Source organism: Bidens hawaiensis, unplaced genomic scaffold (assembly GCF_021521415.1).
Source record: "Bidens hawaiensis isolate Kalapana, Puna unplaced genomic scaffold, B.hawaiensis_p1.1 tig00012605_1, whole genome shotgun sequence".
NCBI classification, from domain to species: Eukaryota; Viridiplantae; Streptophyta; class Magnoliopsida; order Asterales; family Asteraceae; genus Bidens; species Bidens hawaiensis.
The window spans coordinates 467,396-527,197 of NW_027492035.1; the positions used below are offsets into that span (position 1 = coordinate 467,396).

General features: G+C 36.8%; 9 protein-coding genes and 2 pseudogenes across 9 annotated transcripts; 4 read left to right on the top strand and 7 right to left on the bottom strand.

Annotated features, from left to right (window-relative positions):
* The first annotated feature begins 5,545 nt into the window (after positions 1-5,545).
* LOC143541507 (D-3-phosphoglycerate dehydrogenase 3, chloroplastic-like) lies at positions 5,546-7,953 on the top strand. The gene is made up of 3 exons (XM_077034323.1): positions 5,546-6,173; positions 6,507-6,991; positions 7,078-7,953. Exons 1-3 carry the CDS (start codon positions 5,561-5,563, stop codon positions 7,837-7,839), a joined length of 1,860 nt encoding a protein of 619 aa, XP_076890438.1. The 5' UTR covers positions 5,546-5,560; the 3' UTR covers positions 7,840-7,953.
* Positions 7,954-8,743: 790 nt separating this feature from the next.
* LOC143541455 (B-box zinc finger protein 32-like) lies at positions 8,744-9,398 on the top strand. Its single transcript, XM_077034279.1, has one exon. It carries the CDS (start codon positions 8,853-8,855, stop codon positions 9,396-9,398), a length of 546 nt encoding a protein of 181 aa, XP_076890394.1. The 5' UTR covers positions 8,744-8,852.
* Positions 9,399-9,660: 262 nt separating this feature from the next.
* On the bottom strand, positions 9,661-11,171 carry LOC143541489 (beta-glucuronosyltransferase GlcAT14B-like). Its single transcript, XM_077034307.1, has 3 exons — positions 10,618-11,171; positions 10,383-10,458; positions 9,661-10,289 (listed from the first exon to the last, which is right to left on the bottom strand). Exons 1-3 carry the CDS (start codon positions 11,156-11,158, stop codon positions 9,677-9,679), a joined length of 1,230 nt encoding a protein of 409 aa, XP_076890422.1. The 5' UTR covers positions 11,159-11,171; the 3' UTR covers positions 9,661-9,676.
* A 2,046-nt stretch (positions 11,172-13,217) lies between these two features.
* On the bottom strand, positions 13,218-17,301 carry LOC143541491 (uncharacterized). The gene is made up of 7 exons (XM_077034308.1): positions 17,036-17,301; positions 16,869-16,954; positions 16,648-16,794; positions 16,160-16,262; positions 15,958-16,070; positions 13,768-13,898; positions 13,218-13,695 (listed from the first exon to the last, which is right to left on the bottom strand). The coding sequence occupies exons 1-6, from the start codon at positions 17,244-17,246 to the stop codon at positions 13,806-13,808; spliced, it is 753 nt and encodes a 250-aa protein (XP_076890423.1). The 5' UTR covers positions 17,247-17,301; the 3' UTR covers positions 13,218-13,695; positions 13,768-13,805.
* A 5,768-nt stretch (positions 17,302-23,069) lies between these two features.
* Positions 23,070-25,142, top strand: LOC143541456 (uncharacterized). The gene is made up of 4 exons (XM_077034280.1): positions 23,070-23,490; positions 24,035-24,382; positions 24,449-24,657; positions 24,734-25,142. Exons 1-4 carry the CDS (start codon positions 23,070-23,072, stop codon positions 24,980-24,982), a joined length of 1,227 nt encoding a protein of 408 aa, XP_076890395.1. The 3' UTR covers positions 24,983-25,142.
* A 1,072-nt stretch (positions 25,143-26,214) lies between these two features.
* Positions 26,215-30,556, bottom strand: LOC143541508 (coatomer subunit beta-1-like). The gene is made up of 4 exons (XM_077034324.1): positions 28,511-30,556; positions 26,962-27,471; positions 26,502-26,587; positions 26,215-26,431 (listed from the first exon to the last, which is right to left on the bottom strand). The coding sequence occupies exons 1-4, from the start codon at positions 30,554-30,556 to the stop codon at positions 26,224-26,226; spliced, it is 2,850 nt and encodes a 949-aa protein (XP_076890439.1). The 3' UTR covers positions 26,215-26,223.
* Positions 30,557-39,245: 8,689 nt separating this feature from the next.
* On the bottom strand, positions 39,246-40,532 carry LOC143541457 (uncharacterized; annotated as a pseudogene).
* Positions 40,533-41,613: 1,081 nt separating this feature from the next.
* LOC143541492 (uncharacterized) lies at positions 41,614-42,683 on the bottom strand. The gene has a single exon (XM_077034309.1). The coding sequence runs from the start codon at positions 42,631-42,633 to the stop codon at positions 41,614-41,616; it is 1,020 nt and encodes a 339-aa protein (XP_076890424.1). The 5' UTR covers positions 42,634-42,683.
* Positions 42,684-46,301: 3,618 nt separating this feature from the next.
* Positions 46,302-47,367, top strand: LOC143541493 (uncharacterized; annotated as a pseudogene).
* A 2,662-nt stretch (positions 47,368-50,029) lies between these two features.
* Positions 50,030-51,649, bottom strand: LOC143541494 (uncharacterized). Its single transcript, XM_077034311.1, has 3 exons — positions 51,607-51,649; positions 50,225-50,625; positions 50,030-50,147 (listed from the first exon to the last, which is right to left on the bottom strand). Exons 1-3 carry the CDS (start codon positions 51,633-51,635, stop codon positions 50,074-50,076), a joined length of 504 nt encoding a protein of 167 aa, XP_076890426.1. The 5' UTR covers positions 51,636-51,649; the 3' UTR covers positions 50,030-50,073.
* Positions 51,650-52,018: 369 nt separating this feature from the next.
* Positions 52,019-54,519, bottom strand: LOC143541458 (amino acid transporter AVT1D-like). The gene is made up of 9 exons (XM_077034281.1): positions 54,247-54,519; positions 53,944-54,158; positions 53,575-53,758; positions 53,200-53,419; positions 52,993-53,128; positions 52,758-52,923; positions 52,641-52,684; positions 52,494-52,556; positions 52,019-52,105 (listed from the first exon to the last, which is right to left on the bottom strand). Exons 1-9 carry the CDS (start codon positions 54,497-54,499, stop codon positions 52,019-52,021), a joined length of 1,368 nt encoding a protein of 455 aa, XP_076890396.1. The 5' UTR covers positions 54,500-54,519.
* Positions 54,520-59,802: the final 5,283 nt, after the last annotated feature.

Below are 59,802 nucleotides of genomic sequence, written 5' to 3' on the forward strand. Positions count from 1 at the left end.
AAAATTTGTTAAAGATTGAAGAACAACGTATACTTTGACTTTTGGAATTCAAAAGCTAAAAACACCACCAATTGGACTAGAATCGTGAAAGAAATACTGAATTGTGAGTTGTGAACAAGAGGGCAGATGTCCAAGTGCTTGGTATTTATAAGAATTGAGTTATGACAGTTTAATTTGCGTTTTAGGTCAAAAACCTAAAGTTGGAGAGGAATTGCAGGAAATTGGACCAATTAACACGATATCTTGGGGAATAAGACAAGGGAATGTAGTGGAATATGTGATATGGCTCAAATTATATATAAATATTATAACTGTTTCCTACACTTTTAATAGTTTTTGGGTCCATATTTATTAAATATTTCTCCTAACTAGCTCATATTTAGATTGTAAAAATTTCAAGACACATTGAGCTAAATTTGAGAAGAATCTCTAATAAATAAATAGACATTAAAGACTTAGGTGCGGTTTGTTTTTTAAACGGTAAATGAATACAGTGTGCGGACCGCATATGCAGACTTCTGTAGAAGAAGAGGTACGTGGACCAAATGTCTATAGTCTGTAATAAGAAGGCTGTTTGTTTTTTTTTAACTTTTGTTGACTGCTAAAATAAACTGAAGTTTAAATAAATCGATTTTTTAAACTTAAAAGAGTTTTTCAACATTGAAATTTAAATAATAGTTATATAACACTATAATAATATTCATCAAATCACAATAACATTTTTTTCAAATTATTAATTCCATACTTTACATTAACTGCTCAGCAATTTCATCTGGTAACCGGTTCATATATTCCCGATCCGATGCAGTACCATGTGCTTCAACCTCGTCTTCATCGGCATCAACGTGCACATGACCATCACCTCATATGGCATGCCCTTTCGGCTTACACTTCTCTAGTTTAGGGTTAATGATTCAATCTCCTCAAGCAAAAATAAAACCTATGCCTTTTCAATATGAGTTTTTAAATGCTATATACATTAATTTCAACTTTCAAATACACGGAGAACCTAATGCCAAATTTCAATCTCATCGCGAGAAAATTTAGCAAATGAAAAATTCAAAGGCTATTAATTCCACTTATAGTCAACGTCGAAGTTCGAAAGAGACGACATGAGGTGGCGGTGGTGGAGAGCATCGAAGACGAGAGGTAGCGAAACATGGTACATTAGATTAATGCGTCGAAGGTTGGATTTGGATCGATGGAGTAGGGGATATGGAGGGGCAACGAATGGTGGTGGAGCAAGGGGTGGTGGCTTGGGTTGAGAGTTTGTGAAGGAGAATGATGGATTATGAGGTTAGAAGAAGTAACAAAGGCTAGGCCAGATCTTCACGAAGAAGAGTCCGCGCATATGTTTTTTAATGAAATATCTGCGAGAAGAAGTAAAAAAACACTATGTATAAGCTTATGTTTATGCTGCATAGACATAAGAGCTCCCGCAGAGCTTTTTTTAAAAAGCAAACACCGCCTTATACATTTACAATGATATACGCAGCATACATAACCTTTATATAACCAGTATAAGATTTAAACACAAGTAATCATTAAGAACGAGTCACCAACTGTTCATCGGGTCTTATTTTTAAAACATAATTCACATACTGTCAAGTCTAACTAAAGTGGGTGGATATTATGCAAGATCAACTCATAGGTGAATGTTATATTTCAAAGTCCTTGAAAAACATAACTGCGACGCCCAACATACTTTACAATTTGCTAGTACGGTTAATTCAAGGAACTCATGAGGTGAGTTTCATGGCCCTATTTTACTTCTTTATAACTATTGGGGGAGAAACATACTTGAAAACCAATTGTATACGATGACAAGTACAAAACCGACTATTATGTAAACATGGGTTGAAGTCATCAAAGCGCACTTAAGTCCTTGCATTCATTATATAACCATTAACTCTTAAAAGCCATGGAAATATCGACAGTATTATTGGGCTCGACAAGCCCCCTTCACGGTTGGTCGCTCCAACAACACTTATGAATCAAGGGAATGCTTATTGTCCAACTCGAACTGTATGTGGTTATATATGGTAGGGCACCCGATCTATGTATGGTTTGCTTATAGACTCATGTTATTACATATATATCGTATTCCTTGATAGTTTACGAATAAGTCAGAATTCATATTTGTTTTGTTCATCGTATACATCAAACATATTTGAAACGCTTTATCTAAACCTGTGAATTCACCAACATTACATTGACATTTTAAAGTATGTTTTTCAGAAACTCAAGCTCTGTAATTGAAGCATGCATGGCAAAATGTAGGAATATAAGCACATGTTTATGGATACAACTTTTGGAAGATTTCCCTCGTATTGCCCCACCAGGCCGGGTCATATGTGAGAAATCTTAAAACTATTAATGCTTTGGGAAACGATGTTGTGTTTTGAAAACTTGATTTTGGGATTGTAAACTCTGATTTGTTAAACAAATGTATCTAGTTATGTTCGTGCTTGATGTTTGCGATAATCATATGCTCTTGAAAACCGTCAAGTCAACCCTTGTGATTCCGCTGAGGCGGGGGGTGTGACAATGTGCTCTATATATTCATGCTGGCTGAAATTTCTGTTAAGAAAAAAGCACATGCGAATTTCTTGACTGACCCATTGAATGGAAAATCATCTCTTAGACCGGATGACATTATGTGTTTGGATGGATAGGAGACAAACATGCGTGTGTGGATCTAACAAGAGTTTCCCCTCTGGCGGGTTTAAGGAGTAGTGGTTTCACAATTGGTCAAGCTGCTTTAAAAGCTGCATAATAAGGTAACTAAACATGAGAAGACTATCTTGACAACTAATATGTATTTTTACCTTTTACTTTTGACACTTTTGGTTTCCTCGCTCTTAGAGCTGTGGAGTTACTTAGCCGAGTTCAGCATGTCATGCATAGTAATGTTATGACTCCAAGATCAACCAATGCCAAAAGATTGGGTTTTGCAATTCGAAAGGGGGTAGCGATGCAGTTTGTTACCTATTTATCTTTTGTTTTGATGTAATCACTACTTTTCAGTTTGATAAGTTTTAATTTAATAATAAAAATAAACAAAGATAATTTCAAAAACTAAACTGAAAACCACATAGATTTGTAAAAAAAATGTTTTAAAACTTAAACCTAAAATATATCATATCTTAATTATCTAAGTTTATAAATCAAAACATAATTCATTTACTTTAGTTATATCGGTTTTTATTAATCCTAACTATTATCTTTTGGTTACTGCCGGTCCAACTAACGAATTGGCTGCTGACGGTCCCAACTTTTAACGTATCTGTTCCTAGCGGTCCGCGACTAACAGAATCTTAACGCCGTTAGCTTCAGGTCGCTGGAAAAACGTTTTTGGCCTGAAAACTCACATTTTTTTTCCGAAAACTCAACATTTTCGTTCCAAACATCTTGGTAACTTTGTATCGGACCTTTAGGAACCATTTTCTAGTAAAAACCCCAATTATTGAGGTCTTCGGAACCCTAGAACCATCGTCGGAATCGGTTGACGGTGCTCACGTGGTGGTGGTTGGTTGGCGGTGAGTCAATTGGTGGTGGTGGTGGTGTTCATGTGGTGTTTTCTGACAAAAAAATTGACTTTTCAGGCCAAAAACATTTGTCCGGCAACCTGAAACTAACGGTGTTAGTCGCGGACCGTTATAAACAAATACGTTAAAAGCTGAGACCGTCAGTAGCCAATTTTTTAGTTGGGATCGACAATGACCAAAAGACAATAGTTAAGATTAATAAAAAACAATATAGCTTTACTTTATAATTATTTGACTATTAGGGATGTAATAAGTACGATTTTATAAATATGGCCTCCTTAAAAAGTGGCGTCTTTCTTTTTGAACTTCAAAGTACGTTGGGGACCATATTGGTGGGTGATCATAATCAAACGGTGAAAAGTAATATCTTTTTTTGATATTTCTTTTATTAAACATTGGTATTCATCTTATAGGGGAATACAAACATAAAAAAGGGGTATTTTCTTGTAGTTATACGTTTCACAAGCGATTGTCGCCTCTACCAAGGGTGACTTCTTGGTTCTACAAATACATTTGTTGTGATCGATCTACCAAATGATTTGACAACCCCTAAGAGGTTATTTATCGTAGAGTCAATTCTTCCATATCCTGATCTGACTATAATAAAAGGTCGCCCAATGTAGAGGCGATTTCTCTATTTCTTGATCTGACTAGAGAGAGATCATTTGAGGCCACCCATGGTAGGGGCCATTTCTCCCTCTCTATGTTACCTCGTACTTTTAATCTGACTTAGCTAGTGCACACGTTTTCGGTCAAATCGAGTTCGTATTGTTTAACTTCTTGAGGTTGGGTTTCGAGTTTGAATTTAACACTTTTACTTGGCTTGCGTATTTATTTATACATGCAATTGTTTTCTATATTTATAGTTTAGTGTTGTGTAGCTTTTGTTTTATCCTGTGAAATAGGAGAGAAGGTTCCATGTCAACATGTCATGTGGGGTGTTGTGGACATCACCAATTGTCATTGTATTTGAACTTTCTTCAATCCAAAACTTTTATTGTAGTTTTCCTAGTGCAATTGCTTTGAACTTACCAGTTTCATTAACCAAAAGTGCTTGGTTTCACATTTTGCCTATGGAATTGCGTGCATACCTTCATTATTAATTCACATCACCATCGCGGTTGCTATCTCAACCGCCTACTTTGAACTGGAAAACAAAACGTTAGTTGAACACGGGACCAAATTTTGGGCAAGAAATAGCTATCAAGCTTCATGTCTAACTTGAAAGAAAATGTATGACATGCTATAATCGGTAAAATATTTTCGTTACATTATATTAAAAAGTAGCTTATACCAAAAGAAAACTATTGTTTGAAAGAATATGTAACAAATTTAATCTTAGTTAATAAGACACAGAAATTATATAATGGTAAGTCACACACACTAAGTACACTTTTGTGCCATACACCATTCTCCTTTCGCAATAATAGGAGTGGCGTTATGCACATGCACATTTTATAAAAGAATAAAAATAAACAATAAGAAGTCAGGGCACCCCACATGGTATGGGAATAGTAGTACATTTAACTTTTAATGAGCAATGAACATTGCTTCAATTATTATTTTTTAAAGTAGGTAAAACATGATAGCGTTTATTCAACTTTAAATTATATGGAGTGTAAGGCTGGTTTTTAAATCGTAACCACCGGAGAAATCAATTTTACTAGACAATCTTGTGTTAAACCGTTAAAGGGTCTGATCGTTTAAGATCAATAGATAGTTTCTGAATCATTTTGCGTGTTTTTGAAACTTACATAAATGATCAAAAGATGATAAATAATTAACAACTCCTGTCCAGTAATCAGTATACTAAGATCGAATATGCAAAGTTAAAGGGAAGGCTGAAATGAGTCCACTAACAAATAATTGAAGGACTGTTTTTGCTGGCATTGAATAAACATAATGTATCACAAGTAACAGAATCGAATTATTGTTGGCGCTTATAAACAAATACCAACATCACTTTAACTTCAAGTTGAAGAAGAACACACCAACCGTATTCAACTTCCACCATGATCACCTCTTCTTCTCCTTCTTCTTCTTCTTCTTCCACTTCACCAAGACTAACCCGTTACCCGACCCGCCTCCCGGCCCACACCACTCCCAAGTTTTCTTCATTCCCGGTTCCCCTTAAACTATGTCCCGGAGGATTTCGACCTCTAACGATCACCAACGTTCTTAAAATCGCCGAATCTTTAAATTTGTCTTCAACTGCTGGTCCAGACCTCCACTCCATTCTCCCGAACACTAAGCCTAGCATCCTGGTCTCCGAGAAACTTGGAGATGCAGGTCTGGACCTTCTGCGAACCTTTGCGGACGTTGACTGCTCCTACAACCTGTCCGTGGACGACCTTTGTTCCAAAATCTCCAAGTACGATGCCTTGATCGTCAGGAGCGGAACAAAGGTCAACCGCCAGGTCTTTGAAGCAGCCAACGGCCGCTTGAAAGTCGTTGGAAGGGCGGGTGTGGGTATTGACAATGTAGATCTGCAGGTTGCTACTGAATTTGGATGCCTGGTTGTCAATGCTCCCACTGCTAACACGATTGCTGCCGCCGAGCATGGGATCGCTCTTTTGGCTGCCATGGCTCGTAATATTGCCCAGGCTGATGCTTCCATGAAAGCTGGTAGGTGGGTCGGGCCTCTGCGGCCGCTTAGGGCCCGAAATTATAAAAACAAATTATATATGTTAAATAAAGTTAGATGTATGCTTAAAAAACTTAATATAAAAATTTTGTACCATAAGCCCATTTTTTAGTACTCGTCCAGACATCCGAAATATCAGAGACGACCCTCTGCACCTCTTAAATAAAATTATATGTATATCTAATAAAATTTGTATTATAAGAGCCTATAATTTAGTGGGCATCCGAAATATCAGAGACGGCCCTGTGTACCTCTTATTTTACCTTCCAACCGCTTATCTAGTCCAGATCTCTAAATCCATGACATTTTGGCAGGGAAATGGCAGCGAAACAAGTATGTTGGAGTTTCTATGGTAGGGAAGACATTAGCAATTATGGGATTCGGAAAGGTTGGATCCGAGGTAGCCAGACGAGCAAAAGGGCTTGGAATGCATGTTGTTGCACATGATCCATACGCGCCTGAGGACAGAGCACGTGCTGTCGGTGTTGAATTGGTCTCCTTTGATGATGCTATCTCAACTGCAGATTTTATTTCACTCCATATGCCACTCACCCCTGCTACTTCAAAGGTGTTTAATGATGCAACCTTTGCAAAGATGAAGAAAGGAGTCCGCATTATTAATGTTGCTCGGGGCGGAGTCATTGATGAAGATGCCTTGCTGAGGGCCCTTGATGCTGGAATTGTTGCACAGGCTGCATTAGATGTGTTCTGTGAGGAGCCACCTAAGGATAGCAAACTAGTGCAGCATGAGAATGTGACAGCCACACCTCATCTTGGAGCTAGCACAAAAGAAGCACAGGTATATATATATATGTATAATCAACTAATTAAGTAATTAACCTTTGTGGTCAACTGTAATCTTATACATATATACAAACATATCAGGAAGGTGTAGCTGTGGAAATTGCAGAGGCTGTAGTTGGAGCTTTACAAGGTGAACTCTCGGCGACTGCTGTCAATGCTCCAATAGTTCCCCCTGAGGTGCTATCTGAGCTGGCACCTTATGTGGCGCTAGCCGAGAAGCTGGGACGACTAGCTGTGCAGTTGGTTAGTGGAGGAAGTGGAATCAAGTCGGTAAAGGTGGTGTACCGATCAGGTCGGGATCCTGATGACTTGGACACTAGACTTTTGAGGGCCATGATCACCAAAGGCATCATAGAGCCCATATCTGATACCATCATCAATCTGGTTAATGCGGATTTCATTGCTAAGCAGAAAGGCCTGGCCATCTCTGAGGAAAGAGTGTTTGTGAACTCAGTGACTCCGGTTGATTCAATTGAAGTGAGGATCAGCAATGTGAAGTCGAAATTTCAAAGTGCTTTGACCGAGAAGGAGGAGATCAGTGTGGAAGGGAGGGTGAAAAATGGAAAGCCGCACTTGACACGAGTGGGACCGTTTGGAGTGGATGTAAGCCTGGAAGGAAACCTGATATTGTGCAGGCAGGTCGACCAACCAGGAATGATCGGGAAGGTGGGAGGAATTCTTGGGGAGAAGAATGTGAATGTGAGTTTTATGAGTGTCGGAAGGAACTTTAGGAGGAAAAAGGCCATCATGGCGATAGGCGTGGATGAAAAACCGGACAAGGATACCCTTGACAAAATAGGGCAGGTACCCGCGGTAGAAGAATTTGTGTTCCTTAACCTATAATCATTCTCTTATTACAGTACCAAAGAATAAGCCACCAGCATTTGTATGTTTCCCTATCATAATATTCATGCGTGTGTTGTTGTATCCTAATAGGTCTGCTACGAGTGAGATTATAGTGGGTGGGTACGTTTGTTGTTGTTGTGCTGTGTTGTACCAAAGCTTTCTGGTTTTCTTGTTTAAAATCAAATATCAATTCAAAACCGAGCATTTATTAAATCAAATAACACAACTTTAATTAATGCATATTCTTTTGGGGGCATTTGTGACTGTGATAATAGGAAAGCTACACTTATTTTGATGGATGATGTTCAAGATTAAAGAAACATAAGCCCAAGTGTTAGCAGATGATTGTTTAATTTGTTCAAGATGGAATTAATTGGTAGGGATTTAACAAATTACTTGGTGATGATTTACATGTCCAAAGGCTAACATTATTAATCTTAGATCAACACAAGGTATAAATACTTTTGGCTTCCTTACATGTGGACTCATTCAAGAAGTAATTGTGTGGGTGAATGTATGTCCTCTAATATAAGAGTAATTGTGTGGTAGGTGGAGTGTACGTGTATCCGAACATATCTTAGTTCCACACGGTTTTACATTTGTTTCTTGCCACTTGCCCTGACTCCCATGGACCTTCAGATTCGTGGCTCTCTTTGTCCACAGCCGTAGATAATCTAAAATAATCAAACCCTTTTCTTTTTTTTTTTAATTTAATTTTACAATTTCAACCTTTAGCCACTAATAAGCTTGAGTGTTTCTTTGACTATTACACGTGTATAAATAAAAATCACATGTCATTTTTTTTCAAAAAAAGAAAAGAAATTATAGAAAAGAATGCTTCAATGTAACTGGCGATTAACACACACATACTAGCTAGGACTTTTGGTAAACATGAGCCACACACATATTGCCATTGGTGTAGTTGCCTTGTGAGCCACCAGTTTCTCCCCCTTGATTCAACTTCTATATATATTGCCATTGGTGTAGTTGGCTAATTGCTAAGCATCACAATGAAATCACCACTAGCAGCCGCGGTTTGTGAGCTTTGCCACCACAAGCAACCTTCTCTATATTGTTGTTCGGACCAGGCTTTCCTTTGCTTGGATTGTGATTCTCAAGTTCACACCGCCAACTTCCTCGTTGCTCGCCATATTCGTATTCCCATTCGCGTATCTAACTATGATGATGATTCTTCCTCCACTACCAAGACTAGTTCTAAGACAACATCAGTTGACTGGAAGACAAGGGACGTGTTGGTGAGTTGGTGTTCAAGGCTTGGGGTTAGTAGCAGGGTGGTGGTAGAAGTGGCTAGACATGCTTTTCAAGTATGGTGGGTGAACAGGTCCGAACGGCCATATCGGGTGGGCTTGGCGGCTTCACTTTGGTTGGCGTTCACAAAGGACAACAAGAAGAGAAAAATAACAAGGACTCTACTCAAAAAACTCGAGGAGATATCCGGGGTGCCGGCTAAGTCAATAGTGGTTGAGCAATTAAAACTTGTAGGAATGTTGAAACGCCAACGCCAACACAAGGAGGAGAGCTGGGCGGAATGCTAGTAACAAGTATATGATCAATGATGCATGTAACAATCAAGATTGGTTTTGTAGCAAAATTCAAGAGTAATGAATCATAATTTATGAATGTTATACAAATGTAAAACTAGTAAGTATATTGTTTGGATTAGAATTGAATGATGGTTGAATGGGGAAAATGAATTCAAATTAATATACAAAGATTGTTTCTTCTCTCTTACTCTACTCTACTCTTTTCTTGTATGAATACATATGTTTCAACAATCTTATATTATGATCCTTTTCCAAATATTTTTTCAACTTCAACTTCTATTTAGGTTGGCGCACACATCAACTCTCTGATTAGCGAGCCGGGAAAGTGTTAGCCCCAGCTTTACGCCTTGGGGACTTGCCTCAACCGAGTTAACATCTCCCCAAATCTGTTTATCTTTTGTTTCACCATTTCCAGTCGCATTTGCTTTTGGTGCCAAACACCATTTTCCAGGCACAACCCCGTTTGCTGACTGGTTTAATACATTATTGTCAATCTCCTGCAATAGTGCATCATCTAAAGCCGTTGCAGCAATCGCCGTCTCTCCCATTTCACTTAGGCTTTCATTTCTGCTCATAACATGATATCTCAAATCATTGTCAACTGTGGTGTTATGAAATGCAGGTGTGTTACATATGACTGTTTGGAAGTAGAATTCAAGAGGCGACACTAAGTTGCTCATGTACATAAGTAGTTTCCTAGGGAAGTTGTCCCATCCTTCTACACAAAATTCTATTAAAGATCGGCTTAGGATCACCCAAGGGGAACCCGCTAAGATCTTGAACGTATTGGGTGCGTTTCTGCCCTCTTTACCGTAGAAAATTGGACTGCTTTTTCTTTCATAGATGCTAGGGTCCACGACCACTTGCTTAACCCGTCCATCCCTGCACCGCATATATATGATACCTCATATATATGATTCCGCTGATGCTACTTGTCATTAACATTAAAAAATGAAAAGTAAGATATTGACTTACTCATCGGAGGTGCTGGTGTTTGCAAAATGCACAAAGTTAAGATCCCTTGGCAACGATGTGAAAGCGTGGAGGATATCTGCATTTATTAATAATCAATATTCGTTCAACCGAATCTAAATGTAGAATAATGGCTATCTTACAAGACAAGGTAAAGTAAAGTCGGAATTCGTTCAAACGAAATTAATTTGATCAATCCTTAAATGTTGGAATTCGAAAGAATGTATATAGTGTATACCATCCTGAGTGAAGAGCGGGTAATCCGAAGCACTAAGCGGAATGAACCAATCCCACGTGGTACTTAATTTAAGCAGCAATGCAGATGCATGGAGCAACGCAGCGAGTCCAGATCCTCCCATCTGGTTGACAGCATAACTCCGTCCAATCACATCCACATTGTCAAAAACACTGAACACGGGATGTGATTGGACGGAGAGTGCCAGATCCGTCCTCTCGTCTAACGAAGAGGACGCATCCAGTAACAAAAGGTACTGATTCCTGGGATGATAAACAGCCTTCAAAACCCTCAGTATCCTCTGCCCATCCCCACTGGATCCATATATCCAGTAAGCCAACACTGGAGGGTCACCTGGCCTCTTTGATGCAACTATTGCTTTGTTTATGTTTCTTCCTGGAACAACAGGGGTTAATGTTAATGTTGTGCCTCCACCAGAGTGGAAATATGATGCTCCAAGAAGCAATAATAAAGTGACAAGAGCTAGAAACTTGAGGTGGGTGTTACTGAAAACAATAAAAGATTGAAGCTTAGGGAGTTTCATGATCTGGGTTTGTTTACTATAACTCAAGTAACCAAAAAAATTAAAATTAAAAAAGGACTAAGGAGGCAGGGGATGAAGTAAAGTTTACTACAAGTACTAGTATTCTAAAGGTAGATCAAGAAACGTCAAAGAAGGTGGATGGTGATGGACCAACCATTGTCAAACAGATGGATGCTTAAGGTACCTACTGATGTTGATTTCTTTATTGTTTATATATTAAAGGAATAAATATGGTTTTGTATTATATAAGACAAAAAGTGTTTCGGAATCATGTGCCTGGTTCAATGCAAATACAGATTCCCGGGGTTGAATTATTAGTCATTGATGTTCCCCTAAATAATTATAAATTGACAAACAAAATTAAAATCCAGAAATTAAGATCATAAGGAATTTCAATAAAATAATATCAAAATTACTTGGGTTTAGGTGGACTCAAAATTAATGCTGGAATCGAATTGTGGGTTAGTGGTTAACAGAATTTTACATTGGATATCAATGGTAGACCTTAATTCAAAATGGCTTGCATGTTCCGCGCATTTGCAATTAATGAATCAATACTTTTGACAGAAAACAATGGATCAATACGCTCGTTACGTGAACCAAATGCGATATGTGAACCAAATGCCCGCCTAAGAAACATATTGATTCTTTTTTATTGTGCACTTGCTTCTACAATCTTTGATCCAAGCTTAACTTTGCTCCAAAAGTTTCGCTAGATTATTCCAGCGGCTATTGCGCTCGTTACGGTAGTTATGGTTCCAACTTCCAACAGTCATTATATTCTTAGTTATTTCTTATGTTAGTGATTCATATCCTTCATGATTGGAAATCCATCTATATGTAACAAGCAATCAACACACTTAAGTCTGAAAATATAGTTTTAATATTTTACATGTTCACTCAACTGCAAATACCTGAGAAAGCTCTACATGGGAAAAGTCGAAAACAAAAGAAAAAAGTAGCGGTTTTGCAGAAATTTGTTCTTAGGCATTGGCCACTAGAAAACTGTTGCAACAAATTACAGGGTATATCATTGACATAGAAACTGCAAGTCTGCAACCAATGCATATGGTGCAAATTCTTTTCATGTGATGTAGTTTATGAATGAATACTTCAAACAACTTTGTAATGATAGTTAATTGACAACTCTACAACATGGTTGGATTTTTAAACATTGCAAATGATCAAAATCTAACTCGTCCATGACAGTCTTATCTGGGGACAAAATCCTTCTCTCTTTACCGTCCGCAGAATTTTCATGATATAGTAACAATCCAAAATCCCATGTTCCGCTACAAACTAAAAAAAATAGGCACAAATTGTAACCTATACTAAAACTAACTAACGAAACAAGAATAAGTAAAGAATCACTCAAAAACAGAACTAGATAACATCAAGCTGTGATATTCAAATACCCAACTTGCCATGAAATTTAAAGGTTACAACAAACGAAGAAGCAATCATGCTTACAACAAACGATGAAACCCTAACCTGATTTCGTGATTTGGAAGATAATATCTGACCAAACACTGCAGATGCGTTCTTTTGATGAAAAAAATAGGGGAACCAAATCTGACCCGTACTCTTTCTAATTTTCAAACATGCTGTTGAAAATAATCTGCTGGTAAACTCATATAGATAGTCCAAACAAACCCATATTTAAGCCAATCCAACGGATGTGCAGCACTGTGTTGTCAAAAGCCCTACAGGCATGCGCCTAGGCACTCAGGCGATGCGTAGGAAAAGCGTCTTCCGGCCATCCAGGTCCTCCAGCGACCTTCAGGCAAGATTCCAACCAGATTATGGTCAGAAGGTGGCAAGATTCCGGCCAAATCAGTTCCGGTGATATTGCAAATTCCGGGCAAACTGGTCAAAAAATCCAACAATGGCCTGCAACCATCCTATTAGCCTTAAAATCCTAAAACATGTCTAACCACCAAACCCCCCCCCCCCCCCCCCCCAAAAAAAAATATATATAAAATAATATTTATGCTATGCGCCTTGCTTATCTCAGGCCCTTGCCTTTTGAGGGCCTGGCGCCTAAACCTAAGTCTCACACTTTGCACCTTAAGTGCGCCTTTAACAACTATGATACAGCATACCAGTTTGTCCCACCTAACATTTTAGCAGAAACATGTTTTCTATTTCTCCTTTTTTTCATTCACCCAAATCAAGATCAAAGGCATCATTAAATTGATTTCTTTTACATCTTTTGCCTAGTTGCCAGAATTTGCTTTAATTCAAATATGTGAAAACACATTACCACCAAAACTCACGTCCTAAAAACAAACTCCAATCGATGCATAAAAAACAAGGGTAGGGCATGAGAAGAGATAAAATGGCTAATCTTGTATAACGGACGTGGGATGCCTACATCCATATATGAGGATGAATGAACCATCTGTACGTGTACGTGTACATGTAAAAAATACATTTACAACACAAGATAGAAACTCAAAGCCAGTTGTCAGCCAATCAAGAAATAATATTTGTTCAAAGTAACAACAAACTCACTCCTGAAGAATCAACTGCAAGACCTGGATTCATGTGTATCGGTCAGGAACAGCTGGTAGCAAATAATAAACTAGGAGCAAGATGTCTGTGGTTACCGTGAAATAATAATAAGCGAAGGTAAGGCGTTTGTGGTTCAATAGAGACCCAACATTCTTAGCTCTGTGACATGGCTGGGGTCAAGTTCAACAGCATCATTGTTCACTTCTCTGTCTTCTACAATGTACTCCTGCACGTGCCTTTCATCAATATTACCTCAAAAGACTTATATGAAACACATAGAACAAACAAATGTCAAGAGCTTTCACACGAATACTTGGCCTGAATCTTCAATGTCTTAAATTGGAAATATTTCATTTCAAGTAACAAATGAGAAATTCCGGTTTAAAATGTTGATATAAGTACAAATGACACTAAAGTTGATATAACTTGTGTTCATAGTACAAATAACACTTAAGGAGATATAGCTCGTGTTCATAGTACAAATGGCACTTAAGGAGATATTTGTGAAGCATGAAATATCTGGATTCGCTTGAGGTCGGCTGGAGAAAAACAGAGAATGAAGGGTATGTGGCTAGAGTAGAGTTTTATCTAAAACTGTATAATCAAACATGTTGATTGAAATTACATAAAATCATTATTTGAACTGAATTGCATAATAATCCAATGTTTAATTGTAAAAAGTGTGATTTCTAGCAAAGATAGTGATTTTGACTAAAAATGACCCAATATGGCAATTTTAAAAATTGGCCAATAATATTTTTGAATGACTAATTATTTTTTCCATAAGTGTTTTCAAACTTAAAAACTGATGTGGAAGGTGATTAACCCTAATTTGGAGATTTTTTAAAGATTTTTTAAATATTGACTTGAGTATTAAATAAATGTGTTTAAATAACACAGGTTATAAAATTTGTGTGCAAGTATGTGTATGACTGGTTTGTTGGATTAAAATCATTAAAGAAGCAAACATGTTTAGCATATTGTGTAGCACACTAGTCAGCAGTTCTAGACCTTATGTGTTAGAAGTGTAGGTTAGGTTGTGTTTAGGCTTATGAGCTAAGTCTAAACAGGAAGTACTTGACTCTTGGGTTTGAAGGCTTGCTTCAACGTTATGCTTAAGAAACACTTATTCTCGAATTGCAAGCACTTGCATCCGTAAAGCCAATCAAGAAGTATTCGATTTTCGATTTCTTACTTCCGCATGGCTACATTTGGGATGATTTGATCCTCCGTTGCAAGGACTTGATCTCCATTCATTGATTAGAAGATTTAAAGATACTACAAATATTGTGTTTGAGGTGCGATTTAACTTAGTAGCTTCCCTTACTAATCTTAGATTTGATATTTTAGTGACTTTGATTCACGATATGGTTTGAATATATGTAGAAATACTTGGGGTACATTGATTTTGGATTGGGTAAATATTCTGGAAATGACACTACTAAAATAAAATGCCCAAAGTTTGACGGTGAGTTACTCAGCTATGTGATCTCAAATACATAGCAGTGCCTTTAATAAAATGAGTTTTGGTCAATTTGGCGTTTTCATGCCATGTGGCTATGTGAAAGACAAGTCACATAACAGTGTCCCTTGAACTGGAATTCTAAATTTTGAACAGTGCATCAAATGTCAATGTGATGAAATGTTACATACAGTTTTTTTTTTTTTTGGTAAAATTTCAATTTAGCTCTCAAAGTGAACCATATATGTATTCAGTTAGCTTTGCTAAGGTGCCATGGCGTATACGTTCACGTACAGCACCAAAACAAGTTAAAAAGGAGCAATGAGCCTCAGGATAAATTGAACAAATCATGTATTTGTTTGGTCATTATGTAATATAACTACATTATCTTTTCAATCAAGTTTTGGTCACCACTTGTACACCACCTTACATTTAAATTATAGTTGTTAAAATTTGAAAAGTTTGGACCAATTTGGAAAATATATGAGATCACTATGAGAGTCAAAATTGTCATTTGAAACCTACTTCATATGTAATTGCTTTTAATTTTATAAAATAAGTCATAACACATAACCTTTATAAAGTGAAATAGCTCCTTAAATATGAACTTGGAAGGAGATTATAATTGACTAAATACATGTTAAAGATAAAGAGCATTTTCTCAACCATATTTCCATCCATTTCTAGCGTTAACAATTTCAGTAATTGGGGAGTCCAGATTTTAAATAAGCAGTTTATTTAATCCTAAGATTTACCAATAGATGTTACATAATAACTTCTATGGCATTTTGTAACAATAAATCATTTTTGTAAAAGGGCTAACCTTTGTGAGTTCCTGCTTGGCAAGAATGTGATAGTGGCGTTCGTTGATTCGCTGTCCACATATTATAGCTATAAAGAAACCGTAGAGCAAGCCCACCAACACTATTGCTAATACTGAAATTAGAAAAGAAATATAAAGATGGCATGTTACAACTTAGCAGGTAACAGAAGCTTAAATTCAGTTCAGATATAATCGAGCTTACCAGCCATCGTGTAAAACCCGTATGGGTGTTCTTCATATCCAAACATTTCTCTCAGTTCATCTCCATAAAATTTGTACACCAACACACCTAAGAACGCCACAATCTGTTGAAAGAAACCAACAAAGTTCTTGTTACATGCTATATTACAGCTGTTAACAAGAAACATGGACGGATTGAAAGAACAAGGTTTCATGTAGCTGGTCAGCATACATGCACAGGCTGACATTTTAATAAGAATTCAGAAGTTGTATCATAACAACTATTCATATACACTCAGAAAACTATCTCACAATCAATTATTATCTGGTTGATAATATATAAGTCTACATAACCAACAAGGGCACAAATGGTCAGCTGAACCAGTGCCATGCCTAGTATATCAGCTATTATGATATGTATCAAGAATATCGTGCCATCTTTATGTGTATGTCTGTGACAAACAAGATATTCATCTATGACAATTGTTATGCAACTTATGTTGATCGTACCAGTTGAACAATGATGAAAATGAATGCATGATCTCTTGCAACCAGCAACTGGAATTTCAACCTCAACCACCAGCGATCAGGTGGGACATTTGCACGTAGTATAAACACTGCCCTACATTCTGTGCAGTGAGAGAAAGCAAACCCCTCCTGCGCCAGCAAGTAATTTATTGTTAAGAGCAACAACAAATATATTGATGATGGCTACTTTAGAACTAACTTACCCTGGTTGACCTCCAATTGTCAAGACATGACCTGTGGACGTATTTTTGGGTGCCTCTACAATGGCATGGTGCGATCAAGTCTTCGCCTGTGAATCATTTAAAAAAGGATCTCAAAATTATACAGAAATAGATATCTGAAGCGTTATAATAAACAGTAGTGATGAGACCTTCAGTATCAAGGCATATGCGACACTGTGGTTGGTCTGGAGTTACCAGACTGCTATTTTCATTGGAATCAGGAGTCTCAACTGCTATGGAACAATCACTTCTTATTTCAAAGGTAGATGAACAGCTTTCAAGACTTTTCGACTCGTTTAAGATGGGTTCTGTTTCTGAAGAGCCTTCTCTTGGACTGTCATTTGACGACATTAGTTGCATCTTGAGAAACTACAACTTGCAAACGAGTTTCTCCTATGGACCATCTCAAATCCTGCAACACTAAAGAAACAGAATCAGCAATGCAAAATGCTACTTAATCTTGAAACTTATTGAAGAATAATACGGTCACTTGTCTTGGTCATGGTTTGCTTTTGTGCAGAAACCTTAATTATCATCTTTTTAAGTTACTTTGTAAAAAGGAACATGTGATAAATGGTGTATGAGTTAGTACAGTGGTAATAACATAAAAGGTTATTGGATTTTAATAATCCCAGCTTTGACTTAATGGACGAGATTAATACCAACTGAAGAAATGTTTTATGACGGTCCCAACTTTCAACCTATTTTCCTCCAGCAATCATTTTCCATGTCACCAAAAAGCTAACGGGTTAGCTTTTAGGTAGTATGGGACTGCTAGAGGAAAATAGGTTGAAAATTAGAACGGTCAAAATAGATTTATTCAGTTGGGATTGGATAGGTCAAAGTTGGGATTATTAAAATCCAATAACCCTAAAATAGACGAAAGATATATCACATTAAGGGGAAAAGCATTGCTTGTTATTAGGTTGATAAAACAAGATTCAACATGTAAACTAGATCCTTGACACATTGTCTTGTGATAAATAATATAAACTAAGTTGGTGAATAAAGGTTCAGCATCGATGCTTATTTCTCAACATAAACACTAGCTACAACAATATTATTGAAACGTATACAGATACAATATAAAGAGATGAAATACTAATAAACCCTAAATAGTATGCAACATACATATATATTTTAAAGTATCTCATTATCACACAGCCAGTAGAATATCATACACATAGCATAGCAGCAGCACAGTAGACTAAGTAATTGGTTTAAATAATTGCGATAGAAAGAAAGAAAGAAACATGTAGGGGTTTAATTATAATGAGGAAGAAAGAAAAGAATATAGAGGTGGGTGAATTGGGGATTTGAGGAAGGAGGCGATTACCGACCGTATTGACGACGACATTCAAGGGGTGAAGATTGGCTTGGCGGCCGATTAAAATTGGGGAGAGAGAAGAGAGCTATAGCTATATTATTAGATTTCATCAACAATAGCAATGAAATTTGTCTTTATCCATCTTACCAGATACTAATTTAATAATATGATATGATTAGTCAAGATGATTGATTAAGCATGCTAAATATTGTTAAGAAATAATAATAAGACATTAAGGTTATTTTATAAAGCGAAAGTTACTAAAATTACAATTCATATTTGATTATAATATACTCAATCAGTTATAATACTACGTTAAATTGATAAATTGGTCATAAACATGATGTCTTGTCGAACTATTAGCCTAACAACATAAAAAGTTAAAGCGTGTTATGATTCCCATGATTATGAATGGGTAAAGCAAGATGAACCCGTTTAGACATGTTTAATATGTCATTGATATGTAGACATGTTTATCATCAAAATCCATTTACCTTAAAATTAACATGTTTAATTTCATGTCAACTCATGTTATGTTAACTGTTAACGGATGATATCGTAGATTATAACTCTTATCATTGTATTGTTTTAGCTTTAGAAGAGAAATGATATATAAGTTAAATATTATCTTTCAACTATGTGCATGTTGAATCAAAATAGGGTGAGAAGTCTTTAAGAATAGGCCCATACACGAATCCAATAAACAAAGTTATAAACTAATAATAATCCAGTGAGCATCCAAGATTTTTAAACAGGAAAATACCTGAAAATGACCCATTTAAGAGAGAGGGTTCAAAAATATCATCCACTTTTGATGTGCTAGGATGACACGTGTCGTCCAAACTCATCATCAAGGCGAGTTTGGATGCTTACGTGTCAGCTTGTTATTATTGGTCTTCGAAAACTAATCGTTGACTTCATAATCTCATCGCTATGATTGGATTGGGACATACTATTTCTAGAATTAAGACATTTTTGAACTTTCTCACATAAAATGGGTCATTTTAAAAACGTTTCCTTGCTTAACTGTTGTCTAATCCTGCATTCAGACAACTTTAATGTATAATTTGTTTCTCGGGAAAAATTGTCATTCTAACAATTCAAAAGGACCAAAACAAAACTTACTAAATTTAATCGAAAGGGTAATGGGCACGCTGCGTTCCCGAGTCTTATTAAAAGGAAGAAAGGAAAAGAATTGAAAGGAAAGAAAAGGGTTTATGTGTTCCCAGGATTCATTAGAGGAAATACATAAGAAAGTAATGGAATCTCTTTCTTTCTGAAATTGAAAGAATTGCAAGGAAAAGAGAAGAAATGGAAAATAATAAACCTTTCCTTTCCTTTCCCTTGTTAAATAAACTCGGGAACACAACGTAATTGTAATAGCTAATAACGGCATGTTTTCGACAATATAGGAATCCTACTAGGGTTCACATTTGTGGTTTTGTTGATATAGTTTTCGACAATAAGGGCAAAGACTACACGATTACGGAAAGAGATTAAGCATGCTATCAAGGGTAGGGGATCAAAAAGATAATGTCTTAAATAGTTGAACACACAAGTATTTTTTTTTTAACATAATGAAAATCTCACTTCCTTAGCCACCCACATCCTGACTTTTTGAAATCGCAGGTTGACAAAAACTGAAGGAAAAAAAAAGAACCTAATAAAAAAAAAAGAACCTAATAAAAAAAAAAGAGTTGGTTTTCTTTTCACCACATGGTCGTGGCAGCAACCTAGGTTGCAACTAGTTTACATGTTACATGTCATCGAATTAGTGGTTCTTATTTCATTTTCTTTTTCCTGACATTTAATTTTACATATAATTTGATTTTTGTTTAATAATATACTAGCTTTTAACCCATGTATTATACGGGATTTATCAAATAATAAAAATAAATAAGGTTCGTCATTTTAATTGTGTTTTTCAAAATATTTATGAATTAATTTAATGCAGACTTAAAGGAAAAAACAAGCGGGTTAAAAAAATTACTAAAGTAGCATGGTTTTGGAAACGTTGAGTATTGATTTGCAAGAAATTTAAAAAAGGTGCTAAAGTTGCGTAGTTGGTCAAACTTCAGGTATGAAAATGACATTATATTATAGAATCCACGCTATATTATAACCCACTTGACAAAATAATATTGATCCATAATCCTTGGATAGTTAGAATAAATGAGACAAGTGATTAGAAATTAGAATAGATATAGGCTTGACACATAATCTTCATCATTTTCTTTTATTTGTTTAGTTAGATTAGATTAGATTATATTACATAATTTTTGTCTAATAAATTATTTTGTATTTTTATCTAGTAACTTATCTTACAATTCTAATAAAAGAAAATGTGAAAGCTTATGTGTCAAGCCCATATTTCACCTAATTTCTAATCTTTTATCTCGTTCATTCTAGCTATTCATGGGTCATGGGTCAAAACCATTTTGTCAAATGGGTTATAACATAGTGTGGATTATATTCATTATTGAATCAAGTGTCATTTTCATACATATCTAAGATATGACCAACTACACAACTTTAGTACATTTTTTTTAAATTTCTTACAAATCAACACATGTTGTTTCCAAAATCATGCTATTTTAGTACTTTTCGTTAGCCCTGTTTGTTTTTTCCATTAAGTCTACATTAAATTAATTCACAGGTATTTTGAGAATAACAAATGAAATAACATATCTTATTTATCTCCATCATTAGACAAAACCCGTGTAATACACGGGTTCAAAAGCTAGTATTATATATTTCCCTACCAATGAGAACATGCAACAAAAACAAAAGGTTTTTGAATCAAAAGATTGCATCTGCTCTAACATCTCGAAATTCGCTCAACAACACATCAGTTGCACACACATAAAAACGACTTTATGATTTTAATCAACTTGATAAATTTAAGTCCAAGAAAAAGTCAACACAAAATGCAAGTCAACCAAGTCTACTCGGCCTATGATTTTAATCAAGACTAAAGTCCATCCTTTTACTTTTTGACCCAAATAAATTTGGGTTCCAAAATCCCTCTGATCTGTTGCATGACTAACATGTGCAAATATGGCATTGCGATTTTGAAAGATCTAAGCATATGTACAGAACAAGAGCTTACTGAGCACTTATGTCAGTAAACAAACTAGTATATATGCTAGGAAAAATTTGACAACGAGGAAGGAGGATTTTACACAACTTGTGAAATGAGAAAACCCAAAAGTTCATGATCCAAATCACTAAACTTGCTACATAGAAATCTACGTGGACATGTAAAAACTCGTAGCTTATTAGAGAACATATATATTATAGTGTGTAGTATTGTAAATGAGTTCACAAGATACTTGTGGGTTAAGTTTTTGAAGACAAAGATTGTTACTAAAAAAATGGTGACAATTTTCATTAATAGCATGCGTGAATTTATTCAATCCAAAGTTCAAAAAGTGAGAAGCAATAATGATACCAAATTTTAAAATATCAAACTAAACTACTTCCTGATAAGTGAATGCGTCTCTCACAAATTCTCTACTGCAAGAACTCAAAAAAATTAAATAATTTAGAAAAAAAAAGACAGAATTTGATTGAGGATATGTGATATGTCCGTTTACTTTTGGGCGGAAGCCACGACCACCACTTTGTTTTACTCAAAAATGATCTACATTAACAAGTGACTTTAGAAAACAACATATGAAATTATGAACCCATTAACAATCGAAAACCCAACATAATTTTTTTCTTTTCATTTTTCTATAAATGGTAATACTAATTAACTTAGAAAAGAATTATCATAAGAAATTGAAACGATGCCGACTGAACACTTAACGTCTTCCTGTCGTAACATGGATTTAGGAGGTGTATTTTATTTTACCTTCTTATGACTTTTTCTCGTAAGTCAGTAAGTTACAACAATGTAATTTATTAACTTAGAGCATTCATTCACAGTTCGTTCTCTATCCCAATCTCTATAATTACACTATAAAATACTATATTTCTCTTTCCTTTTTAATTAAATAATACATTTTTATACATTTATCATTACAGTATTCTATCTCCTCTACTCACAACCAATTCAACAAATAGATGCAAACAAAGTTTTCCAAAATTACAAAAAATCACTACTTTTTTTCTCTCCACTCTATAATTTATACTCACAATCGCTCACAGTCTCACCCTATAATTTGTAAATTCTCCTCACATAATTTTAGAGAATGGATTATGAATGCTCTTACACATTCACAAACATTTCCGATACCAAATAAGCTAGTAACTTTTCTATAAGTCGATAAAAATAAGCAATCCCAATAGTTAGGGAGTGTTTAAGATTCCTTATTTTACCTCCTTATAACTTTTCATTAAGTTAATAAATTATAAAAATGTAATTTATGAAACTTCTCCTCTCACAGTATAAGCAATCCTAAACACTTTATTGCTTTTCAAAAAATTAATAATTTATAAGTTGGTGAAAATAAACGATCCCAAACACCCGAAAATTATAAAATGATATCATACGAGTATTCCAAGGAAGAAAAATAAAATGAAAAGTTAAAAAAACAGTGTAGCATAATTTGGCGGGTCTGTGGGCATTGAACCTGGTGCCCTCTCCTCTCTTCCTAGTTCCGTACAGTATAGTAAAGAGGGTAGTGGCCTCTCTGACAATATTCTCTTCTCTCTCTCTCTCCTCTTTCTTCTTTCATTTCTATTTATTTTATTTTTATTTGCTCCCACACTGCCATCTATCTATCTATCTAATGTTGAACCAACCACTCACACCATTTGAAACATCGATCGATCGACTTTGTCCTAGGGTTCATTTCATTTTTCTCCACATTGTACTGATCTGTGTCTTTTTAGATCAGATCCAGTAAAGCATGGAGTTCCTTAAACTGAACAAGCTCAGAAAAACCCTTAAACCAAACCCTGCACCTTTGCCCGATGAGATCATCAACAAACAGAATGCTGAAGAAGAAGAAGAAGAAGACATCAGCAAGTCAGCTGCTGATGAGGATGATGATGATGATGATGATTTTATCATGAACGAAGTGAAGAGGAGGCTGAAAGAGCTCCGAAGGAACAGCTTTATGGTGCTTATTCCTGAAGAGGAAACGTGTGCCGAAGAAGAAGAAGAAGAAACCCAAACACCGGAGGAAGGCGAGGCGAGCTCCAACGAATGGAGAGATGTAGAAGAAGAGGGCCGCCAATTGTGGTCGTGTTTTGGGGCTTTTTATGATAAGTATTGCGAGCGAATGCTGCTCTTTGATCGCCTTAATACTCAGCTGCTCAAGCAAATTGGTAATGGTTTTTTAGCACATCCTGTTAGGGATGCCTTTTTTATGTTTGTACATTAAGCTTTTATCGGACAAATGAACGGTTCACAATCAGCTAGCTGAACAAAACTTGCTTGTTTATTAAGTGAAAATGAACCAACACAAACAATGCTTTATTTGATTTTAGCGATTCGGTCAGGCTACCAAGTTTGTGTTGGTTTTTAATTTAACATTCTTATTCATATGCTTCACATATAAATTAATCACACAATGCTCTTATATATTTTTGTTTTAAGTTGAGGTTTTACTTAAATCTATATAATGAGATCAAATGTCATTAAGAAATACTAAAAGCCTTTAATGAACAAACATAAACAAACCACATTAATGAACATAAATAGACGTAAACAAACACATTAATGAACATTCACAAACACAATTGAATGAGTTCATGTTCATTAATTTATTAAACGAACGAACATAAAAAACTTCCTACCAAACAGTTCGCGGAACATTCGGTTCGCTTACAGCCCTAGTGATTGTGAATGAATTTGTTTGTTTTGGATCAGGTTCCTTGCCGAGGTCTGTGTCGAAAAAGTTTCTATGTCTGTCATTGAAGAAGACACAGCCTCCTGAAGACGAAGACCTCAACGATCCGTATCTGGATCTCGAGGCATCATACGTTTCTCAAATGTGCTTGACTTGGGAGGCACTCCACTGCCAGTACACGCAGCTAATTACATGCCAATCCGAAACTTCCAAATGCTACAACCACAGTGCGCAGCAGTTCCAGCAGTTTCAGGTTTTGCTGCAACGCTTCATTGAAAACGAGCCTTTTGAGCCTGGCCTCAGGCCTGAAATTTATGCCAACACCAGAAACTCGTTTCCCAAACTCCTGCAGGTTCCAAATATATCAGGTGAGACATTCTTTTTTCAAAATTAAATAATGCTCTGGCTGGCTTGACGTGTATTGCTCTTGTTAGGTCAAGAGATGACAGAAGAGGAACAGGATATGCTGGTTCGCGCCCCTGATCTTATCAGGATAATCGAGAGCTCAATTCTTACTTTCCATATGTTTATAAAGATGGACAAGAATAAGAAGAAGTCAAACGGTGTCCGGAATCTGTTTGGAGGGCAAGGCCAGAACCAGATGGCCACCCCTCTTCAGCAGGTTCAGTATTCGCTGGATAAGGTAAAAAAAATGAACCAAGTTGTTTGAAGTTGGTTAAATATTAATCAACTAATTAATTGGCTACTGATGGATGCAGAGGAAGATGAAGTTGAAGGAGCTGTGGAAGAAGAGGAAAGGCGGGAAAAAGAACGAGTGGCCTGCAACGGAAGAGGAGGTGGAGGTGTTACTTGGACTGATTGATGTGAAGGTGATGAGCAGGGTGCTGAGGATGGTGAAGATCACCAAAGAGCACTTGATTTGGAGTGAAGAAAAGATGAAGAAGCTTGTTGTTGATATGTCAGGGAAACTAGAGAGGGACCCATCTCCCATTCTTTTCCCTTGTTGATTGATATCTATGTTAACTTCAACCTTGAAAAAAGGGGGATTTTCTTTTGTTATTTCTTCTGCTTGGAAAGTCTGTTAGTTTATTTTCTTTTGTCAAAACTCGAGTAATATCGAAGAGTTTTCGGGTAGTCCATGCTTGTGATTGGTTTATAATGTCTCCGTTAACCGGTCATACAAAATGAGGCTGCTGGCAAGCTTACCTCTCCGTTAATATGATATTCTTTTTGCGCTCTTGGTCTTTGTCAGGATTGGTGTTATTGTTGTACTTGACTAACAAAGCATCTTGAAGTGGAATTAAGCTTAAAGTAATGATTTTGAATGCAATGAACAATGAAGCATGTTATGGAATTAGAACAATTCGTTGAGTGCATTATATCAATGAGGTATATCGATTGCAGTGAAGACAATGATACATATTTACCCTAATGTATATCTAGGAGCAATTATAAAATACCCATAAACAAAACAAAGATTTATTCTGAACCAACTTGTCACAACACAAGTTGGTTAGGTAGGTTAATGATGTCAGCACCCCAAGCACTAGCAGCTCATTAACACGCTCGTCTTCGTTTCTCCTCGGTACCAGTCCTTTGTATCATTGGTCTTCCAAATGTCACCTTGCCCCAACAATCACCCTGAAGTCACAGTGCCTATATTTTCCGCTTATTTGCAAGCAAATGCTTTATACTCTTCAAACTATTTAGCATTTGTGTTTGTCCATTAGCTCTTTTAGTTACAGCCTTTTCTATTCCTTCATCATATTCACATGAAATGATGGTATATCATCCCAACTATCAAGCCAGTACCATTAGGATTGATCCTGATGGTGCAATGGTAAATCTCTTTCTAAATTATTTATTGCTTTTGGATTGATGTGAGACTTAAACATTTCATGCATCAAGATGTTTATAAAGACTATTTTTTTAAAGCTGATCCGTCACTTTGGTTTCATGTATATATTTTTGATAGTACAAATAGGCAAGGCCCTTCTTTTAAGCATATGGAATGAAACAGTAATATGACAAGCAAACAAAAAATGGAGTTACAAATCTACAGCCGCAACAAATAGTAACCTTAAACAAAGTCCGAATCCAAAAATATATCATTCTGTATGTGACATCCTCTTATGCACCAAACCTCCACCAAACCTGCCAAGATGGAAAAGGACGTAAGTTCTAAGAGAAACAAAATTTGTTGATTTGACAATTTGTATTTAGGTTTTTTTTTACCAAATGAAATTAATCAGGCAGCTCCTCCCTTCTGCTTAAGAGTGATTTTGTCTCCCAAGCTTAGAGCTATCCCCTGTGTTTTGCTCCTAATACGAATATATCCACTAAGCTTGCCATCTCCTTGCTTCTCGATGCTCAAATTTACCAACGCGTCCTCTCCAAAAACACTCTTTGCATACAAGTTGGCAGCCAGGAACTCACAATCACCTTCCAATGCAGACCTACCCCGTATATTCAAATTATTATCATTATTTAAAAAAAAATCTCACATATAAATGAAGTTGTACTTACGGTGAAGTGAGGCACTCCATGTTGGTGGATTTGATAATGTGGTCAAGGAATTCTTTCTCATCTTGAATCACAGTGTTCACAGCAACCTGGTAATTAAAACATATGCACATGAATACACATGCTATATTATATACTTAATTACCATTTATAGCATGAGCATGTAATATTTAGTGCAGGCCCCTAACATATGCACATTGAGCTATGTTATTTATAGTTTAATATTAAGGTTTATATATATTTAGTTCAGTGGGCCCAGGAAAAGTTCGTCTAGTGCTTCTGGTTTCTCACATTCAATTATTCTTCATTTACTTTTACATACTAAATAAAGTACAGTAATTATTTGATTTACAACCCTTACTAAAAGTTAGCTGTTCTGTTTCACCAGTTACCCAAAATGCAAACCTAACCCATTTTGCCACCTTTAAAACGCTACTAGAATATAAAGAGAAAGTATTATTACCTTATTTTCCCAATCAAACTCAGCCCACATAGTTCTAAAAGCCGCATCACTACAGACAGCTGGAGATATATAATCCATAATGTCAATATGAATATCATTGAGGACGATGACAGTGCGCTCCAACACAATTGAAGTTTCATACACAATGTTCCCAAAAATGACCCCCGTCTCTGTTGATGAAACCTTAATGTTGGCTTTTATCTGCTTGCTTGATTCAGGGGCAAGTGTATAGTTCTGTGGCCGTTCCACAAGTTTAAGGTCACCCATTGTAGCCAACTCCAAACAAAGATTCTGCAGGGTTGCTTTGGTTCGGTTGATAACAGTTACATCAAGCACAATATCATAGTGATTCACAGTAACAAAAGCTTCAGCATACACTGGATCACTGAAACCGGTTAGCTGAAGAATACGGTTCAGTTTATTGGCATCATCTCCTTCCTTAATAAACTCCCCAGTTGCCCGCTTTAGATCATCTTGAACCTCATCCTCCAACTCCAGCTGGCTCATGCCCTACACTCATCCATAAAACAAATGTGTGATTTAATAAGTGAGTGCAAATATAAATCAAGCATAATTATAAGAGAGGTATTATCACTTCAATAGTTGAGGCTTATAATCAAGCATAATTACAAGCCTCAATTTAAAAAAAAAAGATAATACTCCTTAATACATTATCTCGAGTTTTAAAAAACAACTTTCAAATTCATATAGGCAGTGTACAAACAGCAGCTAATAATCTCACACAAGAAGAAACACATTCATTTTAATACAAAAATGGCCTTTTGATCTTATAGTATGAAGCATCTGTGTTAGCATGAACTTTTCACTGAATGACAAAACATCAAGATTCCAGTAATTAACAAAACTGTAGAGCATGAAACTGCCATAACAGAACAAGACTCCAACATAAGTTAAGCAACACACTTGAAACTTAAAAAATGACTTCCACAACCATAGTTAAACTATAAATAGCAAACTGGTAATGTGTAGACAACACCATATGAATTAAGAGAGACAACTTCTACAAACATACAAATGATATATTTTTATGGATCGAGTATACATAAATGAAGTTGAAAATGACTACAAGTCTATAATGATCAGATCAACTAATTCATGTAATCCAGGTTCAGGTGGAACCAAAATTGCGTTCACTTAATTCTTTATATTGGCTTAATCCTTTGAGCCCCACCCAAAACCTGATTAAGCACCTCACTGAAACACTCAAAAATTAAAGTGTTACTGGCCTCAGCCTTGCCAAAAACTAAAAAAAAAACTAATACATTACTAGATAGTGGTCAGATCTTCATAAATTGCAAGAACTCAGATAATAATAATAATCTCATGATAAAGCATTGAGAATTCAATCAGACATGGTGAAGAAACTATTCACTTCAAATATACTGTAGCAATTAAATTTATTGATAGATATGAAAAAAAAAGTAAAATAATGTGAATACGTGAATATAACTTGCTAAATGTGATCATATAAAAAAAAAACAGCCACCAAAGAACAGAAATAAACAATGAATAGCAAGAATAATCGTACCTTCCTGCTCTTCAAATGGTAAAAGTCAATGAGATCATCAGGTTGTGCATGTGACACCTGAGCCTTGGCTTTAAATTCCTCTGTTTCCCTCAGTTGTTTATCAGCAAGCATTTGAACAAAACTTTCACGGCAAGATTGCAGCCATATTTTCTTGAGTTCTTCACCTGGATTACAAAGCAATCTTATGCAAAGAACAATCCGGTCATTAGAGTCATTATCAATCGGGTGTGGAAGAAATGAAGACTGCCCAAGTTGTAGCATCGAAACAATAATCAGCAAAACTTGAGTTGATGCTTTATTAACTTCACTTTTTGATGGTTGAACCTCCGCCAAACGCAACTCGAGTTTTGTCAATGTGCAAGCTACAACTGCCCCAAGGAAGAAATCACCGGTTAGAAGAAGAGATCTCAAATTCCCTGAAGTCAAAGTTGTATTGACCACAGTAGGCGGTGAAAAAGCGGTCTCAGAAGCTGCACTTTGGGTCGCATAAGTGCCATCAGCAAGAATAGCCGGCCGTTTAGATGAAACAGTAATCGAGTTAACTTGCTGAGATTTCTTTGAAGAATCATTAGCATCCCCTTCTTCTGAAGCAATGTAAAACGGTAAGTCGCCAAGACACTGTTTTATCGTTGAAATCCCACTTTCAACTTCTGATAGCGAAAGACAGTACTCACTAATGATCCAAAGCGCACAAGAACAAACACGTGCGGATCGAATTTGGTAAAAAGTGTCTAACAACCTTGTTATAATCGAAACCCTTAACTTTGGATTTGTTTCAATAATTTCTCGTACAAAAACAGCTACATCCATTGCAGAAGCAACATTACTATCACCCAAGAAATCCATTAGCAAATGCACAACTGTGCTTGCAACTTCAGGGAACTTAATAGCACATGAATGGATTGCTTGAATGAGCATTTGGCGATACTCACCGTCTTTTTCTAACTCTCCACTCTGAGTTTTTACAACTTCTTTCTTCAAAGTAAGTACAACTTCATTGATGTTGCGTGGAGTGATCAAATCAAGAACAATATCAAGTGTTTTTCTTCTAATATCATGATTAGGGCTTGAAAGAGCCCTGAGTATATCCATTATCATATCAACCATAATCTCCCCGTGAGAAATTTTGAGTTCATTTAGCCGATCAAGAACAATAAGTTTCACATTATTGTCACTTTGAGAGAGCAGTAGCTGGCAATAGGTATTAGCTGCAGCCTTGATTGCAGTAGGAGCAGACGACAATGACACGAGCGTGCCAGCACATTCATATATAACAGCAGCAGAAGGAACGTTTAATAGCGATATAATAATCTTTATATACTTCCCCTTTTCCCCTTTGTTAGCTCTACACACTTTACGAATCAACTCCAACACAACCATTTGCAGCAGTTCTCCCCATTCAGCGACTCGGTCAACATGGGTCAAAAGGTAATTAACTGCCCGCTCCTGTGCACATGTGAAAAGCATGAGAAAAGCGTTTCTTTTTGCAGATTGATCCGCTTCTGTTGTAAGAAGTTTCTCAATCATCTCGGGAGCGTCAACCAGAAGCTGTTCGCCTTGTGGAAGCTTGTAAATCGCCATTACAGCAAGTACCGCATTCCTTCTTATATACGGATGGCGATGTTCAAGATTAGCCAGTATAGACGGAATCAACGGCTCGATAATCTCCGCCTCGTTCAGCCGACAAAGAAACCGTAACGTAACACCGCGAATGTACTCGTTTGGATGCTGGAGATTGTTTCTCAAATTCTGACAGATCAAAATCATTTCCGGCAATATCTTTCCCTTGGAGTCGGTTTTATCAATAATCTCTAGATAAAGAAGCAGCAGCTTCTGAACAGTGTGGTCCTCTGACGGGAGAACGTACCGGACGATTGTGATAAAAAGTTGAGGCAGCGTTTCCCCGTTGAGCAAAAGCATGACAGCTTTCTTCATGGCGTCGACCTTTGCAGCGTCGTCATGGCCTTCAAGAGCTTCCTTGATCTCGTTGGCGAGTGCGGGGGTTCCTTTGTCAAAGTGGACGAGCAGAGAAGACGTTTTCTCCATCCCTGGTGGTTAGATGAGATCTAAAACCTTCCTATTTATAACACAAGATCATATTTCAATTTCAGAAACCGGAAGCACAAAACAAATATATGTTTATATTTCTATGTAACGGATAAGAAGAATTGAATTGGAAGAATAATAGTTGAAAGAAGTTAAAAATAAGAGTCGTAGGTCATTGCAAGCTATAACATATCCATTTCAATTAGATGAATTAGATCTGAAAGAATTAACGAAGCGTCATGAAACACAAATGGCAGATCAACAGTACATGTGCACAATTAAAGACCTAAGCTTAAGCTAGTCAATATCACAAAATTGAACAGACAAACTGCAGAATGAGAATGTGATAGATATGATATACCTCAAGAGTGTAGGATGGATAGTAACGAGAGATCTGGTGGCGAAAATGGATCGACAAAAGTGGAGATCCGATCCGATTAGATGAGTCAGTGATAAGGAGGATGAGAGGAATCAGATCTCGTTCAAGGACGTCAAAATTGCAACCTATACACACACACTATCACCGGAAATTAATTAATTTCCCTAACACTCAACGAGTTAATTTATGAAAAGAAAGAGAGGTTCTCCTTTTATATTTTCTTTTAATATCTTCTCTTTTTTTTTTTTTTCTTTTCTTTTAAATCTTCCTAATTTGAAAAGATACAATTTCTTATTTACTCGTTATTTTCTCTTCTCTCGTCTTCTTTTCTGTCTTTTAATAAAATTCGGAAACTCCCTTTTTATATTTTTCTTTTCTTTCCTTCCTTAAATGAAACTCAGGAACACAACAAATTTTTTCCTCTCTCATTTTCTTTTCCTTTCCTCCTTTAAATGAAACTCGGGAACACGGCGTAAATAAATATAACTAGGATTATTAAACCGAACAAAAAAACACGCGTAAAAACGTTAAATCACGAACGCGTTGTGAGTCAACGCGAAATCAACCTGTATGAGGTCATACATCAAAACTAAATAAAAGAAATAAACTCGTCTAATACCAAAACATAACAAATTATCATATACATAACAAAAAAACCAGCATGTTACAATTGCGAACCGACGTAAATTCGTTTAGTATCGGTAGTACTAACACAAATTGGTGAACATGAGTAAGCCAAAAAAAATCATATTTTAAAAGCTTGGTATCAAACGTTGAGACACGGATATAAAAACATGTGACGATGGAATAATTTTAAATCTTGAAAAATGTTTCGTTCATTTTAAAGACTAACTATAATAAATACGAAAGCAAAGTTTAAGAAAACCGTTTAACCGACAAATAAAACATGTAAAGCCGACAATTACGCAAGTTTAAGGTTTAGAAATATAGTTTTTTAAATCTTATAATTAATTAAAACAAAACGTAAAATAAAGGGAATAAAAACCATCTGATAGTAACTATTTATTTTAATTGTTTTATTAAGTCTACGCATTGTGGTGGTGGGAGGGACGCATCGAGAACTTGGTTGGTTTTGGTTCAATTAGTTACGTTGTTATGAAATTCAGTTGGTATTGGTTTACTTATTTATGGTAATTCTTATTAAAGGTATAAGTATTATTAGTTTATTTAAGAATCAAAGTTAATTATTATTCCTATTAGGATACTTAATTCTTGTGAGATATTTAACAAAACTGTTAAACTTAGGGGACTAAAACTGTCAAATAAGTAAAGTTGTAAGATAAAAAAAATTGGGCTGGGGGATTCAAACCCGGGGGTTAAGTTTGCGAAGCTTTATGTACATTGCATTTAACCACTCCAACTCTTTTCTTTGATATTAAATGGTTTTCATATGTATATATCTAAAAATTGCTTATGATAGTGACCCAGACTTCCATATACATAACATAATATAGTGTTACTCTAAACTTATAATTGAAGAGACCGTTGGTTTTTTTAAAGCTATACCGAGAATTACACCAAGATCATCCGTATATGAGCGGGAAACCAACACAACCAAATGTTGCAATCTTCGTGAAAAAGCATGGCAGTTACTATCAATAGTTGGACAATTGTATTAGTGGGAAATGGGAATACCTTTAGCGGAAACTCTTTAAACGACCAGTTGCCGCTAAACCAAGGTAACACTTGGTTCTTGAAGTCGTCATTTTAGACTCGATTACATGCATGTGCGCCAAGGGTGGGCCGCTTATACATACATAACACATATAATGTGTGTGTAATTAGTGGTAAGTAATTAATTATAAACTAGTGCCTAAGCACACGGTTCCTTAGTATGTTAACTTGGCACAAAGATAGACTTTTGTCATAGTAAAAATGAACATTAAGAATATGAAAACAAACATTAAAAAATTGGTTTAACGAAACGATTAGTTTGTGTAAAACGATAGCCTAGTCGGATTTAGCATTTAAAAGTTTAGTTTGTTAAAATTATAATTATTAAAATATCAGAATTAAAAAAAAGCTTGTTAAATATTATAGTTACATTAAATATTATAGTTACATTAAGCATTTAAAAATAAAAAGAAATTTAAAATTATAACTAAATAATAAAAAGAAAAAAAGAATTATAGAAAAAGGTTGGTCGAGATAAAAACATAGGCTTTTTACACGGGTATGTAAATTTAAGTCAAACATGATGTGTCATTTTGAAAGGAGAAAAAAAAACTTAAAAGAGTTGGTGTAGGGGTATGGTACTAAACCCGGTTTTACGACCCTAAATTTATTATGTTTGGCTTATTTTATTATACGGACTAATACAATGTTATTGGGCTGAGGGGGTTTTGTGGAGGTAACCCTAACTGGGCTAGGCCCATTAGGGTACCATGATGGTGGCCATGAGACTCTCTATATAAGGAGGTCTTCACCTCCTTATTAGAGGAAGGGATGCTCAGTAAGAGCTGCCATCATATATTTTTGAGTCTGTAAACAAGAGATCCTTGAGATTTCTTAGCAGTCACCTCCACACCCCCAAAAAGCCATTGCAGATCTCAAGCAACCGGAGAAGAAGATAAAGGCGTGGTTCGTTCATCTCGAAATCCGTGGAAACATCGTCATGGATCAGGTCAGATTCATTGCATGCTTCGACATTGGCGCCATCCGTGGGACGGCAACGAACTACCCTTCGATTTTCGTCTCGGTCCTCAGATCTCTCCCAAGAAAAACCCAGATCTGGAAGTTTACAGAAAGAGGCTTCAAGACTTGTTCTATTAAAGCTCAAAAAGATCCATAGATCTAAAAGAGGCTTCCAGATCTGTGCAAAAATGAAGCTGAAAAGGATTTGTAGATCCAAAAAAGAAACTACCTGATTCGGATGATCAAACCTCCAGATCTGTGATGGTTTTAAATTCTCTCCGCTCCGAGCTTCAGATCTATCTAGATCTGATTTACAGATCTGGATTACAGACCTGGATTTTAGGTTACAATCTAGATTACGGAGACTCCCGCCGCCATGCACGCGCGCCAGCGAATTCTCACTCCGCGGAAACCACCATGTGGGTTTTGCGCAAAAGACTCGCCGCCATACATGCGCGCCCGCGAGTCACCGCTCCGCCACCATGCATGCGCACTGCCAAGGAGCAAGCTTCGCCACCATGCATGCTCGCCCGCGAGTCACGACTCCGCCGCCATGCATGTGCAAGCCTGATTTTGATCTTTGCATACATGTTTCACACTTCCTTTTATTAATTTGAGCAATATGACAACATTATATTGACATCAAACTAAAAATAAAACGAAGTAAAACATACATGCGCGAGCTTCAAGCTCAAACGCGTTGACGAGTTTTAACTCTAAGACGTCAGGGCCTTAGCCCAATAATATGAGCCTTAGCTCAAATTACTCATAGCATCCATCCCGCGTATTGCGCGGCTCTACCATAACATACCTAAGCACAACTAAGGCAAAGCACATGCCAAAACACAGTGGTTGAGGTTTCAGGTCGGGGCCGCGAATGGGATTATAATGGATGCGCCAAATATAGACGCGCAAAGGCTAAAGAACTCATTCATAATTCCCTTTAATAAATGCACAATAACGTCGCGCAAAAGAGGAATAACGAAATGCCAAGACACGTGTCAGCATATTCAAAATATCGCAAAATAGCCTGAAATATGACAACTATTAAGGAGTACTTAATAAATTCCTTACAACCTTGTTCAAATTTCAACGTGTAAGCATACCTTATATTCAACAAGCACACGCGCGCGCCATCGTGCATGCGCCACCATGGTTCGATGTACCGCCATCACGCATGCGCCGCCGCGATTCAATACATCGCCACCACGCATGCGCCACCACGATTCAATACATCGCCATGAAGCAGCAGCGCGCCGTCACTCATGCGCGCCAGCGCCGAGCACCGCACCACCGCGATCCAACACCAACCAACCACGTGCATTGACGATTCGTTTTTACCAGAGGGATGGAATCACGCGCAACGCGCGTGCAAGAAAAGAAAAAGAAAAAACAGGCCCTATTGAAAAAGCAAACTTGTCTAATATCTATCTTATCTCGCTCGCGCGAGACAAGACACATTAGACTGGGGGGCTTGAAGGGGGTATGCACCCGCCCTACATCGAGCGAGGCGGGTCAACCCACAAAATATAGACGAGGCTTAAAATCAGGATGTCATGAAGACACAAAGCCAAAACCTACACGTATGCTCACGCATATGCTCACGCATCACGTATGCTCACGCATCACGTATGCTCACGCATATGCTCACGCATATCACATCCGCCCGTGAAACATCTGCGCATGGCGCATATCACATACGCGCCAAACCAAAAGGTTGGGAATCCCCAAACCCATACGGCTACACGCCATATTCAAAGGTTGGGAATCCTTATAAACCCACATGGTCACGCGCCAGCTTAATTATTCTTATAGCTCGTAAGTCGCCTCGCGCGCAAGCTTTATTATTTTATAGCTCGTAAGTCGCCTCACGCGCCAGCTTAATTATTCTTATAGCTCGTAAGTCGCCTCGCGCGCAAGCTTTATTATTTTATAGCTCGTAAGTCGCCTCACGCGCCAGCTTAATTATTCTTATAGCTCGTAAGTCGCCTCGCGCGCAAGCTTTATTATTTTATAGCTCGTAAGTCGCCTCACGCGCCAGCTTAATTATCCTTATAGCTCGTAAGTCGCCTCGCGCGCAAGCTTTATTATTTTATAGCTCGTAAGTCGCCTCACGCTCAAGCTTAATTATTCTTATAGCTCGTAAGTCGCCTCGCGCGCACGCCAGCTTAATTATTCTTATAGCTCGTAAGTCGCCTCGCGCGCAAGCTTTATTATTTTATAGCTCGTAAGTCGCCTCACGCGCAAGCTTAATTATTCTTATAGCTCGTAAGTCGCCTCGCGCGCAAGCTTTATTATTTTATAGCTCGTAAGTCGCCTCAATCGCCAGCTTAATTATTCTTATAGCTCGTAAGTCGCCTCGCGCGCAAGCTTTATTATTTTATAGCTCGTAAGTCGCCTCACGCGCAAGCTTAATTATTTTTATAACTCGTAAGCTGCCTCGCGCGCAAGTTACATTACATTATTATCGAGACGCGCACTCTATCTTTTATCAGGCCCCGCGCCACTATTGTTATGATGCGTGCTATATCTTATTCATGCTAGTGCACCATCATTATCATAAGGACCACAACATGTCACCATCATGGAGAAAAACCTCCCAAAACTCAAAGACAATAAAGACAATGCCGAAGAAAAGGGAAAAAACCGCCTCACGTCCTAACACACCTTATAAAGTCCAGCGCTCCACCTAAACGCTTGCACGCCTAGGAGCAACACTGGACTTGGGGGGCTTGTAGGGGTATGGTACTAAACCCGGTTTTACGACCCTAAATTTATTATGTTTGGCTTATTTTATTATACGGACTAATACAATGTTATTGGGCTGAGGGGGTTTTGTGGAGGTAACCCTAACTGGGCTAGGCCCATTAGGGTACCATGATGGTGGCCATGAGACTCTCTATATAAGGAGGTCTTCACCTCCTTATTAGAGGAAGGGATGCTCAGTAAGAGCTGCCATCATATATTTTTGTGTCTGTAAACAAGAGATCCTTGAGATTTCTTAGCAGTCACCTCCACACCCCCAAAAAGCCATTGCAGATCTCAAGCAACCGGAGAAGAAGATAAAGGCGTGGTTCGTTCATCTCGAAATCCGTGGAAACATCGTCATGGATCAGGTCAGATTCATTTCATGCTTCGACAGTTGGTTTAGATAAAAACAAATCATTCTAAATGCATATGTATGTGTGCTGTATATATACAAGTTGATAATTTAATATGATTGCGTACGATACCATAGTGAACTTATGACTTGGTAATAATATTGTTGCTTACTGTGTTGTTGGATTAGTCTATTCAATTACCACAACTTTAAATCTCTCCTGTTTTTCAAATAACTTGGAGAAGTGATTTGGATTTTTGATGAAGGATGCTAAGAAAGTGACACATCATGGTCAAGTTCTTTACCTATTTCTGCACACATGGCCTATGTTTTTCTATGTTCTCATTCGTTATATTCCATATAGATAGTCTATAAATGTCAAATTATAGAGTTTGTTTCAACAAACAAACTTCCAGTGGTGACAAACTTTTGTATGATGGAAGTACAAAAATTATTTATTTACTTGTTTTACATCGATAATACTTTATATTAGGATGTCACTCGTGTCAAGTTAGAGGATACTTTTTATTAGGGATGCTAATTGTGTTTGGTTGGAGGATGGCTGGTCTCTTGTTTGCGGATTAAATTGTCCAGCATGAACACAATTCATATATTTATTCATGTTGTACCGCGACAATGCATGGTCCTGTTTACTAGTTATTGATTTAGCGTACTAAAATTCATTATGATGTTTCAGATTTGCCACTTGGCAGAGGCACTTGCATCTTAGAGTGGAGATTCTGTTCAAACCTGGGCAAGAGTGTAATTGAGCACCCGATTGTTTAAGAAAAAGATGAAACTTGAACTACGTTATATAAGGAAGATTGATCCAATACTCAAGCACATTTAGGTGCATTAAGAAGTGCTCTCAAGAACATCATCTTGACCCTCCATAAACTAGCAAAAGACGATGATAACCGAAGCCAAATCCGTAATGCTTCGTCTCAAATATCCAATTGAGTAGAGATTTTAACAGATGACTGGAGTCTTGAAAACATAGCATGGGCTAAATGGTGTTGTAGAATTATACCTTTTGCTAACTTTATTCTCCAGTTTAGGTAAGTTGAATTGCCTGCTCCTGGGACAAATTCACCAAGAGCCAACAAAACATATAGCCATATGGTTTCTCTAATCTTCCTTCACATTAATTATGCAATAAAACTTGAAACAACAGATGGCATGTAGAAAAAAGGATATGACTCTTGATGGGAATCTTCCGTCTAGAAGCTCAGCTGTAGCAGGCAAGAAAACGAGCCTTGGCCATTGCCTCATGAAGCATGCGCTTTTGGCTCTTCATCCAGTGCCGGATATAAGAAGAGAAATTCGATTCTTTTTCTTTTTAGTCTATGGATATCGAATGTTGCTTACACTTCTGAAGCATTAAGTAGAATATGATGCTCTTTCTCCAAACGAAAGAATGAGTTAAAAGTGCCCATGGCAATCTAATTTGGCCCACCCCGAAAGCCAACAACAGTTGGTATTAGCTCATATGCACATGCCCGGAGCTTTTTTTGTTGCGAATAATCTATCTATCTATCTATCTATCTATCCTCACAACTGCACACAAATTAATTACTTGGTTATATGAAATTCACATAAAGATAAAAAGAATAACATGACTAAAATTCTGATATTTAAACATACCTGACTGACTGTCCCGACTTTAAAAATTTCAAAAGGCCACCATAATCTCAGTTTTATATTTCTCATCATATACTGGTATGTGTCTGCAAATAGTATACGAATCCATGTCTTCCAAAACAAACCGGAGAGCTTAAATATTAAAACAAGGGACCGTCTTCTGCTTTCACAGTTGGATTGACAAAATGTTGCAACGTATATGCATTCTTATGAATGCAACCTTCTAACTATGTTTCTAACTCAACAATTCCTTTTCTAGCAACAAAGGCTCGGACACCAGGGATCACCCTTAGCAAATGGATCACGCTTTCGCCTGAAGAACATAACATGATGACCCGGCCCATCTATCTAGTAGGAAATCCACGACCGGGAAACCCCTTAGTTCAACCCGAAACAAAATGCTCCAAGTGAGACTCCAACCCACGACCTACCATAAGAAAAGTCACAGGGCTACCGCTATACCAATTGGTTTCTGGTTTCTAATTGAGCAACTGTCGGTTTTCAGGCCCCTTGAAAACGCACACACTTAAAACTCACGTATATGAACTATTTAATCTGCTACATTCATTCATACTCACCCATGTTCTAAATAACACAAAAAACATGTGATTAAATAAATAACTTCCTAATAACTTGACCCTCTAAACTTGAATTCCTGCTGACCCGTATCCGACCCAGTTTGACCCGTCAAGATTAACCCAACAGCAACTATATATTATTCATTTGAGAATTTGCATCACCAAAACATTCTTGAATCAATAATAATCCTAGCTAGTTGTGTATATATAAATTATAAAACAACATATATATCATCCGAACAATGAATTTAAAACTTATTCAAGTAAAGAAAGGGTATACATACATACATACACATTACAAAAACTCTTCAAAACTATACCACATGTAATGTAATGTCATTGAAGAAAATAACCAGATAAGAACAATGCAAAGAAAAATAAAAGACTACCGTAGATAAGAATCGCCTTCTGGCCCGAAGTCAGCGTGTTCCCCCCAAGCCCAAACTGCTGGTTCTGAGCAAACCCAGCAATCTCCACACTCTTACTCGCAAAGAAGCTTTTGGCAGCACCACACGTGGGACACCTCCAATCGTCCGGGACCTTATCGAACGGCAGCCCGGGCGGTATCGGGTAAGACGGGTCACCGGCAGCCTCATTGTACAAGTACCCGCACGACCGGCACTCGTAGATTCCGGTGTTTAATACTGCGAACTTCTCCTCTAGCCTACGTGGATCAAACTGCTCTGTTTCTGTTGGTTCTGTTTTTGTTTCGGTTGAGGATTCGGGAATGTCTTCTTTGGAGACATCGGTGGATTTAGTGATGATGAGTTGGAGTTTGTGTTTGTGGAAGGTGTATGGTTTGAAAGGATAAAAAGGTGGTGGTGGTGGTGGTGATATGGGGTGGTTTGGATTTGAGAGAATTGGAGGGTTGAGTGAGGCGAAATGTGGCCGATGCAGCTGAAGCCATTGATGATCGACCGGTGACGGTGAGCTCAGAGTAGTTGATAATTTGAGTAGATGATGATGATATGTGGGATTGGTGGATAAGAGAGAGTAGATGGATGATGTGCGGTTGGGGATTGGATAAGACCGTTAAACCAATATTAGCTTAAATGTAAATAACGTTTGAAAGAGAATACGCATCGGGTTTGAGAGAATATGCTTGTTAGTCATTATAAACGGCGTTCCCGTTTATTGATATCAACGCTAACCGATGAAACTCGTGCATCTATAAAATCTCGTTACGTGTTAACGTTTTTATCAGTTTGACATAACTAAAAATGGATCTAACGAACGGACAGTGACGGATCTTGAACATCTAATATGGATGAGCATTAAGTAAAAAAACCTAACTTTTTTTCCTACTTCTAAGATACAAAATGATGAAATGTGAATTGTAGAAACCTAGTCTCTGTTTGCTTAGCTGGTTGTTTCCATTTATCGATTTCACTCCCACACGATTTAGTTGCGAACATCGGGCCTCAACAAACAGCGACAGTGCCCAATCAATCGATTAATTGATTTCACACCCAAACGATTTCTCCAATTCACCGGCTTGCTTCTCAGCTTCTGTTCTGACTAATGTGTCAAACCTCACAAGTCAGTAAGTTACATAGCATGGCACAATAGGGATAGCACTGAAACCCAAACCCGATGGGAATACCTGAAACCCGACATACCCATTAGGGTTTGGGATTAGTTTTGAAACTTTTCACGGTTTTGGGATAGGTCTGGGATTTCTAACATACCAAATAGTATGGACCCAATTACCCGATTATATATATATATAGGGGTGGGATTCGGTACAAATCAAATTAACCTATTAAACATGCAAATAACTAGTGTAATTACAATTTTGAACTGGAGTAATTATGTTATAAAAAATAAAATAGTGTAATAATAATTTTTGAACGGGAGTATTTTTGACGTGTTACAAAATTAGGGTGCTTAATTTGGCTCTCTAATGGCTAATGGACCTGGTAAATTTTGATGGGCTGGCTCCGTCAGATCCAACTGGCAGAGTCGGTCGACAAGCATTTTGTCGCCGCTGCTTTCTTCCGTCTAGCAACCGCACAAAGTGTTTTGAGATATAAATCGTATAATCCAAAATGTATTGGTCGTGTGACATGTTATAGCTCTAGTTATATCGAAACCGAAATCTGGGATTCGCTGGGGAATTTAAGTTTGTCAAAAGATGTGAGAATTGAATGAATAAGCTAAAGCTTATTCCACTACCATGCAATGACCTTCATAAAGACTGATGCACTTGCCAATATTATGAATACAATACAACACATAATCAGCAGAAACAAACAATTCCAAAACACATTCCACTATATGATAGAAACCAGACCAGGACTTGTCTATAACCACGTAAAACAGAATTCTAGGAGAAATAAAAGCAGCGAATCAATGTATGGTTGCAAGGGACAGTAAAACCGCAATCAACTATTGCATCGAAAAAACCCTGCCTGTAATCAGCAAACGACACTGCAACAGTTCCGAATACCAGAAACAAAAGCCACTACTCAGTATCATGACTTTAATAAACTCAACAATCTGATTACTAATCAGTTCCTTCAAAATCCAGACTCGGTTAGGAGATAACTAATCATATTTTTAAAGAAAACATTCATCCATCATTTTGACAATTACTACCAAATGTCCAATACTTAAATAGAAAACGAACAGGAGAACATTCACAAACAAAGCCCATACCGATCTCATTTCATTCAGGCTAACAACAAGGGTAAGTGTGTGTGTGTCATATCTCCCCAAGATATATCTGTTTATCACTGCTGCATGATCCTATGATAGGCTCAGTGGGGTGGAAGACACATTCGTTGACAGATCCAGTGTGGCCAGGAAGCTTATAGAGTATGCGTCTTGAAGTGGTGTCCCAAATATAAACCATCCTATCAGAACTACCAGCAGTAACCTTGCTCCCATCAGGCGACCAGCTACACTTGAGAAGGTTCTGCTCCACATTGTGCTGGTGTCCCTCCATTATCTTCACACAACGGTTCTGCGGGGCATACGGACGCATGTCCCAAATACGAAGAGTGCAGTCCATCGCATTGGTAAGGAGGTATGACCCGTCAGGGCTCAGCTGCATACCCGTTATCATATTCTGATGGCCTTCAAGTGTCATGGTAACCTCATTTCTCCTAAGGTCCCACACTTTGACAACATTGTCAATTCCACCGCTGTAAATCTTGTCTGAAGCATCGGAAAAGGCAACAGCTGTAATCTGGTATTTATCCGGAAAGGTCTGGATGGCACCCCTTTGACGCAGGTCCCAGAGCTTAGCAGTGCCGTCATCAGATCCACTGACAACAAGAGGTGGACCCCTCCTAGAAGGAGAGCATGAGTTGACAAAAGATGAGTGCTCTGCCATCTTCTTTATCTGCTTCCCTGTCTCTACATCCCATGCCCTCAACGTCTTGTCTGGGCTAGCTGAGATTATCTGGGACCCATCAGCCGTCCACTGTAGATCCAGCACAGCATTCTTGTGGCCTTTCAGAACCATGTAGTTCTTGCATTCACCAGTGACATGCCAGAGGAAGATTTCTCTGTCATGAGACCCAGAGGCGATCACTGTTCCTGCTGGATTGAACTTCATGGTATAGATGGCACTCTGATGACCAGTCAGCAACATGATAGGTGACAATAAACTTGACGTTCTCTGTTTACCGTTTGGGTTTATATTCTGGTGACCACTATACGGTGATATATCCATTGGGCGGACACCCATAACAGACAAGGCCCTTTCACCTGCTTGCATTTTGGCGTGTTTGATAATAGAAACAACTGAAAAATAAAAATATAAGCCATGTCAGTATCATCAATTTTTACTCACTTGCAACGAAGAAAAATGAAAGCTTAATTATGTAATGAAGCTGCAAGCAGAGGGCATTCGGTTGACCGAATTTAGTTTTAGAAGATGCTTCATCACGGAGCACCAAGAATTACTCAGATAAAGAATGTTTTATGAGACAGATTATGAAACAGAGAAACCAAACACCAGATAGCACTGGCGTTCCACTCGATGTTGATACAAAATGAACGATCCTTTATACTACAAGGACTAATAATTATTGTGATATAAACAAGCTCCAATTAGTCCAAGAAACTCGGATATGGTTTAGATAATGCTAGTCAACCCCATATAAATGGACTTCCTCCTGGCACATTACAATCGCAGGCGTGTTCACCATTTGGTTGTAATAAATAATATTTCTCCCAAGAGTAATGCAATTTGATGCCATTTCTCCCTCATTCACGGAATATGAGTACAAGTGTGTGTGTGTATAAGTACCAAAAGGCGAACAGCCTCAAATGAACTTAGGATCTAGATCATATACATGCCAGTTACAAGGTCCATACACCTTTTTTTTTTTTTTTTTACATATTGCTAAAACTGGGAGATTATTACCAACTTGAAATTGGACAGAAATTTAGCTAACTGAACATATAAAATAATTGAATTGCATAGCATAGCATAGCATAAGCTGATTAACTTGGCATCCAGAGATTGCAATTGTAACAATCTTAAGAAAACATTAAAACCTATTAAACAAACGCACTTAAAACAGGCAAGGAAAGGAAAGGAAAGGAAAGGAAAGTCATCTGTACCGGCGAGAGTGGTAAAATGAATCTGTTACTTGGCAGTTATGAAGTAACCGGCGAAGTCCCGCTGTTCGCCCGGCCAAAGTCTGATGATTGATGATGATTTAGCCCTCATTTCGATTTGTTATATTTGGGTTAAAATAAATAAGTCGTGGGCTAACAATACACTCGTATGAATTTCGGTGGGAGCAAAATGCAAAATAATGGCTAAAATTTTAAGTCAGCGTAAGCTCGGTTAAAACAACATAATCAGGTCAAAGTGGGATCACGGGACTCTAGTGTCATTTTGTTAGACAAAGTAATTTCACAATTAACATAATTTAGCTGATGAATAGTATCATTTTGTGAGACAAAAGCAATTTCAAAATTAATAGATTTTAATTACTTATATATGGTTTGAACTAGGGCTTGTTGATTATCCCAGTTATATACAACATACAATTGTTAAAATCATCCAGTGGAGGTTTTCTTGCACTAATTTTATTTGAAAAAATAGCCGATTGTTTATGTTCTTAAATTAGTGATCATCACGACAAACCTAATTATTCATTTATGTTTCTATGAACTCGAATCCATAATTATAGGATTTTACTAATTAGTTTACCAAACTTTAAACCAATCGGGTGTAATCCATTTCTTAATCATTGTTTACAACCTCGTATTTGCTAATTTCTACTTATTGTTAATATACTTTTGAAATCTTAATCATTGTATGTGTTTTTTAAAAAATTGAATTGAATCAACTTGTTAGTTCTATCATTTTCATATCAACATCTAAGTGAAATGGCAAACTTCATTTCTAATATCTTCATCAATTTAGTTAGCATTGGTCATAAATTCTTCATGGTTCGAGACCCTACTTGTCCTAATTAGTAAAGTTGATTAGGAACACACAATTCTTCTTATTTGATCAGCCCTTCCACATTGATAAGGAATTACTATTATAAATCGAACCCGAGCGCAAAATTGACCTAATTAAGGTGGTATAATAAATTGAAATGCCTCGCTTAATAACGAAGCAGCGGGAAACAAATATGTTATACGTGCATTTGACCTTTTACTCCCATTGCATACTCTTGATGTTTGATATTCTCATCATCGTTCCTTATTGGTTAAGATATTTTAAGTTGTAATATTATCACTACGTCGATCAAACCTAATTGTTGATTTATGAATTTAATTATAATATGTTGTGTTTTGATCAAACCATATTAAGCATTCCAATGTTTTTTGGAACTTTCCTTTTGGAAATGAAAGGATTCTTGAATTCCAATAAGCATGGTATTTGATTAAAATTGGTTTCAAATTCTAATTCATTCTGTATCCAAGTGAACACACTATGTCAAGGGATTTAGATTCCGATTCCTCCAAATTCCTTCGAATTCCATGAAACGAAAGTAATATTAATGTATTATGTTTAACAGATTGCGGTATTCAAATTCTAAACTTGTTTATATAAAGTCATGCTCAATAAAATAAGAATTTTCACAGCGTAAGTCCTGTATCAATCAATCAATTATGTATACCCTGTTATAAGTAAAGCGTGACACTTTAAATAATACATAAATTACATTATATGTAAGAGCATTCACAACAAGCTCCTAAGCCGTATGCCCGAGATCTACGTGGCAGCATGGTGTACCCAAGTGAAGTCAAATTATGCACATGAGTTCACGGATGACAATTGTGGGGGCCCATGGGCCATTCCCTCTCACATGCACATATATAGATATATTATATATCTTTATTTTTAACGGGGTTTGTGGATGTTTCTTGTTATGTGAAAAAATAAAAGTTTTTGAGAAAAAATTGAAATATAACATAAAGCTATTGGAGTTAATGTGTTAATTTCAAGAGGTTTGTTGTTGTAGATACTCTAAGTTACACAACAACGAAAGTAGGTGTTTGGTACTTTGGTTTTTTGTTCAAGCGGAATAACCTAAATCCATAATATGTTAAACTAGTTTTTAACCCGGTGCGTTGCGCCGGACAGGTCGGTAAAAATCAGACGGTGGTCAAAACCCAAGCTGAATTAAAACCAAATATACAACAAAAAAATTATAAAAATTGAGATGGACGAATGGGGTGAGGTCAGTCGGTAAAACTCGAGCATTGGTAAAACCCGACCATTATCGATCCCGAGCGTTGAGACGGCGAGTCTACGGGAATTCGGTTGAAACTGAAAAAAAAAATTGACATTTGGTCTGTCTCCGTTACGTATGTTATAGTAATTAAACAAAAAAATAAAAACAAAATTTGCGAACTACTTTGGTGCCGCCAAATGGCCCCTATTAAGCACTTGCTGCGCCAAACTTTTTATTTATTATATAGTAATAATAATAATGATGACATTTTTGGGCCGTAATTTAAATTTTGCCCACGGCCCCTATTAAGCACTTGGTGCCGCCAAATGGCCCCTATTAAACACTTGCTGCACCAAACTTCTTATTTATTATATAGTAATAATAATGATGATGACATTTTTGGGCCGTAATTTAAATTTTGCCCACCCCCCTAAATTGGTAAGAATGCACTTTTAGGCCACAACTTTATATTGCAAGTCAAATCGAAATTAGGGCTCAATCCTACCTGACTGACTTCATCGCTGCTCCTGTCGATCAAAGTTAGAGATTCATTTCACCTCTCGCCGGTTTCTGTTTCATTACAGGTTACTTTCCTTTCAATGCGTTTGTTTGTTTGATAGGATTCGTTGTTTTCTTAAGATTATTATTATAGTTACAATCTCTGGATGCTATATGCTATGCAGTTCAATTAGTTTATTCGTTGCAAGTGAGTGAAAAATGATGATACTCGTCTTCAGGAAGTAAACATCAAACACGCCAAAATGCATGCAGGTGAAGGGGCCTTGTCTGTTATGGGTCACCGCCCAATGGATATATCACCGTATAGTGCTCACCAGAATATGAACCCAAACGGTAAACAGAGAACATCAAGTTTATTGTCACCTATCATGTTGCTGACTGGTCATCAGAGTGCCATCTATACCATGAAGTTCAATCCAGCAGGAACCGTGATCGCCTCTGGGTCTCACGACAGAGAAATCTTCCTCTGGCATGTCACTGGTGAATGCAAGAACTACATGGTTCTGAAAGGCCACAAGAATGCTGTGTTGGATCTACAGTGGACGGCTGATGGGTCCCAGATAATCTCAGCCAGCCCAGACAAGACGTTGAGGGCATGGGACGTAGAGACAGGGAAGCAGATAAAGAAGATGGCAGAGCACTCCTCTTTTGTCAACTCATGCTCTCCTTCTAGGAGGGGTCCACCTCTTGTTGTCAGTGGATCTGATGACGGCACTGCTAAGCTCTGGGACCTGCGTCAAAGGGGTGCCATCCAGACCTTTCCGGATAAATACCAGATCACGGCTGTTGCCTTTTCCGATGCTTCAGACAAGATATACAGCGGTGGAATTGACAATGTTGTCAAAGTGTGGGATCTTAGGAGAAATGAGGTTACCATGACACTTGAAGGTCATCAGAACATGATAACGGGCATGCAGCTGAGCCCTGATGGGTCGTACCTCCTTACCAATGCGATGGACTGCACTCTTCGTATTTGGGACATGCGTCCGTATGCCCCGCAGAACCGCTGTGTGAAGATAATGGAGGGACACCAGCACAATGTGGAGCAGAACCTTCTCAAGTGTACCTGGTCGCCTGATGGGAGCAAGGTTACCGCTGGTAGTTCTGATAGGATGGTTTATATTTGGGACACCACTTCAAGACGCATACTCTATAAGCTTCCTGGCCACACTGGATCTGTCAACGAATGTGCCTTCCACCCCACCGAGCCTATCATAGGATCTTGCAGCAGTGATAAACAGATATATCTTGGGGAGATATGACTTACCCTTTGTTGGCATGGTTGTTGTAGCTTGAATGAAATGAAATGAAATCTACACAGCAGCAGTAGGTATGAATGCTCTCCTTTTTCTTTTTCAGTGTTCAACATCTGGTTTGTCAAATTGGATAGATCGATGTTTTCTTAAAAATATGATTCCTTAGCTCCTAACCGAGTCTAGTTTTAGAAGGATCAAGGAACTGATTAGTAATCAGATTGTTGAGTTTATGAATGTTATGGTTACCATATTTCTTATCTGCTGAAGTGTCTTAACACTATTTGTATAGTGCTTTGAAGTTTGTTTGGTTGCAATATGGATGGTGGTATTAGTTTCTTTTTGTTTTTGGTATTCAGAATTGGTGCAGGGTCGTTTGCTGATTGTAGACCGGGTTTTTTTATGATGCAATAGTTAATTGTGGTTTTACTGCCCTTAGAGCCATATATGATTTTTCTACTTTATGTGGTTAATTGGATCTTATCATCTTTGGATGTGTTTCGGACAGACGGCCAAATCTGCTGATTATGTGTTGTATTGTAACTCTATGCATTTGAAAAGGGTTCATAATGTTTAGCAACTGCTGCAATCTTAGTTAAGATCATTGCATGGTGACTGTTGAATAAACTTAACCAAATGGAATGTAGTTTAGGGCAGGTGTTAGAAGTATGACAATGTCATTCTGCAATTCAAACATGCCCATTTATAATTCGCAGTTAGTTAGAGATACAAATGCTTCAAGTTTGGATATTAATAATGGTTGTGGGTAGAATTAGAGAATATGGCAGCTTGTACAACCTTTAAGATGGAATAAAGTACAAGTGCATTGCTGTGGAGTTGACGTGTAATATGCGCCATTCAAAAAAAAAAGTGTAACTATGAGGATCTGAACTATATTTGAAAGTACACATTATACTTGAGGGGACGAAACGGTGTAAGCATAATAAATAAAAATAAAGTGATTACTAAAACTGAGTAACAAACTAATTCAAAATTAAACAAAACCGTCACAGGAGCAAGCACCGGTGTCACCGTGTGAGCGAGGTTTGGGAGCAAGACAACAGCAAATGAAACAAATAACAAGTAACAAAGCCGCGGAGGATGCCATAGCTTGTGCCCAATTCTCCATGGATCAATTGGTCTCAGCAAATGCATGGAATGGAATGATTTTTATATATACACAAATAAAGCATCAAAGAAGCATCTCATACAGGGTGTCCACACTCCAGATATTATGAGGTAAAAGTGGGCTTTTCTCGACGGCACTACATGTGAAGCAAAAGTGGGTTTAAGCGAGATAATGTAGAAAAAAAAAAGTTATAAAAATACCGGTTATTCTAGAAAGATTTGAAAAGTGGAAATAAATAAAAATGATTCTTAAGGGTACAATTGTTAACATAATAAAAGTTATACTATAGTTTTAGTAGGCATGCGATGGTTTATAGGGATTGAACTCTTGATTTCATATTTTACACATTAAGTGGGAATGACCAGGTTGAAGGCTTAATTTGATAAATTTAGAGCGATGAAGTGGAAATACCTTGGCTTCTAAATAAAAAAGGTTCGCGTGCTATGGTTTATTTGGCCATTAACCAAGTTAAGGCTGTTAAAAATGGTAAAAGCATAATCAGTTGGAGTGAATAAACAAACATTACTGTACACGATGTGTTAGTTATAAAAACAAATATATAGCTTGACTGAAACAACTAAATTAAATATTTAAATATATCTATATATAGCAATCTAACAGTTTTTTATTAGATGCCAATTATGACCATGTGTAGTGGTGGTGGAGGGGGGAACGCCCTCACCTTCTTCTCCATTGGATGCACACAGTTGTGGCCCCACCTTCTACTTCATTAGGCGTACCTTTCGTTGGAAGAACACGTCAAATAAGTATAATTTTGGAACTAGATCAGTTAAGTAAAAGTAAAATTGTCCACAGATCAGTTAAGAAGAATAATAGCAAAGAATTAGACAATACCTTTCGTTGAACACAATAATAGATATGACGAAAGCAAGCTTAATCCATGTTAACATGAAGTTGGTCATCTTCTTATGCCGGGATCAACGAAGGCACCCATGGAAATTGCAGTGGCATTGCATGATTGCTTTATAAGATCTGCTCCTTCAAGCTAGACACTGAATTTGATTAGCTTGAAAAAATCTTTTTATATAAATACACCAATTTGGTGCAATATGAACACTGACGTATCTAGCAGGGACAACCGCATATAGCATTTAGTTTCAAAAGACAGACGGTTTCCCCTTCGAAAGGATTTGGTGATTGTGCAGGTTTTATGGAGAAGTTGTTTTGTTCTCGGTTCAGACGCTGAAAAACAAACTATGCAGCTCTTTCTTCCACCCGAGCATAATATTACACAAGCTTGTCAGACAACTGATTTAAGGTGAAGATAAACATATAAAAAATAATTGCTTTGTAATGGAGTTGATAGCCAAAGGAGAAATTAAACTACAACACTGCAGAACTAGTTAGCAGATTACCAAAAGAAACACAATGATCATTAATTTTTTATCTCACAAAAATCTTCTTACTAAACCCAAATATTAATTACCAATAAGACATGTTACATTGCACATTAATCAACACACTTGGCCTGTAGCATGGAGGCTTAATGCAAGGACCAAAAAGAAACATACACTAAAACTATACAAAAACCAAAAAACAGACAAAAGTGAGCAATCAGTTACAGTTAAAAGCTTCATCAAGTAGAGTACCTATAGCATAAGCATCGAAAAATATTGTTCAAATTCTTTATCAATGGTGAGCTTCTCAGTTCCTTTTTCAGCATCTGCATTAATTGGCATCAAATTAGAACACATAAATACATATATTTACAATAAACAAATAAATAAATGGTTTATTTACCTTGGTTGACATTCCACCTTCCCGATGAAAGCACAGAATTATTCGAAACGATTCCATTAGAGCAAAGGAAATCTTCCATTGATTGTTTGCATTCATATTCCAAGCTACTAATCTCACAATCCTCAGAACCTAAAAGTGCATACAAATTGCAAGCAGAAACGTCGCCACACGCTTTTGTCTCCAGTCTCTCAGAAGAAATACCACTCCAATTAACTGAAGATGACGTTGAACAGGCGGCATCATTGTGCAGCAGAAAATCATCACACATAGACATGACCGAATCCGCATCTTCTGAAAAGCTGTTGCTATCTTTCGCAGACGTACTGCTTTTTATTATATCCAAACAGGTGTGCTTTGCCATACGAACCTCCAAAATTTCATCTTCAAATTTCCTCTTGTTCCTGCAGCCATGGAAACAAAAAATGGTGGATAACTTGATTAAAAGTTATGTAAACTGAAACAAGTAAATAACTGGAATTAGGGCTGTAAACGAACCGAACGTTCACTGAACAGTTCGTGAACTGTTCAGCTGGAAGTTCGTTTACGTTCGCTCGTTTAGTAAATGAACGAACACGAACAAGAAATTTTGTTCGTTTAGTTAAATGAACGAACATGAACAAAGGTGCGTTTGTTCATTTGTGTTCGTGAACTTTTGGTAATGTGTTTGTTTATGTTCGTTTAAAAGGTTTGTTTTATATTTTTATTATATTTTATTTGTAATAGTAACCAATTACCAACCTAATATTTATATTTTATAATTTTATTGTTTATGTTCAGTTCGTTTCATTAATGGCTTGCTTTATAAAGTCTTGCTTTAACTGACAACAAATCTAACCTATGCTTGATTGACACTATTCAGAATAAACTGCCCACTGGGTGAATGATTATCTTTATGATTATTATTATCTCAAGTGCTTAACTTTATATTTAATTAAATTGATTATGGCTACTGTTTTGGATTAAGAATGCTGCTTTTTTTCCTTAGACTACATGTCCGTCTGCGTTCATGAACAAGTTCAATTCCTTAACGAACGAACACGAACAAGATTTTCTGTTCAGTTAGTGCTCATGAACCTTTCGTGAACAAGTTAATGCTAAACGAACGAACATGACAAAGCTTCGTTCGGTTCGGTTCGTTTACAGTCTAACTGTAATTAAAGCAATTTGGTTATGCTTCTTTAATTAAAATAACATCAACTATAAAATTGTCTTTTTACCCTGATCCAACTATGAACTCAACTAAGTGGATCTGAAAAAAGATGTTTCTCAAACTTATGATCTAAAATCCAAAAGGTAAACACACAAAACAAAACAAAACAAAACAAAAGAAAACAAAACCAGTGCATACATCAATTATTAGTAGATGAAAGCGAGATTAAAACCTGTTGAATCCACACAGATCTTGGTCCATCGAGCATCCAAAGAGAAGAAAGTAAAAAGAAAGAGATGGAACCGACTCCCAATTCCTCCTTAGTATTTGCTATCTACCAAAAACAACTTGCCCATACTTTTGTTTGCGTTTTCCAACATATTTTATTCCAATTTTTTTATAATATGCATAAATGAGAGAGAAACTTATTTTAAAATATCAATTATATTGATGAATTACCAGGCCAGTGAAAAAACATATATTAAATTAACAAGCACAAAATTAATTTCCTCATTTTTTTTTCAAACAGTAACGGAGTTAGAATATGATGTTCAGTTATATATATATGTTCAAACTTACAACCATTCTGCAGTTTGCAGCAAAGCAACAATTAAATTCTTCTATCACTTCATACATTCATTTATCTAACTAGGTATGCTTGCAAGCGATGTATACGTGCCGATAACAGCACATATCACTCCCAAAAATATCATCAGTGAACACATTGTAATCTGCAACAAACAATTCATCGCATGTTTTATTCTCTAAGACCATGTGTAGTAGGTGTTAACCCAGTCCTATGCGCCAAACACCATTATGTCTAAAGAAGAGGGAGCGTCTACACAGTGGCGGGCACTAGGGGCTGGGTGTGGGGTCGGCCGGTCGGGCATGGTTTTATCCAATCAAACCATTCACTCACATTTTTATTAAAAAAAGTTAAGATATAATATATGTTTTTAGTTAGACCACTACACTCATATGAGAGATTAGTTTAGTTTAGTTAGTGAATGTCCTTCCACTTACAGCAGTGCGTGACGACACTTTTTGTTAGTTAAAACCTATACGCTACACACGGTCTAAGTTGATTAATGATGTAAGCTGTAGAATAGAATGACAAACCTCAACCGTTGTGGTCTGACCATGAAGTAAACGCAAGTAGCAAGCACACGGGAAGATTATAGACTGATTAGACAAACCAATAACAACATTATTCACGAGATAATATATAGACTGATTTGGAAGAACACAAATGGGAAAAATAATTACCACAAGCATCTCAAATACGGATCCAGTCAAGGCCATCACAACTCCTGTACATGATTCATTCATTAGCAAGCAAACATCACATCATAAGAAGATGGATTTTACTTAGATTGTGCTTACCAAAATATGGGACTGTTAGAGCTGCAAGCAAAATTAAAATCATTAAAGCCGTTCTTATGATCATTGAGATAGCATATGAATTTTGTTGAGCTGGAGGCAATAGTTCTTCGATGCCGTATGCAATGGGTGTAAGTGTCAAGGCAAACTTTGTAAGAGGGGCCACAACCTGTTGAATTATCAAACAATGATGGAAATAAACATCAACAGAAAAGAAAGTGATGATGATGATGCATACCACAGTCCATGCTGCAACTTTGGAAGAAACATAATTTGTGGGCATATTTAAAGTGAACTGAGACTTCACAGAGTCCCCAAACAGCAGGTACCCGTATACTCCCACCGCAGTATACATAACGAATGATACGGAAAAGCTGCATTTGTTGGCATACAACTACATTAACAATAACAATATCAACAACAGAATAATAATGATGATAGTGACCTGATAAGAAGCGCGGATGGAAATCTGGACGGCTCTTTCATCGAAGTGTAAATATTGGGGAAAACAGAATGACTGCCATAGCAGAAACCGATTAGACCAACTGCTACAGGCAGGTTCCCTAAGTCTAATGCAGTTCGATGCGAGTGAAACTCGACCCCATCAACCACCCGTAACCATAGCAAACACACCACCACAGCTGCCAATGTTAAAACTCCTCCAGCTGCTCACACAATTAATCAAGCCCCTTTAGTTTAGATATTAAAAACTACCTACACTCATGATCACACTCATCATCTACAAGCTTAATTAAGATACTTAATCTCCAGCAATCAATCTAATTATATACTATCTGTATATGAAGGATGTATAAATAACCTGAAATATATGAGAGTAAACTGAGGTTTCGCAGCCAGACTGTCGGGAGGATGACAAGTGTAGATATAATGGCACAGAAGAGATAAGAATCAAGATGTATAATCCCACCAATATCCAAGTGGGCATGTGGGAATAGGGCTGAAAGGGTATCATTCATCATTATCAAGTACTCCACACAAGAAGACTGCATACAGTAGGTAGATAACAGATATTACACCACTTAAATAGTAATTAGTAGATGCAGCTAGTAGCATGAATATTCATTCACTTACAAACAAGTCCAAGTACAAAACCATCTGCATAAAAAAATGACAAGTTACTAATTAGGAAGAGGAGAGCATTTGAAAGTATGATATCATATACACTCACAGCTATACATATGCGACCAAAATAACCAAAAGCGGCCTGTCCGATATCAGGGTACGTTTGAAGTCCCTGACATCTTTCTAAGCATACTTTTAACAATATTCCAGTGTAGCAAGTAATAACACCAAACCCCATCAGAAGCACAAGGCTAAACCACCCTCCTTCTTTAAATGCATAAGGCATCGTTAGGATCCCAATGCCGCATAACACGTTTATCGCTGCACGCATATAATATAATAACAACCAACACTAAACAACAAGAACATGCTTGAATACATAATTTGGAACATGCACGGTCTCACTGACCGTTAAGGACTGCTTGAGAAAAAGAGCATTGCTCTACAGGAGGCGGGAGGCCGGAGATAGACGATTGAGATAATATGACTGGGAGTGTTGAGACAGGCTTATAATCTTTCCCCAAGCTTTTAGAAGTAATGAGCGGCTTGCGCATATCACCGAACGAAGTCTTGGTTGGTAGAGTCTGTTCTGATGTTCCCCTTCTCCTCACAGAATGAAGAGGCATTGTGTACATGTCCATAGACCGCCTGCATGCATGCATGCATCACACAGCATTCACCCTAGCTACTTCTTACACATGATAAATAATATATATATGACAAAATAAAAGGAGGCTATACCTGTAAGTTTGAGGCCAGGGGTCATTGGTATAGTTAATATGAGAGTGAGAAGAGGGTGGTAATTCACAGTCGGATCCGGTTTCATCATCTTCGTCGTCGTCATGGCAATCTGTTTCGGCTTCGTTGTCTTCATCGTCTGTTTCAACCTCCATGCGCCTGTCAGGCACAAATTCTTCATCGATTTTCATCCCAATCATTGTTTAATTACTTTAGATTCATGCATCCAATTTTGTATAATTTTACTACGTTGTTAGGCAAATTATTCAATCAAACTCTAGTCCGAAATATATGTGTTGATGCATTATTCTGATCCCTACATTTGCAAAACAACTATTTTATATTTATTGACTTATGTGTACGTGACATTCGATTTATGTTATAAGTTCCTAGCTTTTGAGTAAGTGTATTGCATGAAATTTGTCAAATTATAAAATAAATAAGGTTTGTTATTTGAAAGAAAGCAACAAAATTAAAGGTAAAAAATGAATGAAATAAATAAGATCTGTTATTTCAATTGTGATTCTCAAAATACTTCTTATGACTAAAATTGTGTGCAACTTAGCATACATATAAAAATCTATAAAAGCTTGCTTGACGATGACAAAACCGAGCTACTACAAATACAAGGTCCTCCACAGTCCTTTGAGACAATTTTCTACCCAAGTTGTATGTCTTGTGAATAGTAAACATATAGAAGATTGGTTTGGATCAAATACAAATGTAATTAACGTAATTATGAGAATCAAGTAGAGTAATTATATATACAAGTATATAATTACTCTACTAATTGTATATATAATTACTTATATATAATTACTCTACTAATTGTATATATAATTACTTTACTTGATTCTCACAGTTAGCACATTAATTTCATTTGTATTTGATCCAAACCCTATAGAAGAAAATGATAGTGTTGATAAGTACATTTAAAGATGTATATATATTTAGGGTCATGTTATTCTACAAATGGAGACAAAAATGAGAAAAATAAGAAAGATTTATAACCAAAAAAAAAAAACTCCTCAAAACAAATACAGAAAAAATTAATAAAAAAAAATTATAACTCAAAATTTAATAATAAACAAAAAATGTAAAAACACAAAAATTTTTCCACCGTCTTCATCATTCAAAACAAAAAAGTAAAAAAAAAAAAGAAAAAAAACTTGAAAAAGACACAATGTTAAGGAAAAAGACAATCGTGTCTTTCTATTTATCATTGTGTTTTTTGTTTATTTATGCCATTGATTGTGTTTTTTTTACTTGACATCGTATATTTTTTTCTTGATATTTTGTTATATTACTCACCATTGTGTTATATTTTGTTTGGTGTTGTGTTATATTTTGCGACATATTGTGTCTTTTTTTGTTTATCATTATGTTGTTTGTTCATTTTCAGCATTGTGTCTTTTTATTTATTTTTTATTTTTTTATTATTTTTTTGGAACAGGAATGACGGGGGAAACATTTTGTTTTTGTTTTTTTAATTTTTTTTGTTTTGTATTTATATTTGAGTTATGATTTTTTTAATTATTATATTTTAATTTATATTTTGAGTTGTTATCCGAAATGTATTTCGGATAACAACTCAAAATATAAATTAAAATATAATAATTAAAAAAATCATAACTCAAATATAAATACAAAACAAAAAAAATTAAAAAAACAAAAACAAAATGTTTCCCCCGTCATTCCTGTTCCAAAAAAATAATAAAAAAATAAAAAATAAATAAAACGCCGAAAAGACACAATGCTGAAAATGAACAAACAACATAATGATAAACAAAAAAAGACACAATATGTCGCAAAATATAACACAACACCAAACAAAATATAACACAATGGTGAGTAATATAACAAAATATCAAGAAAAAAATATACGATGTCAAGTAAAAAAAACACAATCAATGGCATAAATAAACAAAAAACACAATGATAAATAGAAAGACACGATTGTCTTTTTCCTTAACATTGTGTCTTTTTCAAGTTTTGTAGAAGAAGAGGTAAAGGACTGCAGGTCCAAAAGGTGTCTTCACATTAAACGCAACATGTGATACAAATGATGTATATAAAGAAGTACTTTCAAATTTGTTAAATCATCATTTTAAGGTCTCATTTAACATGGAAATTATGAGAATCAGCAACACTAAAACTCCACAAACCGTTACATAAGCTCCATCAATGTCACATCATATTACAAACTTGTCTAAAAAACCCCCCAATTTCTTCCATAACACCAAGGTACAGGTTGTTTTTTCAGAGGTAAAATATATGCAGTCTGCAGATCACATCTACAGATATCTGTAGAAGAAGAGGTGAACTAAACTTCTGCGGTTTATAAGAAGAAGACTATTTGTTTTTTTTACTAAACATAAAAGGATACAAAGCAATAACTTATCAATGTTATCATATAAATCTGAAATCAAATGGTTACACCAATCACAAAACATAATATAATCGGATCTCAGATCTAGTATCTAAAAAATAAAGCCCTAGATTTGAATGAACATAGAGAATGGTTACATTTCCTACGGGTGGAGAAGAGAAGACGCTTGTGGCTTGGTGGAGTATGTGCGACGTTGGTGGTGGTGGAGGAGAGGGGAGATCGATGGCGATGGGGGTGCAGGAGAAGAAGAGGTCGGCGGCTGTGGGGTGGAGGAGAGGGGGAGGTCGACAGCGTGGGGGTGGAGGAGAGGGGGAGTCGACGACGGTGGTTTGTGGACGACAATGTGAGTCATGGCAGTGGTGGGTGGGTGGGTGGGTGGGTGGAGGAGGGGGGGGGGCATCGATGTTTGTGTTTTGTTTGAAGATCATGGTTTGAAGAGGTTAGAACTGAGTAGTCCAAGTCTTCTAGGATAAGAGGTCGCACATACCTTTTTAAATGAAAGGTATTCTAAAAAAACAAGCACACTACAGACCACCATGTTTGCATGTGGTATGTGCGCTGCAGACAAAAGAGGGGGGGAAGAGCTTTTTTCTAAAAACAAACACCACCAAAAGTTCCACAAGCCCCATTAAAAATATTATATTTTTATATGTAACATGTGTGTGTGTGTGTAGGGTGAAGTTATATAAGAAGTGAAATGTGTCTAAAAAGTGTAAGAAATAATCTGGTGCGTTAGATTTGGTGAACGAATGGTCTAAATGGAAAGTGGGTTTTATAGGCTGTGTGTTTTATTTTAATACTTGTTTTATAACACTCTAGGGCATAATCGTCTAGTTTGTTGTATTATATATGGAAACATAATCAATATGTAATTATCATATTTTAATCTAAAATTAAAACACAACACCAAAAACACATCTAATCTTTATTGCATTGTGTTTTAAAACACCACACCAAATTTTAATTCATATTTAGAACACAACACCAAGAACAAAAACCCACTTAACATAAACACACCAATAATTAAAAACGTAATTAGTATAAATTCCGGCCGTACACCGCCGTGTTATGCCACAGCCGCCGTACACTGCCGTGTTCCGACACCACATGCGGCTCATCCCACAACATAATCGACCTGTCAAAAAAATTTCTCAATAAACTCAATGGACTCATCTAAAAACACCTCCAAATCCAAATCAACCTCCTTCACACCGACCAGGTCCTGTTTAGCAGGCGGCAATTTCAAAGCCTTGGCTAAATCAGCCCTGTTCACCCCAAACCCTCGAATCATTGACATAGCTGGAGCGTCTTTTTGGGGTCGTAATTCCTAATCAAAGAGACAAGAGACAGAAGGCGTCGTACTGCAGTTCCACCGTCACCATGGACGGCCGGAGCCGTCGGCAACAGTAGCGAACGTCACTTATCGTCGCCGTAGACAATCGGTAGACGGCCAGAACATCACTTACTCGTTGATTCTCCTACCGTCGTACTGAAGAACATCACCTACCGTCGCCGTAGATGGCCGGAACCGTTGGCGAATGAAAGATTTATGTTTAGAGAGAGGTTGGAGATGAGAAAGAGATGTGAGAGGAAGATAAATAATAGATTTACATTAACTCCTAAATTAATTCAAAAAATAAGAAAATACCTATGGACCATCATACACTCCTTTGTTATATTTCATTCAATGGTCCATATAACTTGTTACACTTTTTAGAAAAAAAACCACTTCTTGTTTTAACCTTTATATATATATATATATAAAGGATCCGATACATTAATCCTTTATTATACAATAAGTACGTGACACTTAAGAACATTGATTTTCAGAAACCCTAAACCACAATTAAACTCATCTGTCCGTCCCTCTCCCTCAAGCCATCTCCACCACCGATCCACCACTCGCCGACATCAGCACACATCCTTCACCATCATCGGAGTCGACAACGAGGGTTCGAAAACTCACCGGAAAAACACGGACGCCGCTCCCTTTGTTTCATAGGTAATGTTTAGTTTTTTTATAATGAAGCCAATTAATCGGTTAATCTTTGAAATGATTTAGTTAATCGTCAATTTGAAGCTTCAATCGATCAATTTTGAGTTTTGAGTGATGGGTTTTAACCTTGAAAGTATCAGGAATTAAGCCTAAACGTTTTAGGTTTTAAGTTTGAACGCTTTAGGTTTTAACCTTGAACGTTTTAGATTTTGGAATTCGGCTTGAACGTATTTGGCTTTTTAACCTTGAACGTATATCGCGTACATAATGTACGTTAAGCGATTATTGTACATTAACTCGTCCATATATGTATGTATGTATGTATGTATGTATGCATACATGCATGTATGTATGTATGGGAAATATAAGGTGAAAATCCATTCCAGTTGAGAAAACCCTGGAAACTTGTTTGTGTGGTTCCACTTGTGCCGCATAGGCATTTTAAAAGTATAGTGTATTATATTATAAATGACATATATGCCAATTTGAACACCCTCATTTTTCTCTCCCATTGATCAACGTCGAAAGGCCAATAAAAAACATTCATAAAACACATTTGCTAGCAAAAACAAGTAAGGTATCGAATCCACGGGGAATCAGTAGAAAGTGCTACTCAAGTTCAATACTTAATTCACAGGGAATCAGTCGAAAATGCTATTCAAGTTCAATACTTAATAACTAATTATATTATGCGGGCAGACGATGCCAAGCACTTTATATATTGATTTAGTTGTAAAACAATTGTGACGGTTTTTTCCATACCCAATATGTCGCACATAATATTAATTAATTTGGTTATGGACTAAAGACCTACGTTATAAAACAGTCCAAAACAATAAATG

Bases quoted from the DNA above. Each gene is read 5' to 3' on its own strand.
- LOC143541507 (XM_077034323.1), top strand. From the start codon at position 5,561: ATGATCACCTCTTCTTCTCCTTCTTCTTCTTCTTCTTCCACTTCACCA. The intron at 6,174-6,506 runs GTAGGTGGGTCG...ACATTTTGGCAG, and splicing joins TGATGCTTCCATGAAAGCTG to GGAAATGGCAGCGAAACAAG. The intron at 6,992-7,077 runs GTATATATATAT...CAAACATATCAG, and splicing joins CTAGCACAAAAGAAGCACAG to GAAGGTGTAGCTGTGGAAAT.
- LOC143541455 (XM_077034279.1), top strand. From the start codon at position 8,853: ATGAAATCACCACTAGCAGCCGCGGTTTGTGAGCTTTGCCACCACAAG.
- LOC143541489 (XM_077034307.1), bottom strand. From the start codon at position 11,158: ATGAAACTCCCTAAGCTTCAATCTTTTATTGTTTTCAGTAACACCCAC. The intron at 10,459-10,617 runs GTATACACTATA...TAATAAATGCAG, and splicing joins CCCGCTCTTCACTCAGGATG to ATATCCTCCACGCTTTCACA. The intron at 10,290-10,382 runs GTAAGTCAATAT...TATGCGGTGCAG, and splicing joins AACACCAGCACCTCCGATGA to GGATGGACGGGTTAAGCAAG.
- LOC143541491 (XM_077034308.1), bottom strand. From the start codon at position 17,246: ATGCAACTAATGTCGTCAAATGACAGTCCAAGAGAAGGCTCTTCAGAA. The intron at 16,263-16,647 runs GTACGATCAACA...TTCTTTCAACAG, and splicing joins TTTTCATCATTGTTCAACTG to ATTGTGGCGTTCTTAGGTGT. The intron at 13,899-15,957 runs GTTAGCCCTTTT...AGGCACGTGCAG, and splicing joins CCAAGCAGGAACTCACAAAG to GAGTACATTGTAGAAGACAG.
- LOC143541456 (XM_077034280.1), top strand. From the start codon at position 23,070: ATGGAGTTCCTTAAACTGAACAAGCTCAGAAAAACCCTTAAACCAAAC. The intron at 23,491-24,034 runs GTAATGGTTTTT...GTTTTGGATCAG, and splicing joins TCAGCTGCTCAAGCAAATTG to GTTCCTTGCCGAGGTCTGTG. The intron at 24,383-24,448 runs GTGAGACATTCT...TGCTCTTGTTAG, and splicing joins GCAGGTTCCAAATATATCAG to GTCAAGAGATGACAGAAGAG.
- LOC143541508 (XM_077034324.1), bottom strand. From the start codon at position 30,556: ATGGAGAAAACGTCTTCTCTGCTCGTCCACTTTGACAAAGGAACCCCC. The intron at 27,472-28,510 runs GTACGATTATTC...GGATGAGTGTAG, and splicing joins ACCATTTGAAGAGCAGGAAG to GGCATGAGCCAGCTGGAGTT. The intron at 26,432-26,501 runs GTAAGTACAACT...TATACGGGGTAG, and splicing joins ATGGAGTGCCTCACTTCACC to GTCTGCATTGGAAGGTGATT.
- LOC143541492 (XM_077034309.1), bottom strand. From the start codon at position 42,633: ATGCAAGCAGGTGAAAGGGCCTTGTCTGTTATGGGTGTCCGCCCAATG.
- LOC143541494 (XM_077034311.1), bottom strand. From the start codon at position 51,635: ATGGACCAAGATCTGTGTGGATTCAACAG. The intron at 50,626-51,606 runs GTTTTAATCTCG...CCATGGCTGCAG, and splicing joins GATCTGTGTGGATTCAACAG to GAACAAGAGGAAATTTGAAG. The intron at 50,148-50,224 runs GTAAATAAACCA...CAATTAATGCAG, and splicing joins AAGGTGGAATGTCAACCAAG to ATGCTGAAAAAGGAACTGAG.
- LOC143541458 (XM_077034281.1), bottom strand. From the start codon at position 54,499: ATGCATGCATGCAGGCGGTCTATGGACATGTACACAATGCCTCTTCAT. The intron at 54,159-54,246 runs GTCAGTGAGACC...ATATGCGTGCAG, and splicing joins TTCTCAAGCAGTCCTTAACG to CGATAAACGTGTTATGCGGC. The intron at 52,106-52,493 runs GTTTGTCATTCT...TGTTTGTTGCAG, and splicing joins GTCAGACCACAACGGTTGAG to ATTACAATGTGTTCACTGAT.